Genomic DNA, 71,943 nt, shown 5'->3' with positions numbered 1-71,943 from the left:
CCACATGGGGAAGAAACGTGTGCGAACGTATGTTGTAAATAAAGAAAAGAGAACATGTTGATGTAAGAAGAGCCCAAACATGTAGGGAATGTTTATAAGATTTTATTGGGGCCAAACTGTTGACAATTATAGGGAGCAAGACCTCCAATACTCTGGAGAATAACTGTTTGCAGCTGCGTTTGTGCATTTGCAGTGAAGGAGGGAAGGTGAGGAGTGACATGGAGGTGGGAGAGAGCAGGGCGGGGACTGGGTGACAGGATAGTGAACAAGAGGTGCTCTCCTGAGGGTGGTCATGCTGATGTCACAGGTGTGTTAACCCCGATGCACAGGAACCATGGACGGGGTGCTTCAGGCAAAGAGGAGCCTTTTAGTAAAGAAGTTATAGGCCTGGGCAGTGCCCACCCACCAGGGCTGCCCAGGTAGGAATGTGTGATCAGAGCCCCCATGTGAGGGTCCTGTCAGTCACTGAGTTCTGTCAGATTTAGGACAGAGCCCCCTTTTTGTTCACCAACATAATCCCTAAAACTAGACCTAGGACAGGGCTTCCTGCGAGCTCTGTGGCTGAGCCTCAGATTAAAACTATTTTAAGACTGAGCAGGAAATGGTGTCTTTCTTAACTCCACCTGCTCCTGGTCAGGGCCCTGTGATGGTCCTCAGCGCCTCCTGCTGGTCATGGACGCTCCCTGCAGCCCAGCCTTGCTGTCTTCTCAGGGAGGTTAGTGTCTGGGCTCACACTGACTTCCCCTCACTGTGTGTCTCGCACAGTAATACACGGCCGTGTCCTCGGCTCTCAGGCTGCTGAGCTCCATGTAGGCTGTGCTCGTGGACGTTTCTGCAGTCATGGAGACTCTGCCCTGGAACTTCTGTGCGTAGTTTGTGTCTCCATCACCTGGGTAAACCCACCCCACCCACTCAAGCTCCTGTCCTGGGGCCTGTCACACCCAGTGCATCCAGTAGCTGGTGAAGGTGTATCCAGAAGCCTTGCAGGAGACCTTCACGGAGGTCCCAGGCTTACTCACCTAAGCCCCAGACTGCACCAGCTTCACCTGGGAGTGGACACCTGTGGGAGGAGACAGGAGTGAGTGGAATCCCGCTGACTGTCCCTGGACCCTCCTTAACCAGGATGGCAGCCCCTTATCTGTCACCATGGCCACCAGGAGGAGAGTTCTCCAGCTCCAGTGCATTGTGCGGGCAGTGCTGGGAGCACTTCTGTAGGGGAGGGTGTGGCTGTGGGCGATGCCCTCAGGGCACAGACTTACCCATATTTAACCTCCTCTGCCTCCTCTCTTTTGCATCTTCATGAGGCAGAGTATTTCATAGCTGAGGTCTTGACCCCACCTGAGAGACGATGGTGGCACAGGGACCATGTTCAGGAGTCTTAGGGTCCAAGTCCTAATTCTTTTTTCTTTAAATTATACCTTTATTGTTGAAGGTATTACACATGTCCCCTTGTATCCCCCATTGACACCTTCTAGCCTGCCCCTGGCTGCCCCAGGTCTTCACCATCCTATTGTCTGTGTCCCTGGATTAAGCCTCTATGCATACGAGTTTGTTGGTTGACCTCTTTCCACCCACCCACCCTACCATGACTTCCCTCTGAGATTCCCCAGTCTGTTCCATGCTTCCAGGTCTCTGGGTCCATTCTCTTCATCAGTTTATTTTGTTCATTAGGTTCCACATATGAGTGAGATCATGTGACACTTCTCTATCTCTGACTGACTTACGTCACTTACCATGATACTCTCCAGGTCCCTCCATGCTGTCCCAAAGGGCAAGAGATCCTTCTTTATTACTGCTGCATAGTATTCCATCACATAAATGTACCACAGCTTTTTATCCACTCAGCTACTGATGGACACTTTCGCTGTTTCCAGATCTTAGCTATTGCAAATTGTGCTGCTATGAACATAGGGGTGCATACATTTTTTCTGATCGGTGTTGAGTCCCTTAGCATATATTCCTAAAAGTGGGATCACTGGGTCAAATGGCAGTTCCATCTTTTATTTTTTGAGGAAAGTCTATACTGTGTTCCATGGTGGCTTCACCTGCCTGCATTCCCACAAACAGAGTAGGAGGGTTCCCTTTGCTCCACACCCTCGCCAGCACTTGTCTTTCGTTAATTTGTTGATGGTCGCCATTCTGACAGGTGTGAGCTTCCTGTGCACACTCTTCCTTTATGTAAGGTCGTGGCCTATTGCAGAGACACCACATAGTTCCATCTGAAATGGTCATGGCTCTACGTGGAGAGTAGACACGAAATAAAAGCAGGGATCATGTATGTGCACAACACAGAATCATTCATATGTTGAAATGATGATGGAAGGAGATTGACCTGTTTTCTCAGTCTAGTGTCATCAGTGATGTTGTGGTTCAGTGGGAGGTGAGTGAGTAAAATTCCATCAGAGAATTTCTCACAGGAAAGGGAACTTCAACCCGGATAGGAATCCCTCCCTACCACCCTCCCTCTGCCCTTCCCCTGGGAGGTCACTGTGGTCAGATGGTGCTGGGCTCACGCCCATAACATACAACATCCTTCATGAGTAATACACACCTTCCCCCATCAGGCACACGATTCCTAAATATAATCTCATGCTAAGCTGTCACTGAATATCCTTGATGACATTCTTGGTGGGATGAATATTTTACTTTTATTAAAGTTCAATACATCAGTATTTTCTTTATTGGCACCTGTTTGTGGTGAATTTACAAAGAATTTCCCAGAAATTGCTGAGCCTCCACTGTCATGTGGATTGGCCACAGCAGCCACAGGGACTGGAGCAGGTTCTGGACCAAGAGGGGGGCACTGCTGGGAAACTACCCATAAACTGGAAGTGACTGTGGAACTGGGTGAGGGGAGGAAGCTAGACTTGATTTGAGTCACATGACAGAAATGTGCCTGATGTTCATGGACAGAGAGCTACTGGACATGTGGGTTTAAAGCCTCCTCCAGCAAAGGCCAAGAAGGAAGTGCAGGGCATGATAGAGACAGCTTGAATCATCATAGGAAACATCTGAATAATGATGAGCAGGAGTTGATTGAAGTAGAAGCATTAAAGGTCATGCAGGCAGGGATCAAGAGAAATAAGGAACCTGTCACTGCACACTGGTGGGAAGGGGCCCCTGTTCCCTACATGCACATTCTCACAGTGTCTCTGTTCTAGAAGGTGACACCTTCCCAGGTCCAAGGTATTCCCACTTGGACACCTTTGGGTTGATTAACCACATGGTCTCACCATGAATCACCCAAGTTGTATAATTCATTGGGATCCCATTTATGCAATCTCTCAACACTCACTGGGAAGAGTGGACATTCCTCACTGGAGGAGCCAAGGGGACGGTGTGTCTGTATGAGGAGCCTTCATTCCATTAGACCAGGGCTCCTGTCTCAGTCCATCATCTTCATTGCAATCATCATGAACATCATCATCATCACCACAATGTGCTTACTTATAATCATTCTTCTCATTTTCTATGGACATGGTGGTTGTCCACACACAATGGCTTCTTATAAGTAAACAAAGGTGGTGTCTGCTCTTTAGACACCATTAGGGATTGAGACCCCAATGGCCCAACTGTAAGTTGACACAGGCCATTGAAAAAGCCGATGAGAGACTAGTGGGAAAGGGTAGATACCCACCAAAACATTGGACCAGGATTCCTTTCCAATTCTATCATCACCACCACCACCACCATCATCATCATAGTCAACATCATCATCACCATCATTTGCTTACTTATTCTTATTCCTCTCATTTTCTTTAGATGTGGTTTTAGTACAGATATAAGGACCTTTTTCCCCCCTCAATTTTTGCTCATTTTGTATCGTTGTATGTAAAATGGGGGGCCATAGTCTATTTTTCCTTTTCGTTTGACTTCTAACAACTGATGGCTCATTGCTGCCTGTTCTCCATCTGCCCCACTCCCGGGACATTACATAAAAAATCACAGTGGGGTTTTTTTTTATTAAAAAGTTATTTATTGAAAACATGTTCCTCCAATTCTGATGACATATCAAATTAAACAAGGAGAGAGGTGACAAAGCAATAATCCATCTGATCTGGTTCTATAGAGAGTAATACAGACCTCATTAGCTCTTTCATACATTCTACTAAATGGTGGAATACAAATTCAATTCTTTCACTTCACAAAAGGTAAACATAATTGATATATTTCAGACCAAAATCTTTTATCAACCTTGTCTTCAAATGTGTTAGAAAGTCAGCCAATATAAAATGATATTGACATAAAAGAGCATCCAAGCAATGCCTCTGGTTTTGTTGTTTTTGCAAAATTCAGTCAAGTTCCTGCACTGCTCACGGAGCACCAACTGAGGATCCTCTCAACTGACAGCCTCCTTCTGTCCGGTGAGTGAGGCGGAGAGAGCACGAGAAACAGCCTCCGATCCCAGAGCTCAAGGAAGGACGAGTTTCTGACAGGCTTCAAAGTTCTGGGAACTTCAAATTAACACACAGAATACAGACACTGACCAGTGGCTTTCAGAAATGTACACACCCTAGGGAGACCTGGAGAGCTGAACACTTTGGACAAGAATTGCTCTCTTTCAACGGGCCAAACAGTCAGTCTTTTCTCAAGTTTCTTGATGAGCGACAACCCTCCTCAAGTCCATCTGCACCAGCTATTGTGCCTCTGCTTCTGCATGGTGTCCACTACTCTAGGTGCTGTGAACATGAGGACAAAACAAGGACTGTCACCCCGTGGGTCCCTCTTCTGTAGCTTTGGGGTCACACACATGTGGTGCCCACGGTCCAGCAGGCAGGGGAACTGCACTGTTAAGTCATTAGAGCCTCTTGTTGGATTCAGGTGACGAGGGTCAGAAGATTTGATGTTAGAACTCATTATGGCACACGTGTGTATGAAAGAGACTCTCTACCTTCTGTTCCCATGAGAAAGTTGTCTCTCTTCACAACAGACTTTTCTCACTCAGAGACTCAGACGTCAGCGAAGAATCAGGACCCAGAGGTTCCCTGAGGGAAACTGTGACATGAGGAGGAAACCACACAGGAACCAGCCCAGACCTCCAACTGCACCTGCTGCTGGGAGGGTCCTTGTGTTCAGTGACCCTGAGCGCCCCCTGGTGTCCTGAGCGCCCCCTGCAGCCCAGCCCTGCTGTCTCAGGGAGGTTAGTGTCTGGGCTCACACTGACTTCCCCTCACTGTGTCTCTTGCACAGAAATACACGGCCGTGTCCTCGACTCTCAGGCTGTTCAGTGTTAAGTAAACTTGGCTCTTGGACGTATCCCTGGTGATGCTGAGGCGGGATTTTAGTGTTGGGTTATAGAGTGTACCTCCACTACTCCCTATAACCCCGACCCACTCCAGCCCCTTTCCTGGAGCCTGGCGGATCCAGTGTACACCATAGCTTGTCAGAGAGAATCCAGACACAGTGCAGGTGAGGGAGAGGGTCTGCGAGGGCTTCACCAGTCCTGGGCCCGACTACTGCAGCTGCACCTGGGACAGGACACCTGGGGACAAGGAGCATCAGTCCTGTCAGTCCCCTGCAGTCACAGCCATCCCATGACCCCTGCCTGACCCCTGAGACCCTCACCTTGTGGGGCTGTCAGCAGGCACAGGAGAAGACCCAGCAGTCTCATCTTCTAGACCACAGCTCTGCCTTCCAGAGACCTCAACCCTGAGTGAGGAGAGAGCTGTGAGCTTGCCCAGCCCAGGGGAGGATGTACCCTGGAGCTTGAATGGAAATTTGCATGTGGGGCAGCCTTTCCCTTATAAGTAGAGGATCTGTGGTCGGTATTCACTTTGATCTGAGTAACTATTACCAAAGCACAAGGAAAAGGGAGACCCTTGATTCTTGATTTTGAAACCTTTTTATTGTGTTATAACTCACTGCGAAACTCTTCCCTTATGCAAGTCCATTGCATATTGCACAGCAGAGATAATGACAGCAGAGATAATCATGATTTAACCTGGAGAAAAGATTAGAAATAAAAGCAGTGATTATGCCTGTGCACCACTGAGAATCTTTCATATGTTGAAGTGATATGGCAGCCTGTTAAGTGACCTGATTTCACAGTCTAGTGTTATCAGTGGTGTTGGGGTTCAGAGGGAGGAGAATTGTTGAATTCCTAGCGTACATTTTCTCACAGGAAAGGATACTTCAACCCTGTCAGGAACCCCTCATCCCAGCCTCCCTCTGCCCTGTCCCTGAGGATGCTCACTGTGGTCAGAGGGTGCTGGGCTCTCCCCACAACATACCACACCCTTAATGTGCAATGCACACATTCCCCATCAGGCACAGAATTTGAGAGATATTCTCTTGCTAAGCTTGTCATTAAATTTACTTGATGGAATATTTGGTGGGGAAAATGTGTTTATTTTATTAATGTTCAATTCATCACTATTTTCTTTGATGGGACCTGTTTTGGGTGATTTTACAAAGAACTCCCTAGAAAATGCTGGGCTTCCACTGTCCATGTGGATTGGCTACAGCAGCCACAGGAACTGGAGCAGGTTCTGGTAGCAGAGGGGAGCGCTGCTGGGAAACTACCCATAAATCTGGACGTGGCTATGGACCTGGATGAGGGGAGGAAGCCTGACTTGATTTGAGTCACATGACAAAACTGTGCCTGATGTTCATGGACAAAGAGCTACTGGACATGTGGGTTTAAAGTCTTCTCCAGTGAAGGCCCAGAAGGAAGTGCAAGGCATCATAGAGACAGCTCGTATCATCATAGGAAATACCTGAATAATGGTGAGCAGGAGTTGATTGAAGTAGAAGCCTTAAAGGTCATGCAGGCAGGGATGAAGGGAAATAAGGAACCTGTCACTGCACACTGGTGGGAAGGGGACCCCTGTTTCCTACATGCACATTCTCACAGTGTCTCTGTTCTCAAAGGTGACACCTTCCCAGGCCAATAGGATTAGCACTCAGACACCTGTGGGGTCATTATTCACATGGTCTCACCTGAATCACCCAAGCTGCCTCATTCTTTGGGGTCCCATTTATGAAATCTCACAACACCTACAGGGAAAGTTGGACACCCCTCTATGCCGGAGCCAAGGTGACGGTGTGTCTGTATGAGGAGCCTTCATTCCATTGGATCAGGACCCCTGTCTCAGTCCATGGTCATCGTCATCATCACCACCATGATCATCCTCATCAACAACATCGTCTTACGTATAATAGTTCTCCCACCCATTTTCTGTAGACATGGTTGTAGCACACAGTACTGACCCTTTACTTCATATTTGGTCATTTATTAACATTGTGAAGGGCAATAGGTAGCCAGACATTATATTATTTACATTTGACTGCTGACAACGTATGGCTCATTCCTGCCTCTCTCTATCTGCCCCCCACGGGAATCTGACCCGAAATATTGGTCTCCTCTTCATTTGTCACTAAGAGGTTGAAGCCACACAACCCCTGGAAGCAGAATCCCCCTCCCCCATCCCCTCAACAAATAAAATCCCTGAGGGAGTCTCTTTTCCTGGCTCCATCAAAGCAGCTCTGCCTTCCTGAAGGGTCTTTCCTGTGCTTCCAGAGAGTTCAGCTACGTGCATAATACACATCCCATGCCCCTTGGTGTGGGTATTGGTGGTCGTCCTGGACATCTGGACCGAGCTGCTGGGAGTCAGCTGCCTCTGGTGTCAGCTACTCTCAGTGCTGTGAGTATGATGACGTCAATGACCTTGAACACCTGGGGTCCTTCTTCTCTAATTTTGGGGGTCACATGATGGGTGCCCTGCTGGAGGCAAAGACCAATATGTAGTTAGCATAATTATACAAGAAGTCCACTGGAAAGGCAATGGACCTTGATATACAGTAAGGGCTGAAAATCAGCATAGTATTGCCCTGCTTTGGGCCAAATGGCTGAAGGCAATCCCCTAACCTGATAATCCTTTACTGTTTACCAAACTTTACCATGGATATGCCTGTGTGCACTCCTAAAGGGCAAATGTGTGTACAAGTAAATAAAAGGTGATGGGTCCGGGGTTTCAGGGAGCCTCTCCGCTATAGAGTAAGGTCTCCCCATGGCTCCCCCAGGCTTTCTAAATTTATATTTCTTGTCTAGTGTATTCATTTATGCGTCAGCCCCTTCTCTAGACCTTGAACCCAGCCGCTAATGGGTGCGGCATTCACAGTGCCCGCTGTCCACCACACTCCTGTCCTGCTGGCTGGCTTGGCCCTGAGCTGTGTGGGGCTGAGCTGCACTGTGGAGTCAGAAGAGCTTCTCGTTGGATCTAGAGACCTGGGTAAGAAGATTTGATCATTAACATTATATACTAATGATATGCTAAGGCAGCTCAACTGCTCGCTATGACGTGCACTGACCACTAGAGGGCAGATGCTTCGACCGGCAGGTTTCCTTGCTGCTGGGGTCCAGTCTATTGAGACTGAGCAAGATGAGCAGACATACCCTGGAGCACTCCTGAGGTCCCTCCCTGGATGGCCAACCTCCTGTGTCTTTTCCCAACCCTGATCCTGAACCGGTGGCGTCTCTTGGTAGGCCTGTGCCCTCTTGCAATCCGGGACCCCTCAGGGGATGTCAGAGAGACAATTTCAGCCCGATCACGCAAGCCAGGCCGAGACCCCACTGGTGCACAAATTCGTGCACCAGGCCTCTAGTTTAATTATAAAAAGTCTTGATGTAAAACACTGATATGAAAGAACAGATATAATAAATCATCCTATACAATAAAGAGCTAATATGTAAATGGTTGTCATGCCCTCACACCCTCACACCTGAACTGCTCAGACATTCAACAATGGGGAGAGAGGAATGAGGACCAGCCAGGCATAAATGAGCTTGTGAGAGAAGAATGGGGATGAGCCAGGCTGTGGCCCAGGAGAGGGACAAGCCACACACCCCACAGTCCCAGGTGTCAGCTCCTGAGGCTACGCCCCGGGAAAGGGATAAGCAACCTGCCAGCAGTCCCGGGCGCCTGGGGCTGTGGCCCAGGCAAAGCCACCCGCCCATGGTCTCCTGCGGCTGCAGCCGGCCCAGGCAAAGTGGGCCCAGGCCCTGGGTGCCTGTGGCAGCCAGAGGGAGGGAAGCCCAGGTCCAGGGTGCCTGAGACCGGCCAGAGAAGGGAATCCTGGGTCTTGGTATGGGGTGAGGCAGAGGTGGCTAGGGGTGATTAGGCCAGCAGGGGAGCAGTTAGGGCGATCAGGCCAGTAGGCCAGTAGTTAGGAGCAATCAGGCAGATAGGTAGAGGTGGTTTGGGTGATGAGGCAGGCAGGCAGGAGAGCCGTTTGGAGCCAGCGGTCCCAGATTGTGAGAGGCAGTCAGACATCCCCCAAGGGATCCTAGATTGGAGAGGGTGCAGGCTGGGCTGAGGGCCCCCCCCCCCCAGCCCCGTGCATGAATTTCACACACTGGGCATCTAGTTTATATATGAAGAGTATTCTTTTTCTCTGTCCATTATTACAGAATGAATAGATCATCCAGAAAACCGCCCATTACTGGAGCTGATGGATCTAATGTCATAGAAACCTGCTCAGCCTTGGTGGCTCTGCCTCATTCTCTCTGTCAGGGTCTGATTCCATGTGGACATGTGACGTGGTTCTAACCAGTGAGCGGGAGGGCAGTGGGGCTTTCTTGCTTCATCAGGAGCTCATTTCAGAGGCACCATGTCCTCCCTCTCGAGTGCCCCCTCGGGTCTGTGTGTGGCCCTGGGAAGTGCCGTCACCGTGTCCCTACATGATGGGCGACCTCAGGCCCTAAAGCCTATTCACTGGATGGACCCACGTGCAACATGGGAAAAGCCACCCTGAGCCTGGAGGGGAATTACCATTCACAGGAATTCACCATGTCTGAGCAGGCACATCTCTGGGACCGTTCCTCCATTGTGTTGTGATTTCCTCATTGTCCAACCAGTTCCATTGGCCTCTCTCTTCCCTGAAATAGCCACACATCACATCTGGAGTCCTTCAGGAAAGAAAGCATTGGCTTGAAGATTAACCCACGTTCCAGGTTCCACGTGAGGTCAAAACTACTGTGTCTGCATCCCAGACAGACGGGTGTCATGGCTCAATTCCAAACAGATTACCATGTGCACACACACACACACATGCGCACTCACACTCTTACACACACAACTCCCAGCTCCCAGGAAGGAAACCCGTCCCCAGGTTCCTGAGGGGCCCTGGAAGCCCTGACTCTCAGGGGATTGTGATGGCTGGACCCTGACCTCAGGAATATCCAGGTTCTCATCGCAGGGGCCTGTGGGTATCCTTATATAACAGGACTTTGCAGATGGTTAAGGTGGGGACAATGGAGCTAAGGGTGCTGACCTGGGGGTCACCCTGAGCCATCTGCTGGGAAATTCCTGTAACCACAGGGTCCCCTTCATTGGGAAACAAAGCAAATCAGACCCAAGGTTTTGTGATGATTGAAGCCAGAAGTTGGGGTGGGTTTGCACATCCCCCAGAGTGACTGAGGACCAGGAGGGAAGCGTGTGGTAGGGATGATAGAGAGCTGTGATGGGAGGTCCTGGGAGATGATCCTCGTCATCATGGCGCCACTTGTTCCCGTGAGAGGGAAAGGTGGGGGCAGGGAGGCCTGTGAGAGGGAAAGGTGGGGACAGGTGGGCCTGTGAGAGGGAAAGGTGGGGGCAGGTGAGCCTGAGAGAGGGAAAGGTGGGGACAGGGGCCTGAGGTCAGCACACAGGGACCTGGGCTACGCTGGGGCCTCTCATGGTGGGAACGTTTCCCAAACCCAGGACCCCGAGAGCACTGAGGATGATCTCCTTGTAGAGAAAGAGAAACAGAAAATAAAAGACTTGGTGAAGGAGAATCCACTCCCTGCCATCATGTCACCTGCAAACACAACACCCTTCTTCACTGTTGTCTGCAGTGAGAACATGAGAAGGAAGAGCCCTCCCTGGAGGCAGCTGAGAGCTTGAGAGGGAACCCCTGAGCCCAACAGGAAGGCCCTTCCCCCACCCCTCCCTTGCCCCTGCTCCTGGGGCTGCTCTCTGTGCTGTGGGTCCTGAGCGCCCCCTGGTGTCCTTGATGCTCCCTGCAGCCCAGCCCTGCTGCCTCCTCAGGGAGGTTTGTGTCTGGGCTCACACTGACTTCCCCTCACTGTGTCTCTTGCACAGTAATACACGGCCGTGTCCTCAGTTCTCAGGCTGCTCATTTGCAGGTACAGCGTGCTCTTGGCGTTGTCCCTGGAGATGGTGAAGCGGCCCTTCACAGAGTCGGCGTAGTATATGTAACTACCACTACTACTAATGCGTGAGACCCACTCCAGCCCCTTTCCTGGAGCCTGGCGGACCCAGTCCATGTAGAAGCTACTGAAGGTGAATCCAGAGGCTTCACAGGAGAGTCTCAGAGACCCCCCAGGCTGCACCAGGCCTCCCCCAGACTCCACCAGCTGCACCTCACACTGGACACCTGCAAACACAGAGACACAGGTGGACTTAGAATCACATGGAAGCACACACAGGCACAGGCACAGGTCTCAGCACTCCCCACTCCTGAGAATGACCTTGAGAAATGATCAGGAGGAAAACGCAGCTTGGCACCAAGTCCATGGTGGAGCCGCTGGGTCCTGTCTCAGGCACTTGGGTTCTGGGTGTCTCCCCAACATGCCGGACAAAGGCCCCCTTTTATGAGCAGGAAGAGAGCCCCATTTGCATGGAGTCTGCATATAAGGTGCAGCTGTGACCCTGGGCTGCATGCCTGACCTTGTCATCCTAGGGGCGACCCCTGATGGGAAAGGACTCAAGGATGCTGGCCACAGGGGGTCCCATCCTGACCCTCCTCCCTCCCTCATTTCCTGATACCTCTCACCCTGACCCCATTCCTTTGGGGGCAGCTTCCAGGATTGAGAGTCCTCCTTCCTCGGGGTTTTGATAAGGACCCAGGGGTGCTGCCCCAGAAGCTTGTGGATGGGGTTTCCTCTCGCTCCCCTTCACCCGCCGTGGACCATGTTGCTTTCTGGGGTTTGGGAATAAGAATTTGCATTGAATGATGCTTTTATTTTGAGACTGAAAGACTCTCCTTGTTATTTTCTACAACCAAATCGTCCACAAAACTCTAACATGTGCCTGTGAGGAGGCAGGAGAGGCTGGACTGGACGCTGTGGCCGCAGCCTCCGTCTCTAACCTGCTGCCACTCTCACAAACACACAGCTGCCTCCCCAAAGCACACATTTCCCTCAGTTCCCTGCTGTGCGTGTGCACAAGCCCTGTTTCCCAGCCTCTCACACGGGAGAGTTTCCATCATTTACACATGGAGCCCTAGCAGGTGGTGGAGGTGGGCTGGAGGGGATCAATGGGTAAAGGGGACATATGTGATCCTTTCAACAATAAAATATTAATAAATACGAATAAATGAATAAATAAATTTAATAAATGGATTCATGGCCCTGGCCAGTTTGTGTCAGTGATTAGAGTGTTGGCCTTTGAATCAAAGGGTGTCGGGATCAATTCTGGTCAAGTGCACTTACCTGGGTTGCAGGCCCCTCCCTGGCCCTGGCCCTGGTGAGGGCATGTGCAGGAGGCACCCAATTGATGTGTTTCTCTCACATCCATGTTTCTTTCTTCCCCATCCATCCCTTCCTCTCTCTCTCTAAAAAGCAATGGAACAATATCCTTGGGTGAGGATGAAAGAAGATAAGAAAGGAATATGTTGGCTCTTGGAAGTAAAACGCTGGGTAGAGAGTTGAGGCACCACGTTGTCCTTGGGGCAGGTGAGCACCTCCCTTCTCAGAGGAGAGCGGCCACCTGTGTCCATCCTCCCACAGCCCTGGGTGAGGACAAACGGACACAGGAATCTGGGACTGTGGTCCCTTGTTCCTCTGGGAAGGCGGCCACCACCACTTGGAAAGTGCGATCACGCTGGGGAGGGGGAGGCATGGGCAGGTCAGACACCACGAAGCCTTCCTTCTCTCTTCCTTTTCATTTTTTATTCCTATTTTAAAATATATTTTTATTGATTTCAGAGAGGAAAGGAGGGGAGGGAGATGGAAACATCAGTGATGAGAGAGAATCAATGATCAGTTGCCTCCTGCACGCCCCCCACTGGGGGTCCAGGCAGCAGCCCAGGCAAGTGCCCTGACCAGGACTCCAACCCTGACCTCTTGGTTCATAGGTTGAAGCTCAACCAATGAGCAACACCTGCTGGGCTCTGGGGTGACCTCTTACCACTTGTTTCCTTCTTTCTATTAAAAAAAAAGAAAAAGATTCCTTTATTCAGTTAGTTGTGTTCATCCTCACGCGAGGATATTTCCCTCTTATTTTTAGAGAAAGTGGAAGGGAGGGGAGAGGGGGAGCCCATAGAGACACAGTGAGAAGGTGCCTCTTGCAGGCAGGGATGGAGCTTGCAATGGACGTCCGTGCCCTTGACAGGAATCAAACCCGAGACCCCTCAGTCCGCAGGCTGACACTCTATCCACTGAGCCACACGAGTAGGGCCCCTCCCCCCATGTCTAGTAAACACTGTAGAGGCCCCGCACTGCTGGCAGGCATCCAGGGTCCTGCCAGGGAACAGCAGACCTGGGGGTTGTCTGTTTGCCAGAACCAGGGGAACCAGGATGGAGAGGCCTCCAGAAGGGCAGCCCCAGGGGCCAGGATACAGGGGAGCATGGGGAGCTGGGCCGGAACCTCTCTCCAGAGACTTAAAGATGAAGAACCACCCAGACCCCCTCTCCTGCAGGCGGATGCTGGGCCTCGCTGTGGGGGACCCGCCCGAGCCAGCTGGTCAGGGCTCCGTGAGGCTGAGGGAATACAAACCCAAATGAGGAAAAGTCCATTTTCCCAGGTGCCAGGAGGAGACAGGGACTTCCGCCCCCCTTCCCTTCAACATGCATGTGGGGTTCAATGTCAGTTTAAAAGCTCACTGAGCACCTCCCCAGCTTCACTCCCAGCGTGCTTTCTGGGGACCTGGGAACCCACTCTGAAATGAGACCTCTAGGGGGCACCCCTCTCCCCACTTCTGTGGGAGGAAGGGGGCAGCCAGGCTTCAGGGGGCTCCTGGCTCCCAGTGCAAACCTACTTCCTGTGCTAAAGAGGCGGGAGATGTCCTGTTTTGTGGGCTCAGCTCAATGAGCAAACACGCGTGGCCCCTCCAGTCAGCAGGGATTTAGGGTGAACTCTGGGGACCAGTGTGCTGCCCAGTTCCTCCTGGAGGCTGCACCTCTGGGAGAAGCTGTGTTTCTGGGGATGGTTTCCCACAAGAACTCAGTTCCGTCACCTTATCTGCTGCTTTACCAACCCCACACGGGCAGCGTCACTGTCATGAGTCTCAAATAGCCCCGTTTCTGTACACTCACCCGTGATGCTGAAGCAGATTCTTCTGGTTTCTCTTCACAGATGAACATGTCCCCTGCAAGGAAGGACACCTTGTATGTTGGTTCACATTGGAATGTCTCAATGCACTTTTCTCGTCTTCTTGCTCTTGTTAAAGCATTAAGTACCATGTGAATAGAATTGGTGAGAGTGGACCTTCCTGACTTTGTCCCCATCTGAGGGGATCATTTAACTCCCCACAATCGAGTATGATAGTAGCTACAGGAGTCCCAGGATCAGAGTGAGGAAGGGCCTCAGTCTGTGTGCGTCGTTGTTTTTTTTTTTGTTGTTTTTTTTTTGAGATGGGTTTCTTGTAGACAGCAGATATATGGGTCTTGTTTTCTTATCCAATCAGTTACCCTATGTCTTTTGATTGGGGCATTTAATCCGTTTACATTTAAAGTTATTATTGATAGGTACTTATTTGTCGCCATTTTTATTCTTTACTCCTGTGGTCCTTCTTCGCTTCCTATTTCTTTTTTTTTACAGCAGACCCTTTAGCATTTCTTGCATTGCTGGTTTGGTGGTAATAAATTCCCTTAGTCCTTTTTTGTCTGTGAAGCTCCTGATTTCACCTTCAATTTTGATTGATAGCCTTGCTGGATACAGTATTCTTGTATTCAGACCCTTCCTTTCATGACTTTGTATATTTCATTCCATTCCCTTCTGGCCTGATGAGTTTCTGTTGAGAAATCAGTTGCTAGTCTGATGTGGGTTCCTTTGTATATAACTTTCTGTCTCTCTCTTGTCGCTTTTAAGATTCTTACTTTGTTGTTGGTGTTTGCCAATTTAATTATGATGTGCCTTGGCATTGGTCTTTTGGGGTTCATTTTGCTTGGGACTCTGTGAGCTTCTTGGATTTGTGTGTATATTCTGTGGCTTTCTTCCCTATATCAGGGAAATTTTCTGTCATTATTTCTTCAAATAGGTTTTCTATTCCTTGCTCAGCTTCCTTTCCTTCTGGAACCCCTATTATGCAGATGTTGTTTTGTTTCGTGTTGTCCCAAAGTTCCCTTAGGCTCTCCTCCTGCCTTTTAATTTTTTTTTTCTAGAAGTTGCTCTACTTGGGTATTTTTTCCCATCTTGTCTTCTAGCTCACTGATGCGGTCCTCTGCTTCTTCTAGTCTACTCTTGATGCTTTCTATTGAGTTCTTTACAGCAGCAATGTCATTTTTCATTTCTTCTTGGTTCTTCTTCATTTCCTCTTGGTTCTTGCTCATATTGTCGAATTTGTCTTCCATTCTTTTCAGGCACCTTATGACCATTTCTCTGAATTCTTTTTCTGGAAGGGTGCTTGCCTCCATTTCGTTTACTTCCTTTTCTGGTGATGACTGCTTTTCTTTCATATGCGGGCTGTTTCTTTGTCTCCCCATGGTCTCTCTTCTCTGAATGTCTGGTTATGTAGTTCTCTCTCTCCTGCTTTGATTTAAAGGCACAAAATACAGCACTACCAGGTACAACACACAAGGCACTGAACAGAAATGTATTCACGATATTAATAATCTCCAATAAAGGTGACCACCAGAGAAAGGCAAATTAGGGGATAGGAGAGAAAGAAGAGGAAAAAGAAAGAAAGGGAAAAAAAAAGGAGTGTCAAAATGAAATTGGGAAAAGGAAAAAAAAAAAGTAAGAGAGACAAGAAAGAGACTAAGAGAGAAAGGGGAACAAACTATATATATTGGGGATAAAACTCCAATAGAACAATCACTAATTCCAGCAAATGCCAGCAACAAGTACCTGGGGATTAATACAAACTACAACACCAACTAATATTGATTGAGGCAAGGGAAAACAGAAGCACAAAACAAACAAAAAAATAAACAAACAAAAGAAGAATAAGCAAAACAATCTCACAAAAAAGCATAAAAATTTGATATAATCAACATTCAAGGGAACAACAACAAAAGGACAGAGAGAAAAAACAATTTTTTGGATAGTTAAGACAGAGAAGAGAGAGTTGTGTATGGACTTGGAGCAGGGGATTGGAGATTAGATATGTAAGTAGGGTGAAATTTTAACAAGGGGTAAACAGAAAGAATAGGGAAAATCTAAAGCAGGAAAGGGGTAAGATAAACAGGACACCGAAAAGGGGAAGGTTAGGAAGAGAGTGATGGCATAAAGGTAGAGTTGAGATAGAGTAAAATGATGCTAAAGGAAAGATGAAAATAGAATGTAGAACACTAATCCCAAAGTAAAATGAAGAGAAAATAAAATGACACTTAAAAAAAAAAAAGGTAAAATAGCAGTAGTAATAATACGGATTGAAAATAAAAATGTAATAATTAAAAAGGTAAAATCAAGTGAGGAAAAAAGAAAAAAAATAGTTTCTTGAGTAAAAGATGCAAAAAATGAAAATAAAAAAATAAAAAATAAAAATAAAATGTGGAGTAGTGAAGGTCATTCACTTCCTTTGTTGTTCTGTTTGGCATGCCTGTTTCTCAGTCCAGACAGTATTGCAGTTCCCTGCGTTCCACTGCTCTTCAGTGTTGTAAGCCAGTCCTGATTTTAAGCAGGCGGTGTGTCTTAATTTCTCGTATTCCTTTATTTTTGATTATACAAGAGTCAATTTGTGATTCAGCCCCTGGGTGGCAGTGTTTCTGGATTGACTTCCAGGTCTATATATGGCCTCTCTAGGCAGTGTTAGAGCCTTCTTTCCCTGTGGCACTCACTACCAGTTTGTGGGAGTGGGCTGCCTCAGAGCTGGCTCTCCGATGGTCACTCCCTGCTCCGATCCCCAGGTTCCAGAAAAACACTTTCCCCTGCAGTCTCCCAGGGTGTCCCCAAATGGGTGATCCTATGTATTGGGCTTAGTAATCAGAAGCAAGAATTTGAAGAGGAAAAAGCCCAAGTGTGCGAAATCCGGGGCTACGCGTAAGTCTAGGCAGCCAGCACACCTTTGGAATTCTTAGGGTGTCCCTGTACGTCAGATCAAAATGGGTTGCTTTTTAGAGAGCCCTTCTGTTAGCAGCTCTGAGGACCCCCTTCCACATTCACGGATCACGCCAGCCCCAACAGCCACGGATTTTTCTAGGCACAGACTTCCCTGGTCCTCCAGCTCCTGCAAAACGCACGTTCCTCTCTCCCGCCAGGACCAGAGACCTCACCTTATCCCAGGCGAAATCTGACCTTTCCATGGTGGAGTGTAGAGCTCCTCTGAATCCGTGTGTTTGCATCAATTGGGGAGAGGTGTTCTGGGGCTCGCAGCTGTTCCATGGGTGCCGCAGTTGTGGATTCTTAGGCTTCTGATAAGCTCCACTTTCCCGTTCAAGATGGCGCAAACTCCTCGTCGGAGCCCATAGCTCCGGGAGGGGACCCAGCTGCAGTGGGGGCTGCCAGGTCAGGGGAACCCCGTCTATCAGTCCCCCACCTTCTTCTGGAGTTTAGCTGTCCCTTAACTTGCCAACAAACACTCCTCGTGCGACCCTCAGCTGTTCTTTCTTTTTGCTCCGGGACAAGGCTCGGAACATGTCTGTCTATTCTGCCACCCTGAGCAATCTCTCCATCTTTAATTTTTTGAGGAAACTCCATACTGTGTTCCATAGTGGCTGCACCTGCCTGCATTCCCACCAGCAGAGTATGAGGGTTCCCTTTGCTCCACACCCTCACCAGCACTTGTCATTTGTTGATTTGTTGATGGTCGCCATTCTGGCAGGTGTGAGCTTCCTGTGCACACTCTTCCTTTATGTGAGCTCATGGCCTATTGCAGAGACTCCAAATAGTTACATCAGAAATAGTCATGGCTCTACATGGAGAAAAGATACGAAATAAAAGTAGTGATCATGTATGTGCACAACATAGAATCATCCATATGTCCAAATGATGATGGAAGCAGATTGACCTGTTTTCTCAGTCTAGTGTCATCAGTGATGTGGGGGTTCAGTGGGAGGTGAGTGAGGAGAATTCCACCAGAGAATTTCTCAAAGGAAAGGGAACTTCAACCCTGAGAGGAATCACTCCCTCCCAACCTCCCTCTGCTCTTCCCCTGGGAGGCCACTGTGGTCAGATGGTGGTGGGCTTTCCCACAAACATGTATCGTCCTTAATGTATTATGTGTACACTAGCGGCCCAGTGCACAAATTTGTGCACAGGTGGTGTCCGTCGGCCTGGCCAATGTTCGGGGCCAATTAGGGCCAATCAGGGCCATCTCTCGCCCAGTGTCGATCAGGCCCAGCTGGTCAGGCGGGAGGGACCGTGGGAGCTTGGTGGCTGGGAAGGTTGTCTGTTGGAGCACACTGATCACCAGGGGGCAGCTCAGTGCACGTCATAGCGAACGGTCATCGGTCGACTGTTTGAAACAGTCACTTAGGCTTTTATACGTATAGATTCTGCCATCAGACATAGGATTTGGAAATACATTCTTTATGCTTATGATTTAATTTGTGCTCTGTCCCATCATCATTTGATGGGACAAAAGTCTTTAATTTTAACAAGGTTAATTTAACAATATTGTTTATAATGGGTCTTATTTTGGGTGACTTTACAAAGAACTCCCCAGAAAATGCTGAGTCTCCATTGTCCATGTGGATTGGCTACAGCAGCCACAGGGACTGGAGCAGGTTCTGGTACCAGCGGAGAGAGCTGCTCGGAAACTACCCCTAAATGTAGACGTGAATGTGGAACTGGGTGAGAGGAGGAAGCTAGACTTGATTTGAGTCACACGACAGAAATGTGCCTGATGTTCATGGACAGAGAGTTACTGGACATGTGGGTTTAAAGCCTCCTCCAGTGAAGGCCCAGAAGGAAGTGCAGGGCATGATAGAGACAGCTCACATCATCGTAGGAAATACCTGAATAATGATGAGCAGGATTTGATTGAAGTAGAAGCGTTAAAGGTCATACAGGCAGGGATCAAGAGAAATAAGGAACCTGTCACTGCAAACTGGTGGGAAAGGGACCCCTGTTTCCTACATGCACATTCTCACAGTGTCTCTGATCTAGAAGGTGACACCTTCCCAGGTCCAAGTTGTTCCCACTTCGACACCTTTGGGTTGAGTAACCACATGGTCTCACCATGAATCACCCAATATGCATAATTCAATGGGGTCCCATATGACATCTCTCAACACTCACTGGGAAGAGTGGACATTGCTCACTGGAGGCATCAAGGTAACGATGCGTCTGTATGAGGAGCCTTCATTCCATTGGATCAGGACCCCTGTCTCAGTCCATGGTCATTGTCATTATCACCACCATCATCACCATCATCAACAACATTGTTATTTGTATAATAGTTCTCCCACCCATTTTCTGTAGACATGGATGTTGTACACAGTATTGACCTTTTACCTCATTTTTGGTCATTTATTCATTTTGTTAAGGGAAATAAGTAGGCAGACATTATATTACTTTACATTCGACTGCTGACAACATATGGCTCATTCCTGCCTCTTCTCCATCTGCCCCCCACGGGAATCTGACCCGAAATATTGGTCTCCTCTTCATTTGTCACTAAGAGGTTAAAGCCACACAACCCCTGGAAGCAGAATCCCCCCTCCTCCCATCTCCTCAACAAATAAAATCCCTAGGGAGTCTCCTTTTGTGGCTCCATCAAAGTAGCTCTGCCTTCCTGAAGGGTCTTTCCTGTGCTTCCAGACTTTTCTACTATGTGCATTATACACATCCCATGCCCCTTGGTGTGGGTATTGGTGGTTGTCCTGGACATCTGGACCAAGCTGCTGGGGTCAGATGCCTCCACCTGGTGTCAGCTACTCTCAGTGCTGTGAGTATGATGACAAGTCAATGACCTTGAACACCTGGTCCTTCTTCTCTAGTTTTGGGGTCACATGACTGCTGACCTGCTGGAGGCTAAGACCACCAAGTAGTTAACATAATTATGCAAGAAATACCACTGGAAGGCTAATGGACTTTGATATTCAGCAAGGACTGAAAATCAGAATAATATTGCCCTGCTTTGGGCCAAATGGCTGAAGGCAATCCTCTAGCCTGATAATTCTTTTACTGTTTACCAAACTTTACCATTGATATGCCTGTTTGCATTCTTAAAGGGCAAATGTGTATTCAAGTAAATAAAAGCTGATGGGTCCAGGGTTTCAGAGAGCCTCTCTGATAGACAGTAAGGTCTCCTCCTGGCTCCCCCCATGCCTTCTAAATTTACATTTCTTGTCTAGTATGTTCATTTGTGCACCTGCCCCTTCTCTAGACCTCGAAGCCTAGCCACCAATGAATGCAACGTTCACATCTGGAGCCTTGAAAAAGGGACGTGGAGAAGAAGATTCACCGGAGTGAAAAATGAAGAAAGTTCACTGTAAAGGTGGGAAGTACACCAAAAAAGGTGGGGAAAACCACTGTGTACAAGACCTGTGCCAAGCTTCGGATATCACAAGCTGTAAGTGGGCAGGAACGTCTTTTATTCCAAGCCAGGTTATAATGGGGAAGAATTTGAGTAAAAGGCAAAAACATCTTGTAAATTTTTCACTTGTATGCTCAAGGATAAAGAAATTAAAATGTCAAAAGGTACTCTCTTAAATCAGGCTCAAGCAAAACAAGTGCCCTTGTCATCTTTAAATAGGTGGGCTCTTGTTCAAACTGCATTATGCCTAATTCTTATTGGGGATCAACAGTCTATAATACCTAAGGCCCCGGATCCTCCGCCTCTAGTGTGGAAAGACTCAACAGCTAGAGAAAATGGGGCTAACAGTTATTTTACTAAAGGACTCTTTAATGCTTTGTCTGAAAATTACCATATTACGTCTTGGGACAGGCAGATTTTCACTAAAATAACTTTAGACATCAGTCAATGCGATGGATAGCAGAATAGGATAAGATCAATGAAAAGAACTCTGATTTATTAAGTCTTGTCTATATGTTATGGGTGCTTGTCTGTTGATTGTTGTTTTATCTGTCTTTGTTGTTTGGTTTCATTTGTTCATTGTTAGTTTATTAAGCATGCATTTAATTTAATTTAGTAGAAAAGAAACAGTAGATGGACAGGCCATTACTAAATATCTAAAAAAGGCTCTAGCCCATTAATTACTAGGTCTTTTGGTGAGCCTATAAAATGGACGCCCACTCTCGAGAGTGCTATTAAGAGTTTCATTTTTGCCATGTTTTTATTTCCCAGTGCCATTGGAAATTTGGATAGTTGAGACATTTCTCACAATTTAAGGGATGTGTCTGGGATTTCTGTACCCATGAAGAGAAAAACTCTAGCTTAAGAGAAGGCACACCCTGCCAGATTTTGGGTGGCCTCTTGAGCCCCATCTCTTTACAGATGCTATAGAATAAACCCAAGACTGTTTTTCTTTAAAAGATGGCAAAAATGACACAAGGAAAATATACAGGCTGGGTTTGGGCAACAAGATTAGTGTTTCATAATAAAGGGTTGTTCTTGGATAATATTGGACCGCATTTCAAGGTTGCCTCACAGGTCCAGGGCCACTCCCGTTTTAATAAAACAAAAAATGCTTTAACATTAAAGCCACTGAAAGTCAATAAGTTATCTCTGTTACAGAATTTGCCAAACTAAATGTCTTAGATGGTGATAATTGTCTTTGGAATCTCAAAACTGTTGAAACATGGATAGATTAATGTAGCTAAAATAAAGAATTTGTGGTGAAGCTTTTCAGTAATAATTATAAATTTATTACTGATGAGGATCCAGTCACTCAGGAGAGGGCTGACTGCGCTCTCTGTTGGAGGTCAGGGCCAGTCACTCTTCTCCTTGTAAAAGCAGAGAGATTCCCTGTAAAAGCAGAGAACCTGGCAGCAGCAACCTTAGATGTTATCTCTAAGGAAAAATGTGGCAGATTTAAAATTCAAAGTGCCTGGAGGCCTGCTCCCTCCTCCCCATGCCTTTTCATCAGCCTTAAGCAAGACTGGTGGGGATACTCACCAGCCTCATAAGCCTAAACATAGTTTTCCAAAGCCTTTGGTAACTGGGAACTTTGGATTTTGCTAAATTAAGTAATATAAAATGTATTAAATATCTAGATATTTTAGAATGAGAAAATACTGAAATATTAATCTGAGTTTGCCTCAAATAAAAAATCTAGAGGATAAATTTGAATCTATTAATTGAATATATCCTTAAAAATGTGAAGGTATTAGTAATCTGAGAAATGCTAAGTATTTAACATGCCACCTAAAGATTTGAGGATTCAAAGAGTTAAAAGTTCAAATTAAGTTGGGAGAAATTATATAGTTGTGATTATAAAATGAATAAAGTATAGAAATTCATTTTTTAAGAAAAATAATTTGTATTGTGGACAAAAGGAACCACATGCTAACCTGACAAGCTCAGGGGAGGCCTGCATGGCAGTCTTGTAAACTCAGAGACCTAAAATAACCACAAAAGATGGTTTGAAAATTAAATATTTAACTACAAACAGGTTATAGTGGGTAGTCATATCCTAGGCCAGGGGTGGGCAAACTTTTTGACTCGAGGGCCACAATGGGTTCTTAAACTGGACCGGAGGGCCAGAACAAAAGCATGGATGGAGTGTTTGTGTGAACTAATATAAATTCAAAGTAAACATCATTACATAAAAGGGTACGGTCTTTTTTTTTTATTTCAATAGTTTTATTCATTTCAAACATTTTAACAAGAAGAATGTAAACACTAATTATTATAATTTGAAACTTCAAAAAATGGAGGAATCATAGCACAATAACATACCTTATATTGAAGATGGCAAAGGCAAAATAAAATTGCCTAACAAAGGAGAGGTACAAAATTAAATTAAATTAAACTTAAATATAATAAAATAATTGAAAACTAAAACAAATAGAAAAGAACAAAATGTGTAAACATTAATTAAACATTTTCTTTAGTGCAACTTCCAAATTATGCCCGGGACTTAGATGTAGATGGCAATGTAGACTGGGTTGAAAGGTTTTTGGTCTTTAAAACATCAACCTCAGTGAGAACAGTGTTGTTGGTCTCCTTTTTAGCTAATGCTCTGATACTGTGCTCTCCAGGGGCTTGTCTCCCTACCTCACCATGATAATGTGTCTACGCATTCCCAGGGTGATGTCCAGGGACACGTCCGCGGGCATTACAAGGAGCCTCTGGAAGATTGAGAGGTTGTTCCTTCTACTGAATGAGCGGATATAAATCCGCCCACTCAGAAGAAGGAGCTGCAGCCCTGTTTCCCTACGTTGCCATGTTAACACTGCTGCTGGTGAAGGAGCGGAGGGGAGAGCAAGAGAACCCTCCGCTCTTTTGGCTCCTCGGGCCAGATAGAACAGCCGAACGGGCCAGATCCGGCCCGCAGGCCATAGTTTGCTTAAGGCTGTCCTAGGCCAATATTTTCCCTGACAAAGATCAACTTAGATCTTTACTGAGCCATTTGTCTTTTTGCCTTTAAGATAACATACCTGTGAGATGTCTGGGTAACTTGTAACTTCGATTCCCTAACACACTCCCCCCCCCACCACACTGAGCCCTCAGGGCACCACAAATTGCACCCCCGACATTCCTTCCTTGTGATTGTTATCAAGTAAATCATCAATTGTTAATTACATTAAAGTATCCTGTATCCATCTCTGTAAAAGAAGCCCATGCCCCTCATTTCCCTTTTTACCCTATCCCAGAGGTTTTTCTACTTTGCTTTATCCCACCTCCTTAACCTATCACCAGTGAATTTCATATAACTCACCTACTTCCCTTTCCTTTGATTGCAATGTATAAATACAGATGTAACCATCCATTTTCCGGAGCATTATCTCAATTCCTTGAGGTTCTGGTTCCCAGCATATGTCGACAGTTTGGCTCAAATAAAATCACAAAAATTTTTTACAGGTTTCAATGTTTTTTGTTTTTTTTTTTGTTAACAGTATTTTTTCTAGAAAAGAAATAGTAGTTCAAAATATATATTGTGGTCCTTATATGTACTACATGTAGTAAAATTTCAATGTAGGATATAATATTTTATTGGCCTAATTTAAAAAGGAGGATTAATTCTATGGTCTGAACCAAATTTTTTTAAAAAATATATTTTATTGGATTTTTACAGAGAGGAAGGGAGAGGGAGAGAGAGTTAGAAACATTGATGAGAGAGAAACATCAATCAGCTGCCTCCTGCTTACCCTGTACTGAGGCTGTGCCTGCAACCAAGGTACATGACCTTGACCGGAATCAAACCTGGGACCCTTGAGTCTGCAGGCCAACACTCTATCCACTGAGACAAACCGGTTAGTGCTAAACCAAATTTTTAATATAAAAACCAGTTTAAATTTAATTAATCTCTTTTAGAATAATTACAAAAAGTATATAATATAATTTTTGGGTTATATACACTGAGTGGCCAGTTTATTATGATCTCTGAACACATAATAATCTGGCCACTCAGTGTAGACTGATAACAGAGTTGGCATTTTAAAATAAGTGTTTCCATATATAAGAACTGCATTGTGGGTAGTTATAAAGAAGCAGAGGACTTACTAGCCAGAGGCTGGGGGCCACTATCTCCTGGTCTCTTGACATATCAAGATTTGCAAGCTTTCCCTTATACATAAGTACACTGAGTGGCCAGATTATTATGCGTTCAGAGATCATAGTAATCTAGCCACTCAGTGTATATTTGATAGTCTTTCCAAGTTAAATTTCAAGTCTTTAACCAAGAAATAGCTTTGGGACATTTCAAGGGCCCAGAAGTGATTCAAGGATTTACTCTCTTCTTCTTCTTTTTCTTCTTCTTCTTCTTCTTCTTCTTCTTTTTTTAATATATTTTATTGATTTTTTTACAGAGAGAAAGGGATGGGGATAGAGAGTTAGAAACATCGATGAGAGAGAAACATGGATCAGCTGCCTTCTACACACCCCCTACTGGGGATGTGCTCTGCAACCAAGGTACATGCCCTTGACTGGAATTGAACCTGGGGCCTTTCAGTCCACAGGCCGACGCTCTCTCCAGTGAGCCAAACCAGTTAGGGCTACTCTCTTTTCAAAAGAAATATTTTTGAACTAAAGTAGGCCGATCTAATATACTTGAAATCATGTGGGAAGCTTTATCAAATAAAAATTAATAACTGTGTTCTATTTGTATACATATATTTTAAATGCTATAAAAGTCTCAACTTCTATGGGAGGGCAAGGCAAAGATGCTGAATACTTCTTAAGCAAAACCAGATTATTCATCAATGGAATTTTAAAACAGAAAGCCCCAAACAGCCTGCTCTTTAGATAGGCTGAGGGATGGAGCAGCATCTGTACTTCATAGGTCAAATGTATAAGTTTGCTTACTTTACATTTTCAATAGAAATACTTATTTTAATTACTTAATAAATTAGCTTTTCACAATATAATCAAGGTCTCATATAAACTCAGTTATATGCAAAGCCAATATTTTATAAGCAATTGGGTCTAACAAAGTCCAAAGTAAAATTTGCATACATATGCAAGTGAGCTCTAGCCAAAAAGAATGCTGTTTAAAGGTAAATTTTAAGCTTAATAGAAAGGAGAAATTTTAAAATCTCATCTGCTGCTATTTACTAAGTAAACTAAACATTATTATTCAAACATTAAATCTCACCATTAATAAGACACCATAAGTAGAAAAAGAGTTACTTTTACTTGATATGTATGCATTGCAGTATTGGCTAGCATCTCTCTCTCCTATTGGTATTTCTGAAAAGCAACCAAGTTTGTTCCTCTGTTTTAAAGAAAGAAAAAGGATTTTAAAAGAAACTCCCTAAATGTGGCCTAGAAATTACTATGGGAGAAAAAACAGATTATCAAGGAATGTCCCCTTTGCATGTTACATCTGCCTCAAGGGCCTCTAAAATCCCAACTTAGAAAACAAAATAAGGGGAAATAGTGAAGAAATCTCCTGTAAGTAAACTACATCAAGCCTTAATTATTTTAAATTTTTCACTTGTAATGCTGATGACAAGATACCCATGGAATTACACTGGTGTCAGAATAAGCCAAAGGAAAATGGACTGGTTAAATGGAAAGATCCTGAGTCTGGTTTATGGACGGGTCCCTTTATTAACCTATGGTTGAGGATTTGCGTGTGTATTTCCAGAAAACTCCTCCAAATCCGTGTGGATTCTTGCAAGGAACATTCAACATGGTTCCTAGAGAGGAACCTACCAGACTATTCCAACCACAGATAGCAGTAGACCCAAGCAACACGCTGACAAGGCAGAGGAGAAACAGTCCAGAGATGGGGGATGATGGTAAAGACACCTTGCCATGCTAGCAGTCATCAGCTGTGTGTTGGTGCAGGTTGCTCTGGACAAAGCCAGTGAAGGATGGACCTGCAGTGCATGTTTCTCTTTCCTGCCGAGACCACAGACCTCATCTTATCCCAGGCGAAATCTGACCTTTCCTTGAGGAGGTGCAGAGCTCCTCTGAAACTGCATGCTCGTGCCACTTGGGGACCAGTGTTCCCCGGTTTGCAGCTGTTCGCTGGGTGCCGTTGTCGTATATTCCTGGGATTTTCAGGTTTTCGACAACATCCACTCTCCCCTTCAAGATGGCGTGATCTCCGTGTCAAAGCCGGTCACTCCGGGAGGGATCCCAGCAGCAGTGGAGGTAGCCCAGTCAGGGGGACCCTGTCTGGCAATCCCTCACAGTCCCCTGGAGTGTAGCTGTCCCTCACTCACAAACAAACACTCCCCATGGGACCACACACCCTCCCTTCGTTCTCTCACACGCTCACTATCTTGCAGTCTGCCTTCCCGTCGGCAGCCATCTTCCTTCCTCCTTTATCTCTTGTTATGGCCTTCACTTTGAGGTCTCTTTTGTCAGATATAAGTATTGCTACCCCAGCTTTCTTTTTTTTTTTTCATTTTGGTTTGCCTGAATAATTTTTCCATCCCTTCTCTTTCAGTCTGTGTGAGTCTTCTGCTCTAAGGTGGGTGTCTTATAGACAGCTTATATAGGGGTCATGTTTTCTTATCCATTCAGCTACCCTATGTTGTTTTATTGGAGTATTTGATTCATTTACAGTTAATGTTATTATCGACTAGAATAGCAACGTGTAAAATCATGCAGCCCCGTTCACCCACGCAGTCTCGCTGTGCTTGCAGCCCTGCCCACCCGCTCACCCCCCACGCCGCGCTTGCGGCCCCACCCACCCGCATGTGCAGCCTCACTCACAGCCCTGCCCACCCACACTGGTGTCAAGTCCCCACCGGTGCTTGCGCACTCAGCCTCCTGGTGATCAGTCTTTGGTCATTCTGCCATGATTTTTATGATAGAGATAGGTACTGACTGGTTTGTTGCCATTTTTATTTTTTATGCTATGTTCCTTTTTCCCTTTCTATTTCTTCTTTTTACAACAATCCCTTTAGCATTTCTTTCATTTTTGGCTTGGTGGTTATAAACTTTCTTAGCCTTCTTTTTTCCTGTGAAGCTCCTGATTTCACCTTCAATTTTGAATGATAGCCTGGCTGAATAGAGTACTCTTGGATTCAATCCCTTGCTTTGCATCACTTTGTATACTTCATTCTATTCCCTTCTGGTCTGATGTATTTCTGCTGAGAAATCCATTGATAGTCTAATGGGAGATCTTTGTAGGCATCTTTCTGTCTCTCTCTGTCAGCTTTTAAGATTCTTGTTTTGTCATTCACATTTGCCCATTTAATTATAAAGTGTCTTGGTTTGTTTTTTGGGGGGTTCATCTTGTTTGGGGCTCTGTGCTTCTTGGACTTATGTGACGTTTTTCTTCCAAAGTCAGGGAAGTTTTCTGTCATTATATCTTCAAACAGGTTTTCTATTTCTTGCTCTGCTCCCTCTCCTTCTGGAGTCCCTATTATGCATATGTTGTTCCAGTTCATGTTTTCCCAGAGTTCCCTTAGACCAGCCGTGGGCAAACTATGGCCCGCGGGCCGGATCCGGCCCGTTCGGCTGTTCTATCTGTCCCGTAAAGCCGAAAGAGCGGAGGGTTCTCTTGCTCTCCCCTCCGCTCCTTTACTTTGAATTTATATTATTTCACACAAACACTCCATCCATGCTTTTGTTCCGGCACTCCGTTCCAGTTTAAGAACCCATTGTGGCCCTCGAGTCAAAAAGTTTGCCCACCCCTGCCTTAGACTCTCCTCCTGCTTTTCAATTTTTTTCCAGTTGCTGCTCTTGTTGTTGGTTTTTTTTTCTACCTTGTCTTTTAACTCACTGATTCAGTCCTCTGCTTCTTCTACTGTTGAATCTTCCATTGTGTTCATTATTGCAGCTATGTCATGCTTCTTTTCCACTTGATTCTTACACATGTTGGTGAATTTCTCATCCAGACATCTGAGCATCCTTATAACCATTACTCTGAATTCTTTCTCTGACAAATTGCTTACCTACACTTCATTTAGTTCCTTTTCTGGTGATTCCTCTTTTTCTTTCATTTGGGGGTTGTTTCTTTGCCTCCCCATTTTGATGTTCCTTTGTAATTGTTTGATGTATTAGATCAAACTGCTAAGCCACCCAGATTTTTTGATTTTGTCTTACATAGTAGATGTTTTGTGGGACCCAGTGGTGCAGTCTCTCGGGTCTCCTGGGATGGGTGTTCTATAGAGGACCCCTGCTTGAAATATTGGTTTCTCCTGATGTATTTGGGTCTTGAATGTTATTGTCCAATTTGTAGGTGAAATCTCATCTCAGGGTGTCTGATTATGTGGCTTGCTCGCTACCACATTGTGCCAGCCATTGTGGAGGCACTGATCCAACAGCGCACAAAATACAACATGTTAGGACACAACTCAGAAGGAACAGAACATGAATGTACACAAGACACCTATATCCCTAACAAAAGTGACCACCAGAGAAAAGAGGATTATTAAAGAGAAAAGAGAGTCAGTTGATAGTGAGTGGGCAAAAAAGAAAGATTACGGGGAGAAAATATAACAAAACACACAAATAAACCAAAAAGCGTAAAGAAAAAATACCCTGAGAAAAAGTGGGGGGGAGTAGAATCTGTAGATGCAGAGTTTAAATAGAAAAATGAGGTTAAGGAATTGGATGAAGAGGGGAAGAACCACCGTTTAGAATAGAGGAGAGAAAAGGAAATTAGAGGACTAAAAAAAAAAATGTTTTAAAAAGATTTAAAAAAAATTAAAAAGGGAGACTAGAGGAGAGAGCAGATAGGCCTAAATTTAGGAAGTGAAACAAGTTTAAAAAATTAGGAGAAGAGAAAGAAAAAAAAAAAAACTAATAGTGAAGAAAAAGAAAAGAAGAGAAATGGAGTAGTATACAGTCTCATGGCCCCTTCCCAGCACATAGGCCTTTTTTCATAGAACACTGTCAGCTTTCTGAAGAACAGGATGACCTTGTAAATAACATGGTCATCAATGGCATGATCCTGACGTTGCTTAGGAAAAACTGTTTTGTCTTGGGTTGCTTGCTCTGCAAAAACAGGATGTGGTTAATGTGCTTCAAAGTGGTCCTGCACAAAGGGTCGGGGCTGCTATGTGGACTCCCTGCATGGAGAATGGCAGAGCAGTCGCCCAGCCGGCTAATAAAGGCTCCCTAAATTTTAATTTGGTCTGGACTCCAGTGGCGTTAACTTGCGTTCGCTCCACAACAGTCTGTGCCTCTCTCCGTGTGCCAAAGGCTTGGGCGAGTGTTTGCAATTGCAAAGTCAGTTTTCTGGGTTTAGAGAATAAAAGCAAAGACAAAACAAAACCAAAATAACAGCAACACTGTGTTTCTCTCCCCAGAGCATCATGCTGCTGAGGCCGCCTTTCGCCTTTCCCGGCTGTGGTCTTAAGTCCAGACTCCCCAGCAGCCAGCCGCCTGTGGCTTTTCCTTTTCACAGTAGGATGTTATGACTGCTGCTAGGGACCCAGTTTTGGTGCAACACAGTTTCCTCCTCTGCATCTCGTCCCGCTGTCCCACCACCCTTCTCAAATCCACATCCCCTTTCCCTACTGATCTCCGGGTGCCCTCTGCCATTCCTTGTTGCAAATGGTCTCCTCAGCTGTGTCTCATTCCTCAATTTCAGGTGCATGTTCTCAGAAGTAGTTGCATTTCCAGTTTGGCTCCAGGATGAGGTGTAGGACACTTTTGCTTATTTGGCCAACATTTTTTCCTTCCTCTTCCTTCTCTCTTATTTCCCTAGACCCGCCTCTCACCTCCCCCACCTCCACCCCAGCTGAATGCATGTCCAGCCCCACCCACTGCCACGCCCCGTCATTGTTACCTCAGCAGACCCAGCCAGGGTGGGTTTTCTGTCACTATGCCCTTGGCAGGAAGTGGCCACAGCAGATGGTGGGGACCAGGTTTCACTGAGGACCCTCCCTCTCTCCGTTCCCATTGACGGTTCTCCCCCACCAAGGGCATGAGGCTGGCAGGGGGTCCTGTCACCCTGAGGACGCCCCTCTTGCTGCTTGGGCTCTGGGTGCTGCTGGCTCCCGCCCAGTGTTCTCAAGGTCGTCCCTCCTGGCGCTACATCTCCTCCGAGGTGGTGATTCCCAGGAAGGAGCTACAGCATGGCAAAGCCGCGCTGGCAGCAGGCTGGCTCTCCTACAGCCTGAGGTTTGGGGGCCAGAGACACGTCCTCCACATGCGGCGCAAGAGACTGTTTTGGCCTGGACAGCTGGTGGTGATGACTCAGGATGACCAGGGGGCCTTGCAGGTGGACTACCCCTTTTTCCCTCTCGACTGTTACTACCTGGGCTACCTGGAGGACGTCCCTCTCTCCATGGTCACCGTGGACACGTGCTATGGGGGCCTGGAAGGCATCATGAAGGTGGACGACCTGGCCTATGAAATCAAACCCCTCAAGGATTCCCAGAGGTTTGAGCACATCGTTTCTCAGATCGTAGCCGACACCAATGCCACAGGACCCACGTCCATGCTGGGATACAAGGCAGAGAGGCACCCTCTGCTCTCCAAAGTGAACACCAGTGCAGCCTCCAGGGTCAGCAGTAAACTCTATTCATCCCACAAAGGAAACCTGAAAGCCTGCCTCATGAGTTCCAAATCCATTTATACTCTGTACAGAAATATGTCAGAAAACATCAAATTCCTAGTATATCTAGGGAGTTTAATGGACTCCATGTTCCGAGGCCTTGACATAAGGTACTACATCAGCATCATGGTCATTTATAATGTGGGGGATCCAACCGCTATGAACAACTTTTACGTGCCAAGTGGTCCATTTGCTCAGAATTATCAGAAAAACATTTTTACTCCTTTTCGGCCCTATTCAGGCTTGATGGTGCTTAAAGATGCACCCCACGAACTTAATTTCAATCCCGTTATGAACAGTTTGTGCTTTCACACCAGTCTGGTCTATGTGGGTCATCTGTACAGACATGTATTATTGTTGGCGGTTATAGCCACCCAGCAAGTTGGGAGGACAATGGGTTTGTATATCGATGGAGATTTTTGTGTTTGCCAGCGAAGGACCACCTGCATCATGAGCAGGTACCCTGTGTTGACAGATGCCTTTAGCAACTGCTCCGTGTCACACCTACAAAACTCCTATAGTGCTGACCATGCAGAATGCGTCTACTTAACTGACATTGTCCATGCCAACGAAAGCCTGACAGTCACTCGATGTGGAAACTCTGTGGTGGAAGACAAAGAGCAGTGTGACTGTGGATCCTTCAAGGAGTGCTATAGCAACAGCTGCTGTAAAACTGACTGCAGCTTCACGCCTGGAAGCATTTGTAACAGCGAAATATGCTGCACAAACTGCACCTACACGCCCGCGGGGGTTCTCTGCAGACCGATCCAGAACATCTGTGACCTTCCGGAGTACTGCGTCGGGAAGGAAACGAACTGCCCCGGGAATTTTTATCTGCAAGATGGAACCCCGTGCACAGAGGACAGCTACTGCTATCATGGCAATTGTACCGACCGCAATGTACACTGCAAGGAGATCTTTGGGGAAGAGGCAGTGAAAGCTCCAGAATCCTGCTACGACATAAATTTAATGGCAAACCGATTCGGACACTGTAAAATTTCTCATGTGTTCAATCCAACCGCTTGTTATGCCCCACACAAACGGTGTGCACGCCTGCAATGTACCAACGTCACTTATATGCCTCGGCTGCAGGAACACGTGGCTTTCCATCAGACTTTCTGGAGAAACCACTGGTGTTTTGGACTTGGAACACACCGTGGAACAGAAGCAATCGACGTTGGTTTTGTGAAAACTGGTACCCCCTGTGGTAAAAAATTATTCTGTTATAAGGGCTTCTGCAATACTTCCATGGTAGACTTAAACTACAACTGCCCCCCTTCGAAATGCAACTACAGGGGTGTGTGCAACAACCAAGGGAACTGCCATTGCCATATAGGCTTGGACCCTCCCCTGTGTATAAACACTGGTGCTGGAGGGAGTGTGGACAGTGGACCCCCGCCAAGAAGAACTCGGACAGTGAGGACAAGTCCTATGTCAATGGTGTATTTGAGAGTCGCTTTTGGTCGCTTGTTTGCTCTCCTAGCTGCATTCCTCTTTGGTGTAGCCACAAATGTGAGAACTCTCCAGACCACTACAGTCACTGAAGTGCAAGTTCAAGAGTAAACATCAAGTCAGCCTTTGGACCCCTGTACAACTCAGGCAACATGAAGAAACACCTGAAAAAAGTCACCATAACCGGCTGGCAGAGCTCAAGCCCACACTTCTGAGCGGCTGCAGGGGTCCTGCCCCACATCCAGGGTGCGCACCGTGGATGTTTTCACACCATTCTCTCTGACAGCTTGCTGGCCAGCGTCTGCAATAAAGCTTGAGCACCGCACGTTGGCATCCTGTGCAGTTCTTGTAGGTGTGTGAGAGCCCTGAGTGAGCCTGAGACTTGGGTCTGAACAGGAGACCTGGTCAGTAGCTGACCTTGCGCTGTGGTCACCTGTCTCAGGATTAGTGACAGTGGCCACAGGTTCCTTTAGGACCAATTCCTGACAGTTCCCCACAGTCATGCTCTTGAGCACAGAGTGTCCCCCAGTCCCTAGGTAAGGTCTCTTTCTCTAAACAGGTTGGGTTCAGGGCAATGGTGTGCTCCCCCCCACCCCCCACCTTCCCTGACTGTTTCACAGGGCATGGCTGGGTGGGTGGGCTGAGAATGAGGGTTCCTTGTTTGGTAGTGACAGCTGAGCCCAGTGGAGAGCACCCTTCCCTGTGTGGAGGTGGACCAGTCAGTGTCACTGGGTCAGAAAGGAGGAAGAAGTGGCCCACCTGACTCTGGCCTCAGGGGAGCCTGCACATGTGGGCCTCTCCTCCCCCCTGTGCACTGCAGAGAGCAGCAGTGAGTGTGAGCTGAGTCCTGGGGAGGCACCAACACCCTCTTCCCCACAGGCCTGTGGGGCTGGAAACCTCCCTCCTCTGTGTCTTCATAGTTTTCCCGGACATGACATTGTACAATGTCATGTAAAACAGATGAAAGTATAATTTTACCTAAACACTTTAAAATTAGAAATTTCCTCCATGCAACACAGGAACATCATGTGGGATTTAAAAGCCAAAATTCCCACAAATTGGTGGACCTGGGTGTTGGTGGTGGTGTGTACAAAAGAGGCTATATGCTAACCTGATTAGTTCAGGGAAGGCCTGCATGGCGGTTGTACAAAATCAAAGACTTAAAATATCCACAAAAGTTTGTCTGAAAATTAAATATTTAACTACAAACAGGTTATGGTGGGTAGTCGTGTCCTAGGCCGATATTTTCCCTGACAAAGATCAACTTAGATCTTTACTGAACCCATTTGTCTTTTTGCCTCTAAGATAAAGTATTGGTGAAATGACTGGATAACTTGTAACTTTCCTTTTTTTCCCACCCCCAGACCCCTCAGGGCACAACAAATATCACCAGGACATTCTCTCATTGTTGTTCTTATTAAGTTAATTGCCAACTGTTAATTATGAAAAACTATCCTGTATCAGGGGTGGGCAAACTTTTTGACTCAAGGGCCACAATGGGTTCTTAAACTGGACCGGAGGGCCGGAACAAAAGCATGGATGGAGTGTTTGTGTGAACTAATATAAATTCAAAGTAAACATCATTACATAAAAGGGTAAGGTCTTTTTTTTTAATTTCAATAGTTTTATTCATTTCAAACATTTTAACAAGAAGAATGTAAACACTAATTATTATAATTTGAAACTTCAAAAAATGGAGGAATCATAGCACAATAACATACCTTATATTGAAGATGGCACAGGCAAAATAAAATTGCCTAACAAAGGAAAGGTACAAAATTAAATTAAAATTAAACTTAAATATAATAAAATAATTTAAAACTAAACTTTCAAATTAAACTTAAATATAATAAAGTAATTTAAAACTAAAACAAATAGAAAAGAACAAAATGTGTAAACAGTAAATTAAACATTTTCTTTAGTGCAACTTCCAAATTATGCCTGGGACGTAGCTGTAGATGGCAATGTAGACTGGGTTGAAAGGTTTTTGGTCTTTAAAACATCAACTTCAGTGGGAACAGTGTTGTTGGTCTCCTTTTTAGCTAATGCTCTGATACTGTGCTCTCCAGGGGCGTGTCTCCCTACATCACCAAGATAATGTGTCTAGCATTCCCAGGGTGATGTTGGGGGTGAAAGGTAAAGAATTTTGTTTACTTTATCTAGTCTGGGCAAATCCTGAACTTCTTAACTCCAGAGATTAAAAAGCAACAAAAGAAAATGGAGCTTCAGGAAAAAAGCAAACCCTAACTGAAAGAGTAAAGTTTTTTTTTTACAGCTGTCCGTTTTATCTTAACTCTCCAGAATCTTCCCCCTCCGCCAGTGATGGGAACAAGACCCTTAAACCTGTCCCAGAAAACAGCCCCGAGCTAAGAGCAGACAGAGCAAATAGTGCTCTGACAGATAAGAAAAGCAGGACATGAGATTATCAGATGGGACTGTTGACTGAAAACTTAGGCCCTGTCATTAAAAATGTTATTAACGAGCCCTGTTGGAATTTCCTGGCGGCTTTGTCCTCTCTTCCCCCTTCACATGTGTAACCCGCCACCCCCCGATGTATGGTTTTTGCCTATATATACTTGTAAGACTTTCTGCTCGGGGTTCGCCTCCTCTGCTCCCATGTGAGTTATGAGTTGAGCCCCAGCGCGCTGGAATAAAGCCTCTTGCTGTTTGCATCAAGTGACGCCTCCTGTGGATGATTGGGGTTGCCGTCGATCCGTGGGATAGAGTAAGGGTCTCCCTCTGGGGGTCTTACAGGGGTCGCGTCCTCGGGCATTACAAGGAGCCTCTGGAAGATTTAGAGGTTGTTCCTTCTACTGAATGGGCGGATATAAATACGGCCCGCGGGCCGTAGTTTGCCCAGGGCTGTCCTAGGCCAATATTTTCCCTGACAAAGATCAACTTAGATCTTTACTGAGCCATTTGTCTTTTTGCCTTTAAGATAACATACCTGTGAGATGTCTGGGTAACTTGTAACTTCATTTCCCCCTGCCCCACGCCCACCTGGAGCCCTCAGGGCAGCACAAATGGCACCCCCGACATTCCCTCATTGTGATTGTTATCAAGTGAATCATCAATTGTTAATTACATTGAAGTATCCTGCATTAATCTCTGTAAAAGAAGCCCATGCCCATCATTTCCCTTTTTACCCTATCCCAGAGGTTTCCCTACTTTGCTTTATCCCACCTCCTTAATCTATCACCAGTGAATTTCATATAACTCACCCACGTCCCTTTCCTTTGATTGCAATGTATAAATACAGATGTAACCATCCATTTTCCGGAGCATTATCTCAATTCCTTGAGGTTCTGGTTCCCTGCATATGTCGACAGTTTGGCTCAAATAAAATCACAAAAATTTTTTACAGGTTTCAATGTTTTTTGTTTTTTGTTTTGTTAACAGTATTTTCTCTAGAAAAGAAATAGTAGTTCAAAATATATATTGTGGTCCTTATATGTACTACATGTAGTAAAATTTCAATGTAGGATATAATATTTTATTGGTCTAATTTAAAAAGGAGGATTAATTCTATGGTCTGAACCAAATTTTTTTAAAAAATATATTTTATTGGATTTTTACAGAGAGGAAGGGAGAGGGAGAGAGAGTTAGAAACATTGATGAGAGAGAAACATCAATCAGCTGTCTCCTGCTTACCCTGTACTGAGGCTGTGCCTGCAACCAAGGTACATGACCTTGACCACAATCAAACCTGGGACCCTTGAGTTTGCAGGCCAACACTCTATCCACTGAGACAAACCGGTTAGTGCTAAACCAAATTTTTAATATAAAAACCAGTTTAAATTTAATTAATCTCTTTTAGAATAATTACAAAAAGTATATAATATAATTTTTGGGTTATATACTCTGAGTGGCCAGTTTATTATGATCTCTGAACACATAATAATCTGGCCACTCAGTGTAGACTGACCACAGAGTTGGCATTTTAAAATAAGTGTTTCCATATATAAGAACTGCATTGTGGGTAGTTATAAAGAAGCAGAGGACTTACTAGCCAGAGGCTGGGGGCCACTATCTCCTGGTCCCTTGACATATCAAGATTTGCAAGCTTTCCCTTATACATAAGTACACTGAGCGGCCAGATTATTATGTGTTCAGAGATCATAGTAATCTAGCCACTCAGTGTATATTTGATAGTCTTTCCAAGTTAAATTTCAAGTCTTTAACCAAGAAATAGCTTTGGGACATTTCAAGGGCCCAGAAGTGATTCAAGGATTTACTCTCTTCTTCTTCTTTTTCTTCTTCTTCTTCTTCTTCTTCTTTTATTTAAATATATTTTATTGATTTTTTTACAGAGAGAAAGGGATGGGGATAGAGAGTTAGAAACATCAATGAGAGAGAAACATGGATCAGCTGCCTTCTACACACCCCCTACTGGGGATGTGCTCTGCAACCAAGGTACATGCCCTTGACTGAAATTGAACCTGGGGCCTTTCAGTCCACAGGCCGACGCTCTCTCCAGTGAGCCAAACCAGTTAGGGCTACTCTCTTTTCAAAAGAAATATTTTTGAACTAAAGTAGGCCGATCTAATATACTTGAAATCATGTGGGAAGTTTTATCAAATAAAAATTAATAACTGTGTTCTATTTGTATACATATATTTTAAATGCTATAAAAGTCTCAACTTCTATGGGAGGGCAAGGCAAAGATGCTGAATACTTCTTAAGCAAAACCAGATTATTCATCAATGGAATTTTAAAACAGAAAGCCCCAAACAGCCTGCTCTTTAGATAGGCTGAGGGATGGAGCAGCATCTGTACTTCATAGGTCAAATGTATAAGTTTGCTTACTTTACTTTTTCAATAGAAATACTTATTTTAATTACTTAATAAATTAGCTTTTCACAATATAATCAAGGTCTCATATAAACTCAGTTATATGCGAAGCCAATATTTTATAAGCAATTGGGTATAACAAAGTCCAAAGTAAAATTTGCATACATATGCAAGTGAGCTCTAGCCAAAAAGAATGCTGTTTAAAGGTAAATTTTAAGCTTAATAGAAAGGAGAAATTTTAAAATCTCATCTGCTGCTATTTACAAAGTAAACTAAACATTATTATTCAAACATTAAATCTCACCATTAATAAGACACCATAAGTAGAAAAAGAGTTACTTTTACTTGATATGTATGCATTGCAGTATTGGCTAGCATCTCTCTCTCCTATTGGTATTTCTGAAAAGCAACCAAGTTTGTTCCTCTGTTTTAAAGAAAGAAAAAGGATTTTAAAAGAAACTCCCTAAATGTGGCCTAGAAATTACTATGGGAGAAAAAACAGATTATCAAGGAATGTCCCCTTTGCATGTTACATCTGCCTCAAGGGCCTCTAAAATCCCAACTTAGAAAACAAAATAAGGGGAAATAGTGAAGAAATCTCCTGTAAGTAAACTACATCAAGCCTTAATTATTTTAAATTTTTCACTTGTAATGCTGATGGCAAGATACCCATGGAATTACACTGGTGTCAGAATAAGCCAAAGGAAAATGGACTGGTTAAATGGAAAGATCCTGAGTCTGGTTTATGGACGGGTCCCTTTATTAACCTATGGTTGAGGATTTGCGTGTGTATTTCCAGAAAACTCCTCCAAATCCGTGTGGATTCTTGCAAGGAACATTCAACATGGTTCCTAGAGAGGAACCTACCAGACTATTCCAACCACAGATAGCAGTAGACCCAAGCAACACGCTGACAAGGCAGAGGAGAAACAGTCCAGCGATGGGGGATGATGGTAAAGACACCTTGCCATGCTAGCAGTCATCAGCTGTGTGTTGGTGCAGGTTGCTCTGGACAAAGCCAGTGAAGGATGGACCTGCAGTGCATGTTTCTCTTTCCTGCCGAGACCACAGACCTCATCTTATCCCAGGCGAAATCTGACCTTTCCTTGAGGAGGTGCAGAGCTCCTCTGAAACTGCATGCTCGTGCCACTTGGGGACCAGTGTTCCCCGGTTTGCAGCTGTTCGCTGGGTGCCGTTGTCGTATATTCCTGGGATTTTCAGGTTTTCGACAACATCCACTCTCCCCTTCAAGATGGCGTGATCTCCGTGTCAAAGCCGGTCACTCCGGGAGGGATCCCAGCAGCAGTGGAGGTAGCCCAGTCAGGGGGACCCTGTCTGGCAATCCCTCACAGTCCCCTGGAGTGTAGCTGTCCCTCACTCACAAACAAACACTCCCCATGGGACCACACACCCTCCCTTCGTTCTCTCACTCGCTCATTATCTTGTAGTCTGCCTTCCCGTCGGCAGCCATCTTCCTTCCTCCTTTATCTCTTGTTATGGCCTTCACTTTGAGGTCTCTTTTGTCAGATATAAGTATTGCTACCCCAGCTTTCTTTTTTTTTTCATTTACGTTTGCCTGAAACATTTTTCCATCCCTTCTCTTTCAGGCTGTGTGAGTCTTTTGCTCTAAGGTGGATGTCTTATAGACAGCTTATAATAGGGGTCATGTTTTCTTATCCATTCAGCTACCCTATGTTGTTTTATTGGAGTATTTGATTCATTTACAGTTAATGTTATTATCGGCTAGAATACCAACGTGTAAAATCATGCAGCCCCGTTCACCCACGCAGTCTCGCTGTGCTTGCAGCCCCGCCCACCTGCTCCCCCCACATGCTGCGCTCGTGTCCCCACCCACCCGCATGTGCAGCCTCGCTCACAGCCCTGCCCACCCACACTGGTGTCAAGTCCCCACCGGTGCTTGCGCACTCAGCCTCCTGGTGATCAGTCTTTGGTCATTCTGCCATGATTTTTATGTTAGAGATAGGTACTGGTTTGTTTCCATTTTTATTCTTAATGCCATGTTCCCTATTCCCTTTCTATTTCTTCTTTTTACAACAATCCGTTTAGCATTTCTTTCATTTTTGGCTTGGTGCTTATAAACTCCCTTAGCCTTCTTTTTTCCTGTGAAGCTCCTGATTTCACCTTCAATTTTGAATGATAGCCTGGCTGAATAGAGTACTCTTGGATTCAGTCCTTGCTTTGCATCACTTTGTATACTTCATTCTATTCCTTTCTGGTCTGATGTATTTCTGCTGAGAAATCCATTGATAGTCTAATGGGAGATCCTTGTAGGCATCTTTCTGTCTCTCTCTGTCAGCTTTTAAGATTCTTGTTTTGTCATTGACATTTGCCAATTTAATTATAAAGTATCTTGGTTTGTTTTTTTGGGGGTTCATCTTGTTTGGGGCTCTGTGCTTCTTGGACTTATGTGACTTTTTTCTTCCAAAGTCAGGGAAGTTTTCTGTCATTATATCTTCAAACAGGTTTTCTATTTCTTGCTCTGCTCCCTCTCCTTCTTGAGTCCCTATTATGCATATGTTGTTCCAGTTCATGTTTTCCCAGAGTTCCCTTAGACCAGCCGTGGGCAAACTACGGCCCGCAGGCCGGATCTGGCCCGTTCGGCTGTTCTATCTGTCCCGTGGAGCCGAAAGAGCGGAGGGTTCTCTTGCTCTCCCCTCCACTCCTTTACTTTGGATTTATATTATTTCACACAAACACTCCATCCATGCTTTTGTTCCGGCACTCCATTCCAGTTTAAGAACCCATTGTGGCCCTCGAGTCAAAAAGTTTGCCCACCCCTGCCTTAGAATCTCCTCCTGCTTTTCAATTTTTTTCCAGTTGCTGCTCTGGTTGTTGGGTTTTTTTTTCTACCTTGTCTTTTAACTCACTGATTCAGTCCTCTGCTTCTTCTACTGTTGAATCTTCCATTGTGTTCATTATTGCAGCTATGTCATGCTTCTTTTCCTCTTGATTCTTACACATGTTGGTGAATTTCTCATCCAGTCATCTGAGCATCCTTATAACCATTTCTCTGAATTCTTTCTCTGACAAATTGCTTGCCTACACTTCATTTAGTTCCTTTTCTGGTGATTCCTCTTTTTCTTTCATTTGGGGGTTGTTTCTTTGCCTCCCCATTTTGATGTTCCTTTGTAATTGTTTGATGTATTAGATCAAACTGCTAAGCCACCCAGATTTTTTGAATTTGTCTTACATAGTAGATGTTTTGTGGGACCCAGTGGTGCAGTCTCTCGGGTCTCCTGGGATGGGTGTTCTATAGAGGACCCCTGCTTGAAATATTGGTTTCTCCTGATGTATTTGGGTCTTGAATGTTATTGTCCAATTTGTAGGTGAAATCTCATCTCAGGGTGTCTGATTATGTGGCTTGCTCGCTACCACATTGTGCCAGCCATTGTGGAGGCACTGATCCAACAGCGCACAAAATACAACATGTTAGGACACAACTCAGAAGGAACAGAACATGAATGTACACAAGACACCTATATCCCTAACAAAAGTGACCACCAGAGAAAAGAGGATTATTAAAGAGAAAAGAGAGTCAGTTGATAGTGAGTGGGCAAAAAAGAAAGATTACGGGGAGAAAATATAACAAAACACACAAATAAACCAAAAAGCGTAAAGAAAAAATACCCTGAGAAAAAGTGGGGGGGAGTAGAATCTGTAGATGCAGAGTTTAAATAGAAAAATGAGGTTAAGGAATTGGATGAAGAGGGGAAGAACCACCGTTTAGAATAGAGGAGAGAAAAGGAAATTAGAAGACTAGAAAAAAATGTTTTAAAAAGGTTTAAAAAAAATTAAAAAGGGAGACTAGAGGAGAGAGCAGATAGGCCTAAATTTAGGAAGTGAAACAAGTTGAAAAAATTAGGAGAAGAGAAAGAAAAAAAACACGAATACTGAAGAAAAAGAAAAAGGAGAAATGGAGTAGGATATGGTCTAATGGCCCCTTCCCAGCACGTAGGCCTTTTTTCATAGAACACTGTCAGCTTTCTGAAGAACAGGATGACCCTGTAAATAACATGGTCATCAATGGCATGATCCTGACATTGCTTAGGAAAAACTGTTTTGTCTTGGGTTGCTTGCTCTGCAAAAACAGGATGTGGTTAATGTGCTTCAAAGTGGTCCTGCACAAAGGGTCGGGGCTGCTATGTGGACTCCCTGCATGGAGAATGGCAGAGCAGTCGCCCAGCCGGCTAATAAAGGCTCCCTAAATTTTAATTTGGTCTGGACTCCAGTGGCCGTTAACTTGCGTTCGCTCCACAACAGTCTGTGCCTCTCTCCCTGTGCCAAAGCCTTGGGCGAGTGTTTGCAATTGCAAAGTCAGTTTTCTGGGTTTAGAGAATAAAAGCAAAGACAAAACAAAACCAAAATAAGAGCAAAACTGTGTTTCTCTCCCCACAGCATCATGCTGCTGAGGCCGCCTTTCGCCTTTCCCGGCTGTGGTCTTAAGTCCAGACTCCCCAGCAGCCAGCTGCCTGTGGCTTTTCCTTTTCACAGTAGGATGTTATGACTGCTGCTAGGGACCCAGTTTTGGTGCAACACAGTTTCCTCCTCTGCATCTCGTCCCGCTGTCCCACCACCCTTCTCAAATCCACATCCCCTTTCCCTACTGATCTCCGGGTGCCCTCTGCCATTCCTTGTTGCAAATGGTCTCCTCAGCTGTGTCTCATTCCTCAATTTCAGGTGCATGTTCTCAGAAGTAGTTGCATTTCCAGTTTGGCTCCAGGATGAGGTGTAGGACACTTTTGCTTATTTGGCCAACATTTTTTCCTTCCTCTTCCTTCTCTCTTATTTCCCTAGACCCGCCTCTCACCTCCCCCACCTCCACCCCAGCTGAATGCATGTCCAGCCCCACCCACTGCCACGCCCCGTCATTGTTACCTCAGCAGACCCAGCCAGGGTGGGTTTTCTGTCACTATGCCCTTGGCAGGAAGTGGCCACAGCAGATGGTGGGGACCAGGTTTCACTGAGGACCCTCCCTCTCTCCGTTCCCATTGACGGTTCTCCCCCACCAAGGGCATGAGGCTGGCAGGGGGTCCTGTCACCCTGAGGACGCCCCTCTTGCTGCTTGGGCTCTGGGTGCTGCTGGCTCCCGCCCAGTGTTCTCAAGGTCGTCCCTCCTGGCGCTACATCTCCTCCGAGGTGGTGATTCCCAGGAAGGAGCTACAGCATGGCAAAGCCGCGCTGGCAGCAGGCTGGCTCTCCTACAGCCTGAGGTTTGGGGGCCAGAGACACGTCCTCCACATGCGGCGCAAGAGACTGTTTTGGCCTGGACAGCTGGTGGTGATGACTCAGGATGACCAGGGGGCCTTGCAGGTGGACTACCCCTTTTTCCCTCTCGACTGTTACTACCTGGGCTACCTGGAGGACGTCCCTCTCTCCATGGTCACCGTGGACACGTGCTATGGGGGCCTGGAAGGCATCATGAAGGTGGACGACCTGGCCTATGAAATCAAACCCCTCAAGGATTCCCAGAGGTTTGAGCACATCGTTTCTCAGATCGTAGCCGACACCAATGCCACAGGACCCACGTCCATGCTGGGATACAAGGCAGAGAGGCACCCTCTGCTCTCCAAAGTGAACACCAGTGCAGCCTCCAGGGTCAGCAGTAAACTCTATTCATCCCACAAAGGAAACCTGAAAGCCTGCCTCATGAGTTCCAAATCCATTTATACTCTGTACAGAAATATGTCAGAAAACATCAAATTCCTAGTATATCTAGGGAGTTTAATGGACTCCATGTTCCGAGGCCTTGACATAAGGTACTACATCAGCATCATGGTCATTTATAATGTGGGGGATCCAACCGCTATGAACAACTTTTACGTGCCAAGTGGTCCATTTGCTCAGAATTATCAGAAAAACATTTTTACTCCTTTTCGGCCCTATTCAGGCTTGATGGTGCTTAAAGATGCACCCCACGAACTTAATTTCAATCCCGTTATGAACAGTTTGTGCTTTCACACCAGTCTGGTCTATGTGGGTCATCTGTACAGACATGTATTATTGTTGGCGGTTATAGCCACCCAGCAAGTTGGGAGGACAATGGGTTTGTATATCGATGGAGATTTTTGTGTTTGCCAGCGAAGGACCACCTGCATCATGAGCAGGTACCCTGTGTTGACAGATGCCTTTAGCAACTGCTCCGTGTCACACCTACAAAACTCCTATAGTGCTGACCATGCAGAATGCGTCTACTTAACTGACATTGTCCATGTCAACGAAAGCCTGACAGTCACTCGATGTGGAAACTCTGTGGTGGAAGACAAAGAGCAGTGTGACTGTGGATCCTTCAAGGAGTGCTATAGCAACAGCTGCTGTAAAACTGACTGCAGCTTCACGCCTGGAAGCATTTGTAACAGCGAAATATGCTGCACAAACTGCACCTACACGCCCGCGGGGGTTCTCTGCAGACCGATCCAGAACATCTGTGACCTTCCGGAGTACTGCGTCGGGAAGGAAACGAACTGCCCCGGGAATTTTTATCTGCAAGATGGAACCCCGTGCACAGAGGACAGCTACTGCTATCATGGCAATTGTACCGACCGCAATGTACACTGCAAGGAGATCTTTGGGGAAGAGGCAGTGAACGCTCCAGAATCCTGCTACAGCATGAATTTACTGGCAAACCGATTTGGACACTGTAAAATTTCTCATGTGTTCAATCCAACCGCTTGTTATCCCACTCACAAACTGTGTGCACGCCTGCAATGTACCAACGTCACTTACATGCCTCGGCTGCAGGAACACGTGGCTTTCCATCAGACTTTCTGGAGAAACCACTGGTGTTTTGGACTTGGAACACACCGTGGAACAGAAGCAATCGATGTTGGTTTTGTGAAAACTGGTACCCCCTGTGGTAAAAAAATCTTCTGTTATAAGGGCTCCTGCAATACTTCCATGGCAGACTTAAACTACAACTGCCCCCCTTCGAAATGCAACTACAGGGGTGTGTGCAACAACCAAGGGAACTGCCATTGCCATATAGGCTTGGACCCTCCCCTGTGTATAAACACTGGTGCTGGAGGGAGTGTGGACAGTGGACCCCCGCCAAGAAGAACTCGGACAGTGAGGACTAGTCCTATGTCAATGGTGTATTTGAGAGTCGCTTTTGGTCGCTTGCTTGCCCTCATAGCTGCATTCCTCTTCGGTGTAGCCACAAATGTGAGAACTCTCCAGACCACTACAGTCACTGAAGTGGAAGTTCAAAAGTAAACATCAAGTCAGCCTTCAGACCCCTGTACAACTCAGGCAACATGAAGAAACACCTGAAAAAAGTCACCATAACAGGCTGGCAGAGCTCAAGCCCACACTTCTGAGCGGCTGCAGGGGTCCTGCCCCACATCCAGGGTGCTCACCCTGGATGTTTTCACACCACTCTCTCTGACAGCTCGCTGGCCAGCCTCTGCAATAAAGCTTGAGCACCGCACGTTGGCATCCTGTGCAGTTCTTGTAGTTGTGTACGAGCCCTGAGTGAGCCTGAGACTTGGGTCTGAACAGGAGACCTGGTCAGCAGCTGACCTTGCGCTGTGGTCACCTGTCCCAGGATTAGTGACAGTGGCCACAGGTTCCTTTAGGACCAATTCCTGACAGTTCCTCACAGTCATGCTCTTGAGCACAGAGTGTCCCCCCAGTCTCTAGGTAAGGTCTCTTTCTCTAAACAGGTTGGGTTCAGGGCAATGGTGTGCTCCCCCCCTCACCCCCCACCTTCCCTGACTGTTTCACAGGGCATGGTTGGGTGGGTGGGCTGAGAATGAGGGTTCCTTGTTTGGTAGTGACAGCTGAGCCCAGTGGAGAGCACCCTTCCCTGTGTGGAGGCGGACCAGTCAGTGTCACTTGGTCAGAAAGGAGGAAGAAGTGGCCCACCTGACTCTGGCCTCAGGGGAGCCTGCACATGTGGGCCTCTCCTCCCCCCTGTGCACTGCAGAGAGCAGCAGTGAGTGTGAGCTGAGTCCTGGGGAGGCACCAACACCCTCTTCCCCACAGGCCTGTGGGGCTGGAAACCTCCCTCCTCTGTGTCTTCATAGTTTTCCCGGACATGACATTGTACAATGTCATGTAAAACAGGTGAAAGTATAATTTTACCTAAACACTTTAAAATTAGAAATTTTCTCCATGCAACACAGGAACATCATGTGGGATTTAAAAGCTAAAATTCCCACAAATTGGTGGACCTGGGTGTTGGTGGTGGTGTGTACAAAAGAGGCTATATGCTAACCTGATTAGTTCAGGGAAGGCCTGCATGGCGGTTGTACAAACTCAAAGACTTAAAATATCCACAAAAGTTTGTCTGAAAATTAAATATTTAACTACAAACAGGTTATGGTGGGTAGTCGTGTCCTAGGCCGATATTTTCCCTGACAAAGATCAACTTAGATCTTTACTGAACCCATTTGTGTTTTTGCCTCTAAGATAAAGTATTGGTGAAATGACTGGATAACTTGTAACTTTCCTTTTTTTCCCACCCCCAGACCCCTCAGGGAACAACAAATATCACCAGGACATTCTCTCATTGTTGTTCTTATTAAGTTAATTGCCAACTGTTAATTATGAAAAACTATCCTGTATCAGGGGTGGGCAAACTTTTTGACTTGAGTGCCACAATGGGTTCTTAAACTGGACCGGAGGGCCGGAACAAAAGCATGGATGGAGTGTTTGTGTGAACTAATATAAATTCAAAGTAAACATCATTACATAAAAGGGTAAGGTCTTTTTTTTTAATTTCAATAGTTTTATTCATCTCAAACATTTTAACAAGAAGAATGTAAACACTAATTATTATAATTTGAAACTTCAAAAAATGGAGGAATCATAGCACAATAACATACCTTATATTGAAGATGGCAAAGGCAAAATAAAATTGCCTAACAAAGGAAAGGTACAAAATTAAATTAAAATTAAACTTAAATATAATAAAATAATTTAAAACTAAACTTTTAAATTAAACTTAAATATAATAAAATAATTTAAAAGTAAAACAAATAGAAAAGAACAAAATGTGTAAACAGTAAATTAAACATTTTCTTTAGTGCAACTTCCAAATTATGCCGGGGACATAGATGTAGATGGCAATGTAGACTGAGTTGAAAGGTTTTTGGTCTTTAAAACATCAACTTCAGTGGGAACAGTGTTGTTGGTCTCCTTTTTAGCTAATGCTCTGATACTGTGCTTGCTCTCCAGGGGCGTGTCTCCCTACATCACTAAGATGACAACGTGTCTACGCATTCCCAGGGTGATGTCAGGGGACACGTCCGGGGGCATTACAAGGAGCCTCTGGAAGATTGAGAGGTTGTTCCTTCTACTGAATGGGGATATAAATCCGCCCACTCAGAAGAAGGAGCTGTGGCCGTGTTTCCTGACGATGCCATGTTAACACTGCTGCTGGTGAAGGAGTGGAGGGGAGAGCAACAGAACCCTCCGCTCTTTTGGCTCCATGGGCCGGATAGAACAGCCCCGAGGGCCATAGTTTGCCCATGGCTGTCCTAGGCCCATATTTTCCCTGACAAAGATCAACTTAGATCTTTACTGAGCCATTTCTTTTTGCCTTTAAGATAACATACCTGTGAGATGTCTGGGTAACTTGTAACTTCATTTCCCCCAGCCCCCCCCCCCCTGCCCCGCCCCAGCCCCCCCGCTCCCACCCGGAGCCCTCAGGGCACAACAAATGGCACCCCGGACATTCCTTCATTGTGATTGTTATCAAGTTAACCATCAATTGTTAATTACATTAAAGTATCCTGTATCCATCTCTGTAAAAGAATCCCATGCCCATCATTTCCCTTTTTACCCTATCCCAGAGGTTTCCCTACTTTGCTTTATCCCACCTCCTTAATCTATCACCAGTGAATGTCATATAACTCACCTACGACCCTTTCCTTTGATTGCAATGTATAAATACAGATGTAACCATCCATTTTCCGGAGCATGATCTAAATTCCTTGAGGTTCTGGTTCCCTGCATATGTCGACAGTTTGGCTCAAATAAAATCACAAAAATTTTTTACAGGTTTCAATGTTTTTTTTTTTGTTTTGTTTTATTTTTGTTAACAGTATTTTCTCTAGAAAAGAAATAGTAGTTCAAAATATATATTGTGGTCCTTATATGTACTACATGTAGTAAAATTTCAATGTAGGATATAATATTTTATTGGCCTAATTTAAAAAGGAGGATTAATTCTATGGTCTGAACCAAATTTTTTTTAAATATATTTTATTGAATTTTTACAGAGAGGAACGAAGAGGGAGAGAGAGTTAGAAACATTGATGAGAGAGAAACATCAATCAGCTGCCTCTTGCTTACCCTGTACTGAGGCTGTGCCTGCAACCAAGGTACATGACCTTGACCGGAATCAAACCTGGGACCCTTGAGTCTGCAGGCCAACACTCAATCCACTGAGCCAAACCGGTTAGTGCTAAACCAAATTTTTAATATAAAAACCAGTTTAAATTTAATTAATCTCTTAGAATAATTACAAAAAGTATATAATATAATTTTTGGGTTATATACACTGAGTGGCCAGTTTATTATGATCTCTGAACACATAATATAATCTGGCCACTCAGTGTAGACTGACCACAGAGTTGGCATTTTAAAATAAGTGTTTCCATATATAAGAACTGCATTGTGGGTAGTTAGCAAGAAGCAGAGGACTTACTAGCCAGAGGCTGGGGGCCACTATCTCCTGGTCCCTTGACATATCAAGATTTGCAAGCTTTCCCTTATACATAAGTACACTGAGTGGCCAGATTATTATGCGTTCAGAGATCATAGTAATCTAGCCACTCAGTGTATATTTGATAGTCTTTCCAAGTTAAATTTCAAGACTTTAACCAAGAAATAATTTTGGGACATTTCAAGGGCCCAGAAATGATTCAAGGATTTACTCTCTTCTTCCTTCTTCTTCTTCTTCCTTTTTTTTTTTTTTTAAATATATTTTATTGATTTTTTTACAGAGAGAAAGGGATAGGGATAGAGAGTTAGAAACATCGATGAGAGAGAAACATGGATCAGCTGCCTTCTACACACCCCCTACTGGGGATGTGCTCTGCAACCAAGGTACATGCCCTTGACTGGAATTGAACCTGGGGCCTTTCAGTCCACAGGCCGACGCTCTATCCAGTGAGCCAAACCAGTTAGGGCTACTCTCTTCTTAAAGAAATATTTTTGAACTAAATTAGGGCGATCTAATATACTTGAAATCATGTGGGAAGCTTTATCAAATAAAAATTAATAACTGTGTTCTATTTGTATACATATATTTTAAATGCTATAAAAGTCTCAACCTCTATGGGAGGGCAAGACAAAGAAGCTGAATACTTCTTAAGCAAAACCAAATTATTCAGCAATGGAATTTTAAAACAGAAAGCCTCAAACAGCCTGCTCTTTAGATAGGCCGAGGGATGGAGCAGCATTTGTACTTCATAGGTCAAATGTATAAGTTTGCTTACTTTACTTTTTCAATAGAAATACATATTTTAATTACTTAATAAATTAGCTTTTCACAATATAATCAAGGTCTCATATAAACTCAGTTATATGTGAAGCCAATATTTTATAAGCAATTGGGTCTAACAAAGTCCAAAGTAAAACTTGCATACATATGCAAGTGAGCAATAGCCAAAAAGAATGCTGTTTAAAAGTAAATTTTAAACTTAATAGAAAGGAGAAATTTTAAAATCTCAACTGCTGCTATTTACAAAGTAAACTAAACATTATTATTCAAACATTAAATCTCACCATTAATAAGACACCATAAGTAGAAAGAGAGTTACTTTTACTTGATATGTATGCATTGCAGTATTAGCTAGCATATCTCTCTCCTACTGGTATTTCTGAAAAGCAACCAAGTTTGTTCCTCTGTTTTAAAGAAAGAAAAAGGTTTTTAAAAGAAACTCCCTAAATGTGGCCTAGAAATTACTATGGGAGAAAAAACAGATTATCAAGGAATGTCCCCTTTGCATGTTACATCTGCCTCAAGGGCCTCTAAAATCCCAACTTAGAAAACAAAATAAGGGGAAATAGTGAAGAAATCTCCTGTAAGTAAACTACATCAAGCCTTAATTATTTTAAATTTTTCACTTGTAATGCTGATGGCAAGATACCCATGGAATTACACTGGTGTCAGAATAAGCCAAAGGAAAATGGACTGGTTAAATGGAAAGATCCTGAGTCTGGTTTATGGACGGGTCCCTTTATTAACCTATGGTTGAGGATTTGCGTGTGTATTTCCAGAAAACTCCTCCAAATCCGTGTGGATTCTTGCAAGGAACATTCAACATGGTTCCTAGAGAGGAACCTACCAGACTATTCCAACCACAGATAGCAGTAGACCCAAGCAACACGCTGACAAGGCAGAGGAGAAACAGTCCAGAGATGGGGGATGATGGTAAAGACTCCTTGCCATGCTAGCAGTCATCAGCTGTGTGTTGGTGCAGGTTGCTCTGGACAAAGCCAGTGAAGGATGGACCTGCAGTGCATGTTTCTCTTTCCTGCCCAGACCACAGACCTCACCTTATCCCAGGCGAAATCTGACCTTTCCTTGAGGAGGTAGAGCTCCTCTGAAACTGCTTGCTCTTGCCACTTGGGGACCAGTGTTCCCCGGTTTGCAGCTGTTCGCTGGGTGCCGTTGTCGTATATTCCTGGGATTTTCAGGTTTTCGACAACATCCACTCTCCCCTTCAATATGGCGTGATCTCCGCGTCAAAGCCGGTCACTCCGGGAGGGATCCCAGCAGCAGTGGAGGTAGCCCAGTCAGGGGAACCCTGTCTGGCAATCCCTCACAGTCCCCTGGAGTGTAGCTGTCCCTCACTCACAAACAAACACTCCCCATGGGACCATACACACTCCCTTCGTTCTCTCACTCGCTCATTATCTTGCAGTCTGCCTTCCCGTCGGCAGCCATCTTCCTTCCTCCTTTATCTCTTGTTATGGCCTTCACTTTGAGGTCTCTTTTGTCAGATATAAGTATTGCTACCCCAGCTTTCTTTTTTTTTTCATTTACGTTTGCCTGAAAAATTTTTCCATCCCTTCTCTTTCAGGCTGTGTGAGTCTTTTGCTCTAAGGTGGATGTCTTATAGACAGCTTATAATAGGGGTCATGTTTTCTTATCCATTCAGCTACCCTATGTTGTTTTATTGGAGTATTTGATTCATTTACAGTTAATGTTATTATTGGTTAGAATACCAACGTGTAAAATCATGCAGCCCCGTTCACCCACGCAGTCTCGCTGTGCTTGCAGCCCCGCCCACCAGCTCCCCCCACACGCCGCGCTCGTGTCCCCACCCACCCGCATGTGCAGCCTCGCTCACAGCCCTACCCACCCACAACTGGTGTCAAGTCCCCACCGGTGCTTGCGCACTCAGCCTCCTGGTGATCAGTCTTTGGTCATTCTGCCATGATTTTTATGATAGAGATAGGTACTGGTTTGTTTCCATTTTTATTCTTAATGCCATGTTCCCTATTCCCTTTCTATTCTTTTTACAACAATCCGTTTAGCATTTCTTTCATTTTTGGCTTGGTGCTTATAAACTCCCTTAGCCTTCTGTTTTCCTGTGAAGCTCCTGATTTCACCTTCAATTTTGAATGATAGCCTGGCTGAATAGAGTACTCTTGGATTCAGTCCTTGCTTTGCATCACTTTGTATACTTCATTCTATTCCCTTCTGGTCTGATGTATTTCTGCTGAGAAATCCGTTGATAGTCTAATGGGAGATCTTTGTAGGCATCTTTCTGTCTCTCTCTGTCAGCTTTTAAGATTCTTGTTTTGTCATTGACATTTGCCAATTTAATTATAAAGTGTCTTGGTTTGTTTTTTGGGGGGTTCATCTTGTTTGGGGCTCTGTGCTTCTTGGACTTATGTGACTTTTTTCTTCCAAAGTCAGGGAAGTTTTCTGTCATTATATCTTCAAACAGGTTTTCTATTTCTTGCTCTGCTCCCTCTCCTTCTGGAGTCCCTATTATGCATATGTTGTTCCAGTTCATGTTTTCCCAGAGTTCCCTTAGACCAGCCGTGGGCAAACTACGGCCCGCGGGCCGGATCCTGTCCGTTCGGCTGTTCTATCCGGCCCTCGGAGCCGAAAGAGCGGAGGGTTCTCTTGCTCTCCCCTCCGCTCCTTTACTTTGAATTTATATTATTTCACACAAACACTCCATCCATGCTTTTGTTCCGGCACTCCGTTCCAGTTTAAGAACCCATTGTGGCCCTCGAGTCAAAAAGTTTGCCCACCCCTGCCTTAGACTCTCCTCCTGCTTTTCAATTTTTTTCCGGTTGCTGCTCTGGTTGTTGGGTTTTTTTTTCTACCTTGTCTTTTAACTCACTGATTCAGTCCTCTGCTTCTTTTACTGTTGAATCTTCCATTGTGTTCATTATTGCAGCTATGTCATGCTTCTTTTTCTCTTGATTCTTACACATGTTGGTGAATTTCTCATCCAGTCATCTGAGCATCCTTATAACCATTACTCTGAATTCTTTCTCTGACAAATTGCTTGCCTACACTTCATTTAGTTCCTTTTCTGGTGATTCCTCTTTTTCTTTCATTTGGGGGTTGTTTCTTTGCCTCCCCATTTTGATGTTCCTTTGTAATTGTTTGATGTATTAGATCAAACTGCTAAGCCACCAAGATTTTTTGAATTTGTCTTATATAGTAGATGTTTTGTGGGACCCAGTGGTGCAGTCTCACGGGTCTCCTGGGATGGGTGTTCTATAGAGGACCCCTTTTTGAAATATTGGTTTCTCCTGATGTATTTGGGTCTTGAATGTTATTGTCCAATTTGTAGATGGACTCTCATCACAGGGTGTCTGATTATGTGGCTTGCTCCCTACCACATTGTGCCAGCCATTGTGGAGGCACTGATCGAACAGCACACAAAATACAACATGTCAGGACACAACTCAGAAGGAACAGAACATGAATGTACACAAGACACCTATATCCCTAACAAAAGTGACCACCAGAGAAAAGAGGATTATTAAAGAGGAAAGAGAGTCAGTTGATAGTGAGGGGGCCAAAAAGAAAGATTACGGGGAGAAAATATAACAAAACACACAAATAAACCAAAAAGGGTAAACAAAAAATACCCTGAAAAAAAGTGTGGGGGGATTAGAATCTGTAGATGCAGAGTTTAAATAGAGAAAATGAGGTTATGGAATTGGATGAATAGGGGAAGAACCACAGTTTAGAATAGAGGAGAGAAAAGGAAATTAGAGGACTAGAAAAAAAATGTTTTAAAAAGAATTAAAAAAAATTAAAAAGGGAGACTAGAGGAGAGAGCAGATAGGCCTGAATTTAGGAAGTGAAACAAGTTGAAAAAATTAGGAGAAGAGAAAGAAAAAAAAAAACGAATAGTGAAGAAAAAGAAAAGAGGAGAAATGGAGTAGGATGCGGTCTCATGGCCCCTTCCCAGCACGTAGGCCTTTTTTCATAGAACACCGTCAGCTTTCTGAAGAACAGGATGACCCTGTGAATAACATGGTCATCAATGGCATGATCCTGACGTTGCTTAGGAAAAACTGTTTTGTCTTGGGTTGCTTGCTCTGCAAAAACAGGATGTGGTTAATGTGCTTCAAAGTGGTCCTGCACAAAGGGTCGGGGCTGCTATGTGGACTCCCTGCATGGAGAATGGCAGAGCAGTCGCCCAGCCGGCTAATAAAGGCTCCCTAAATTTTAATTTGGTCTGGACTCCAGTGGCGTTAACTTGCGTTCGCTCCACAACAGTCTGTGCCTCTCTCCGTGTGCCAAAGGCTTGGGCGAGTGTTTGCAATTGCAAAGTCAGTGTTCTGTGTTTAGAGAATAAAAGCAAAGACAAAACAAAACCAAAATAACAGCAACACTGTGTTTCTCTCCCCAGAGCATCATGCTGCTGAGGCCGCCTTTCGCCTTTCCCGGCTGTGGTCTTAAGTCCAGACTCCCCAGCAGCCAGCCGCCTGTGGCTTTTCCTTTTCCCAGTAGGCTGTTATGACTGCTGCTAGGGACCCAGTTTTGGTGCAACACAGTTTCCTCCTCTGCATCTCGTCCCGCTGTCCCACCACCCTTCTCAAAACCACATCCCCTTTCCCTACTGATCTCCAGGTGCCCTCTGCCATGGCTTGTTGCAAATGGTCTCCTCAGCTGTGTCTCATTCCTCATTTCCAGGTGCATGTTCTCAGAAGTAGTTGTATTTCCAGTTTGGCTCCAGGATGAGGTATAGGACACTTTTGCTTATTTGGCCAACATTTTTTCCTTCTCTCTTATTTCCCTAGACCCGCCTCTCACCTCCCCTCCTTCCACCCCAGCTGAATGCATGTCCAGCCCCACCCACTGCCACGCCCTGTCATTGTTACCTCAGCAGACCCAGCCAGGGTGGGTTTTCTGTCACTATGCCCTTGGCAGGAAGTGGCCACAGCAGATGGTGGGGACCAGGTTTCACTGAGGACCCTCCCTCTCTCCGTTCCCATTAACGGTTCTCCCCACCAAGGGCATGAGGCTGGCAGGGGGTCCTGTCACCCTGAGGACACCCCTCTTGTTGCTTGGGCTCTGGGTGTTGCTGGCTCCCGCCCAGTGTTCTCAAGGTCGTCCCTCCTGGCGCTACATCTCCTCCGAGGTGGTGATTCCCAGGAAGGAGCTACACCATGGCAAAGCCGCGCTGGCAGCCGGCTGGCTCTCCTACAGCCTGAGGTTTGGGGGCCAGAGACACGTCCTCCACATGCGGCGCAAGAGACTGTTTTGGCCTGGACAGCTGGTGGTGATGACTCAGGATGACCAGGGGGCCTTGCAGGTGGACTACCCCTTTTTCCCTCTCGACTGTTACTACCTGGGCTACCTGGAGGACGTCCCTCTCTCCATGGTCACCGTGGACACGTGCTATGGGGGCCTGGAAGGCATCATGAAGGTGGACGACCTGGCCTATGAAATCAAACCCCTCAAGGATTCCCAGAGGTTTGAGCACATCGTTTCTCAGATCGTAGCCGACACCAATGCCACAGGACCCACGTCCATGCTGGGATACAAGGCAGAGAGGCACCCTCTGCTCTCCAAAGTGAACACCAGTGCAGCCTCCAGGGTCAGCAGTAAACTCTATTCATCCCACAAAGGAAACCTGAAAGCCTGCCTCATGAGTTCCAAATCCATTTATACTCTGTACAGAAATATGTCAGAAAACATCAAATTCCTAGTATATCTAGGGAGTTTAATGGACTCCATGTTCCGAGGCCTTGACATAAGGTACTACATCGGCATCATGGTCATTTATAATGTGGGGGATCCAACTGCTATGAACAACTTTTACGTGCCGAGTGGTCCATTTGCTCAGAATTATCAGAAAAACATTTTTACTCCTTTTCGGCCCTATTCAGGCTTGATGGTGCTTAAAGATGCACCCCATGAACTTAATTTCAATCCCGTTATGAACAGTTTGTGCTTTCACACCAGTCTGGTCTATGTGGGTCATCTGTACAGACATGTATTATTGTTGGCGGTTATAGCCACCCAGCAAGTTGGGAGAACAATGGGTTTGTATATCGATGGAGATTTTTGTGTTTGCCAGCGAAGGACCACCTGCATCATGAGCAGGTACCCTGTGTTGACAGATGCCTTTAGCAACTGCTCCGTGTCACACCTACAAAACTCCTATAGTGCTGACCATGCAGAATGCGTCTACTTAACTGACATTGTCCATGTCAACGAAAGCCTGACAGTCACTCGATGTGGAAACTCTGTGGTGGAAGACAAAGAGCAGTGTGACTGTGGATCCTTCAAGGAGTGCTATAGCAACAGCTGCTGTAAAACTGACTGCAGCTTCACGCCTGGAAGCATTTGTAACAGCGAAATATGCTGCACAAACTGCACCTACACGCCCGCGGGGGTTCTCTGCAGACCGATCCAGAACATCTGTGACCTTCCGGAGTACTGCGTCGGGAAGAAAACGAGCTGCCCCGGGAATTTTTATCTGCAAGATGGAACCCCGTGCACTGAGGACAGCTACTGCTATCACGGCAATTGTACGGACCGCAATGTACACTGCAAGGAGATCTTTGGGGAAGAGGCAGTGCACGCTCCAGAGAACTGCTACTTCATGAATATAAGGGGAAACCGATTCGGACACTGTAAAATTTCTCATGTGTTCAATCCAAGCGCTTGTGATTTAGCTCACGCATTGTGTGCACGCCTGCAATGTACCAACGTCACTTATATGCCTCGGCTTCAGGAACACGTGGCTTTCCATCAGTCTTTCATAGGAAACCACTGGTGTTTTGGACTTGGAACACACCGTGGAACAGAAGCAATCGACGTTGGTGTTGTGAAAACTGGTACCCCCTGTGCTGAAAAAATCTTCTGTTATAAGGGCTTCTGCAATACTTCCATGGCAGACTTAAACTACAACTGCCCCCCTTCGAAATGCAACTACAGGGGTGTGTGCAACAACCAAGGAAACTGCCATTGCCATATAGGCTCGGACCCTCCCCTGTGTATAAACACTGGTGCTGGAGGGAGTGTGGACAGTGGACCCCCGCCAAGAAGAACTCGAACAGTGAGGACAAGTCCTATGTCACTGGTGTATTTGAGAGTCGCTTTTGGTCGCTTGCTTGCCATCATAGCTGCATTCCTCTTCGGTGTAGCCACAAATGTGAGAACTGTCCAGACCACTACAGTCACTGAAGTGGAAGTTCAAGAGTAAACATCAAGTCAGCCTTCGGACCCCTGTACAACTCAGGCAACATGAAGAAACACCTGAAAAAAGTCACCATAACCGGCTGGCAGAGCTCAAGCCCACACTTCTGAGCGGCTGCAGGGGTCCTGCCCCACATCCAGGGTGCGCACCGTGGATGTTTTCACACCATTCTCTCTGACAGCTCACTGGCCAGCCTCTGCAATAAAGCTTGAGCACCGCACGTTGGGATCCTGTGCAGTTCTTGTAGGTGTGTGAGAGCCCTGAGTGAGCCTGAGACTTGGGTCTGAACAGGAGACCTGGTCAGCAGCTGACCTTGCGCTAATTTTAAAGTGTTTAGGTAAAATTATACTTTCCTAAAATTATAATTACCTAAAGTGTTTATAATGTGGGGGATCCAACTGCTATGAACAGGATTAGTGACAGTGGCCACAGGTTTCTTTAGGACCAATTCCTGACAGTTCCTCACAGTCATGCTCTTGAGCACAGAGTGTCCCCCCAGTCTCTAGGTAAGGTCTCTTTCTCTAAACAGGTTGGGTTCAGGGCAATGGTGTGCTCCCCCCCCAGCCCCCACCTTCCCTGACTGTTTCACAGGGCATGGCTGGGTGGGTGGGCTGAGAATGAGGGTTCCTTGTTTGGTAGTGACAGCTGAGCCCAGTGGAGAGCACCCTTCCCTGTGTGGAGGCGGACCAGTCAGTGTCATTCGGTCAGAAAGGAGGAAGAAGTGGCCCACCTGACTCTGGCCTCAGGGGAGCCTGCACATGTGGGCCTCTCCTCCCCCCTGTGCACTGCAGAGAGCAGCAGTGAGTGTGAGCTGAGTCCTGGGGAGGCACCAACACCCTCTTCCCCACAGGCCTGTGGGGCTAGAAACCTTCCTCCTCTGTGTCTTCATAGTTTTCCCGGACATGAACAGATGAAAGTATAATTTTACCTAAACACTTTAAAATTAGAAATTTCCTCCATGCAACACAGGAACATCATGTGGGATTTAAAAGCCAAAATTCCCACAAATTGGTGGACCTGGGTGTTGGTGGTGGTGTGTACAAAAGAGGCTATATGCTAACCTGATTAGTTCAGGGAAGGCCTGCATTGCGGTTGTACAAACTCAAAGACTTAAAATAGCCACAAAAGTTTGTCTGAAAATTAAATATTTAACTACAAACAGGTTATGGTGGGTAGTCATGTCCTAGGCTGATATTTTCCCTGACAAAGATCAACTTAGATCTTTACTGAACCCATTTGTCTTTTTGCCTCTAAGATAAAGTATTGGTGAAATGACTGGATAACTTGTAACTTTCCTTTTTTTCCCACCCCCAGACCCCTCAGGGAACAACAAATATCACCAGCACATTCTCTCATTGTTGTTCTTATTAAGTTAATTGCCAACTGTTAATTATGAAAAACTATCCTGTATCAGGGGTGGGCAAACTTTTTGACTCGAGGGCCACAATGGGTTCTTAAACTGGACCGGAGGGCCGGAACAAAAGCATGGATGGAGTGTTTGTGTGAACTAATATAAATTCAAAGTAAACATCATTACATAAAAGGGTACTTTTTTTTTTTTATTATTTCAATAGTTTTATTCATCTCAAACATTTTAACAAGAAGAATGTAAACACTAATTATTATAATTTGAAACTTCAAAAAATGGAGGAATCATAGCACAATAACATACCTTATATTGAAGATGGCAAAGGCAAAATAAAATTGCCTAACAAAGGAAAGGTACAAAATTAAATTAAATTAAACTTAAATATAATAAAATAATTTAAAACTAAACTTTCAAATTAAACTTAAATATAATAAAATAATTTAAAACTAAAACAAATAGAAAAGAACAAAATGTGTAAACAGTAAATTAAACATTTTCTTTAGTGCAACTTCCAAATTATGCCGGGGACGTAGCTGTAGATGGCAATGTAGACTGGGTTGAAAGGTTTTTGGTCTTTAAAACATCAACTTCAGTGGGAACAGTGTTGTCGGTCTCCTTTTTAGCTAATGCTCTGATACTGTGCTCTTCAGGGGCGTGTCTCTCTATATCACCACGATAACGTGTCTATGCATTCCCAGGGGTATGTCGGGGGACGCGTCCGCGGGCATTACAAGGAGCCTCTGGAAGATTGAGAGGTTGTTCCTTCTACTGAATGGGCGGATATAAATCCGGCCCGCGGGCCGTAGTTTGCCCAGGGCTGTCCTAGGCCAATATTTTCCCTGACAAAGATCAACTTAGATCTTTACTGAGCCATTTGTCTTTTTGCCTTTAAGATAACATACCTGTGAGATGTCTGGGTAACTTGTAACTTCGTTTCCCCCCCGCTTCGCCCCCACCTGGAGCCCTCAGGGCACCACAAATGGCACCCCGGACATTCCCTCATTGTGATTGTTTTCAAGTGAATCATCAATTGTTAATTACATTAAAGTATCCTGTATCCATCTCTATAAAAGAAGCCCATGCCCATCATTTCCCTTTTTACCCTATCCCAGAGGTTTCCCTACTTTGCTTTATCCCACCTCCTTAATCTATCACCAGTGAATTTCATATAACTCACCTACGTCCCTTTCCTTTGATTGCAATGTATAAATACAGATGTAACCATCCATTTTCCGGAGCATTATCTCAATTCCTTGAGGTTCTGGTTCCCAGCATATGTCGACAGTTTGGCTCAAATAAAATCACAAAAATTTTTAACAGGTTTCAATGTTTTCTGTTTTTTTTTGTTGTTAACAGTATTTTCCTAGAAAAGAAATAGTAGTTCAAAATATATATTGTGGTCCTTATATGTACTACATGTAGTAAAATTTCAATGTAGGATATAATATTTTATTGGCCTAATTTAAAAAGGAGGATTAATTCTATGGTCTGAACCAAATTTTTTTTAAATATATTTTATTGAATTTTTACAGAGAGGAACGAAGAGGGAGAGAGAGTTAGAAACATTGATGAGAGAGAAACATCAATCAGCTGCCTCCTGCTTACCCTGTACTGAGGCTGTGCCTGCAACCAAGGTACATGACCTTGACCGCAATCAAACCTGGGACCCTTGAGTCTGCAGGCCAACACTCTATCCACTGAGACAAACCGGTTAGTGCTAAACCAAATTTTTAATATAAAAACCAGTTTAAATTTAATTAATCTCTTTTAGAATAATTACAGAAAGTATATAATATAATTTTTGGGTTATATACACTGAGTGGCCAGTTTATTATGATCTCTGAACACATAATAATCTGGCCACTCAGTGTAGACTGACCACAGAGTTGGCATTTTAAAATAAGTGTTTCCATATATAAGAACTGCATTGTGGGTAGTTAGCAAGAAGCAGAGGACTTACTAGCCAGAGGCTGGGGGCCACTATCTCCTGGTCCCTTGACATATCAAGATTTGCAAGCTTTCCCTTATACATAAGTACACTGAGTGGCCAGATTATTATATGTTCAGAGATCATAGTAATCTAGCCACTCAGTGTATATTTGATAGTCTTTCCAAGTTAAATTTCAAGACTTTAACCAAGAAATAGCTTTGGGACATTTTAAGGGCCCAGAAGTGATTCAAGGATTTACTCTCTTCTTCTTCTTCATTTTTTAAAAAATATATATTTTATTGATTTTTTTACAGAGAGAAAGGGATGGGGATAGAGAGTTAGAAACATCGATGAGAGAGAAATATGGATCAGCTGCCTTCTACACACCCCCTACTGGGGATGTGCCCTGCAACCAAGGTACATGCCCTTGACTGGAATTGAACCTGGGGCCTTTCAGTCTGCAGGGCGACGCTCTATCCAGTGAGCCAAACCAGTTAGGGCTACTCTCTTTTCAAAAGAAATATTTTTGAACTAAATTAGGCTGATCTAATATACTTGAAATCATGTGGGAAGCTTTATCAAATAAAAATTAATAACTGTGTTCTATTTGTATACATATATTTTAAATGCTATAAAAGTCTCAACCTCTATGGGAGGGCAAGACAAAGATGCTGAATACTTCTTAAGCAAAACCAGATTATTCAGCAATGGAATTTTAAAACAGAAAGCCTCAAACAGCCTGCTCTTTAGATAGGCTGAGGGATGGAGTAGCATTTGTACTTCATAGGTCAAATGTATAAGTTTGCTTACTTTACTTTTTCAATAGAAATACATATTTTAATTACTTAATAAATTAGCTTTTCACAATTAATCAAGGTCTCATATAAACTCAGTTACATGCGAAGCCAATATTTTATAAGCAATTGGGTCTAACAAAGTCCAAAGTAAAACTTGCATACATATGCAAGTGAGCTCTAGCCAAAAAGAATGCTGTTTAAAGGTAAATTTTAAGCTTAATAGAAAGGAGAAATTTTAAAATCTCATCTGCTGCTATTTACAAAGTAAACTAAACATTATTATTCAAACATTAAATCTCACCATTAATAAGACACCATAAGTAGAAAGAGAGTTACTTTTACTTGATATGTATGCATTGCAGTATTGGCTAGCATATCTCTCTCCTACTGGTATTTCTGAAAAGCAACCAAGTTTGTTCCTCTGTTTTAAAGAAAGAAAAAGGTTTTTAAAAGAAACTCCCTAAATGTGGCCTAGAAATTACTATGGGAGAAAAAACAGATTATCAAGGAATGTCCCCTTTGCATGTTACATCTGCCTCAAGGGCCTCTAAAATCCCAACTTAGAAAACAAAATAAGGGGAAATAGTGAAGAAATCTCCTGTAAGTAAACTACATCAAGCCTTAATTATTTTAAATTTTTCACTTGTAATGCTGATGGCAAGATACCCATGGAATTACACTGGTGTCAGAATAAGCCAAAGGAAAATGGACTGGTTAAGTGGAAAGATCCTGAGTCTGGTTTATGGACGGGTCCCTTTATTAACCTATGGTTGAGGATTTGCGTGTGTATTTCCAGAAAACTCCTCCAAATCCGTGTGGATTCTTGCAAGGAACATTCAACATGGTTCCTAGAGAGGAACCTACCAGACTATTACAACCACAGATAGCAGTAGACCCAAGCAACACGCTGACAAGGCAGAGGAGAAACAGTCCAGAGATGGGGGATGATGGTAAAGACACCTTGCCATGCTAGCAGTCATCAGCTGTGTGTTGGTGCAGGTTGCTCTGGACAAAGCCAGTGAAGGATGGACCTGCAGTGCATGTTTCTCTTTCCTGCCGAGACCACAGACCTCACCTTATCCCAGGCGAAATCTGACCTTTCCTTGAGGAGGTGCAGAGCTCCTCTGAAACTGCATGCTCGTGCCACTTGGGGACCAGTGTTCCCCGGTTTGCAGTTGTTCGCTGGGTGCCATTGTCGTATATTCCTGGGATTTTCAGGTTTTCGACAACATCCACTCTCCCCTTCAAGATGGCGTGATCTCCGCGTCAAAGCCGGTCACTCCGGGAGGGATTCCAGCAGCAGTAGAGGTTGCCCAGTCAGGGGAACCCTGTCTGGCAATCCCTCACAGTCCCCTGGAGTGTAGCTGTCCCTCACTCACAAACAAACAGTCCCCATGGGGCACACACCCTCCCTTCGTTTTCTCACTTGCTCATTATCTTGCAGTCTGCCTTCCCGTTGGCAGCCATCATCCTTCCTCCTGTATCTCTTGTTATGGCCTTCACTTTGAGGTCTATTTAGTCAGATATAAGTATTGCTACCCCAGCTTTCTTATTTTTTTTTTTTTCATTTACGTTTTCCTGAAATAATTTTCCATCCCTTCTCTTTCAGTCTGTGTGAGTCTTTTGCTCTAAGGTGGGTGTCTTATAGACAGCTTATATAGGGGTCATTTATTCTTATCCATTCAGCTACCCTATGTTGTTTTATTAGAGTATTTGATTCATTTACAGTTAATGTTATTATCGACTAGAATACCAACGTGTAAAATCATGCAGCCCCGTTCACCCACGCTGTCTCACTGTGCTTGCAGCCCCGCCTACCCGCTCACCCCCCACGCCGCGCTCGTGGCCCCACCCACCCGCATGTGCAGCCTCGCTCACAGCCCTGCCCACCCACACTGGTGTCAAGTCCCCACCGGTGCTTGCGCACTCAGCCTCCTGGTGATCAGTCTTTGGTCATTCTGCCATGATTTTTATGATAGAGACAGGTACTGGTTTGTTGCCATTTTTATTCTTTATGCTATGTTCCTTTTTCCCTTTCTATTTCTTCTTTTTACAACAATCCCTTTAGCATTTCTTTCATTTTTGGCTTGGTGGTTATAAACTCCCTTAGCCTTCTGTTTTCCTGTGAAGCTCCTGATTTCACCTTCAATTTTGAATGATAGCCTGGCTGAATAGAGTACTCTTGGATGCAGTCCCTTGCTTTGCATCACTTTGTATACTTCATTCAATTCCCTTCTGGCCTGATGTATTTCTGCTGTTAAATCCATTGATAGTCTAATGGGAGATCCTTTTAGGCATCTTTTTGTCTCTCTCTGTCAGCTTTTAAGATTCTTGTTTTGTCATTGACATTTGCCAGTTTAATTATAAAGTGTCTTGGTTTGTTTTTTTGGGGGTTCATCTTGTTTGGGGCTCTGTGCTTCTTGGACTTATGTGACTTTTTTCTTCCAAAGTCAGGGAAGTTTTCTGTCATTATATCTTCAAACAGGTTTTCTATTTCTTGCTCTGCTCCCTCTCCTTCTGGAGTCCCTATTATGCATATGTTGTTCCAGTTCATCTTGTCCCAGAGTTCCCTTAGACCAGCCGTGGGCAAACTACGGCCCGTGGGCCGGATCCGGCCCGTTCGGCTGTTCTATCTGTCCCGTGGAGCCGAAAGAGCGGAGGGTTCTCTTGCTCTCCCCTCCGCTCCTTTACTTTGAATTTATATTATTTCACACAAAAACTCCATCCATGCTTTTGTTCCGGCACTCCGGTCCAGTTTAAGAACCCATTGTGGCCCTCAAGTCAAAAAGTTTGCCCACCCCTGCCTTAGACTCTCCTCCTGCTTTTCAATTTTTTTCCAGTTGCTGCTCTTGTTGTTGGTTTTTTTTTCTACCTTGTCTTTTAACTCACTGATTCAGTCCTCTGCTTCTTCTACTGTTGAATCTTCCATTGTGTTCATTATTGCAGCTATGTCATGCTTCTTTTCCTCTTGATTCTTACACATGTTGGTGAATTTCTCATCCAGTCATCTGAGCATCCTTATAACCATTACTCTGAATTCTTTCTCTGACAAATTGCTTTCCTACACTTCATTTAGTTCCTTTTCTGGTGATTCCTCTTTTTCTTTCATTTGGGGGTTGTTTCTTTACCTCCCCATTTTGATGTTCCTTTGTAAATGTGTGATGTATTAAATCAAACTGCTAAGCCACCCAGATTTTTTGAATTTGTCTTACATAGTAGATGTTTTGTGGGACCCAGTGGTGCAGTCTCTCGGGTCTCCTGGGATGGGTGTTCTATAGAGGACACTGCTTGAAATATTGGTTTCTCCTGATGTATTTGGGTCTTGAATGTTATTGTCCAATTTGTAGGTGGACTCTCATCTCAGGGTGTCTGATTATGTGGCTTGCTCCCTACCACATTGTGCCAGCCATTGTGGAGGCACTGATCGAACAGCACACAAAATACAACATGTCAGGACACAACTCAGAAGGAACAGAACATGAATGTACACAAGACACCTATATCCCTAACAAAAGTGACCACCAGAGAAAAGAGGATTATTAAAGAGGAAAGAGAGTCAGTTGATAGTGAGGGGGCCAAAAAGAAAGATTACGGGGAGAAAATATAACAAAACACACAAATAAACCAAAAAGGGTAAACAAAAAAAACCTGAAAGAAAGTGGGGGGGAGTAGAATCTGTAGATGCAGAGTTTAAATAGAGAAAATGAGGTTAAGGAATTGGATGAATAGGGGAAGAACCACAGTTTAGAATAGAGGAGAGAAAACGAAATTAGAGGACTAAAAAAAAAAATGTTTTAAAAGGATTTAAAAAAAATTAAAAAGGGAGACTAGAGGAGAGAGCAGATAGGCCTAAATTTAGGAAGTGAAACAAGTTTAAAAATTAGGAGAAGAGAAAGAAAAAAAAAAACTAATAGTGAAGAAAAAGAAAAGAAGAGAAATGGAGTAGTATACAGTCTCATGGCCCCTTCCCAGCACATAGGCCTTTTTTCATAGAACACTGTCAGCTTTCTGAAGAACAGGATGACCCTGTAAATAACATGGTCATCAATGGCATGATCCTGACGTTGCTTAGGAAAAACTGTTTTGTTTTGGGTTGCTTGCTCTGCAAAAACAGGATGTGGTTAATGTGCTTCAAAGTGGTCCTGCACAAAGGGTCGGGGCTGCTATGTGGACTCCCTGCATGGAGAATGGCAGAGCAGTCGCCCAGCCGGCTAATAAAGGCTCCCTAAATTTTAATTTGGTCTGGACTCCAGTGGCGTTAACTTGCGTTCGCTCCACAACAGTCTGTGCCTCTCTCCGTGTGCCAAAGGCTTGGGTGAGTGTTCGCAATTGCAAAGTCAGTTTTCTGGGTTTAGAGAATAAAAGCAAAGACAAAACAAAACCAAAATAAGAGCAAAACTGTGTTTCTCTCCCCACAGCATCATGCTGCTGAGGCCGCCTTTCGCCTTTCCCGGCTGTGGTCTTAAGTCCAGACTCCCCAGCAGCCAGCCGCCTGTGGCTTTTCCTTTTCACAGTAGGATGTTATGAATGCTGCTAGGGACCCAGTTTTGGTGCAACACAGTTTCCTCCTCTGCATCTCGTCCCGCTGTCCGACCACCCTTCTCAAATCCACATCCCCTTTCCCTACTGATCTCCGGGTGCCATCTGCCATTCCTTGTTGCAAATGGTCTCCTCAGCTGTGTCTCATTCCTCATATCCAGGTGCATGTTCTCAGAAGTAGTTGCATTTCCAGTTTGGCTCCAGGATGCGGTGTAAGACACTTTTGCTTATTTGGCCAACATTTTTTTCTTCCTCTTCCTTCTCTCTTATTTCCCTAGACCCGCCTCTCACCTCCCCCACCTCCACCCCAGCTGAATGCATGTCCAGCCCCACCCACTGCCACGCCCTGTCATTGTTACCTCAGCAGACCCAGCCAGGTTGGGTTTTCTGTCACTATGCCTTTGGCAGGAAGTGGCCACAGCAGATGGTGGGGACCAGGTTTCACTGAGGACCCTCCCTCTCTCCGTACCCATTGATGGTTCTCCCCCACCAAGGGCATGAGGCTGGCAGGGGGTCCTGTCACCCTGAGGACGCCCCTCTTGCTGCTTGGGCTCTGGGTGCTGCTGGCTCCCGCCCAGTGTTCTCAAGGTCGTCCCTCCTGGCGCTACATCTCCTCCGAGGTGGTGATTCCCAGGAAGGAGCTACACCATGGCAAAGCCGTGCTGGCAGCAGGCCGGCTCTCCTACAGCCTGAGGTTTGGGGGCCAGAGACACGTCCACCACATGCGGCGCAAGAGACTGTTTTGGCCTGGACAGCTGGTGGTGATGACTCAGGATGACCAGGGGGCCTTGCAGGTGGACTACCCCTTTTTCCCTCTCGACTGTTACTACCTGGGCTACATGGAGGACGTCCCTCTCTCCATGGTCACCGTGGACACGTGCTATGGGGGCCTGGAAGGCATCATGAAGGTGGACGACCTGGCCTATGAAATCAAACCCCTCAAGGATTCCCAGAGGTTTGAGCACATCGTTTCTCAGATCGTAGCCGACACCAATGCCACAGGACCCACGTCCATGCTGGGATACAAGGCAGAGAGGCACCCTCTGCTCCCCAAAGTGAACACCAGTGCAGCCTCCAGGGTCAGCAGTAAACTCTATTCATCCCACAAAGGAAACCTGAAAGCCTGCCTCATGAGTTCCAAATCCATTTATAATCTGTACAGAAATATGTCAGAAAACATCAAATTCCTAGTATATCTAGGGAGTTTAATGGACTCCATGTTCCGAGGCCTTGACATAAGGTACTACATCAGCATCATGGTCATTTATAATGTGGGGGATCCAACCGCTATGAACAACTTTTACGTGCCAAGTGGTCCATTTGCTCAGAATTATCAGAAAAACATTTTTACTCCTTTTCGGCCCTATTCAGGCTTGATGGTGCTTAAAGATGCACCCCATGAACTTAATTTTAATCCCGTTATGAACAATTTGTGCTTTCACACCAGTCTGGTCTATGTGGGTCATCTGTACAGACATGTATTATTGTTGGCAGTTATAGCCACCCAGCAAGTTGGGAGGACAATGGGTTTGTATATCGATGGAGATTTTTGTGTTTGCCAGCGAAGGACCACCTGCATCATGAGCAGGTACCCTGTGTTGACAGATGCCTTTAGCAACTGCTCCGTGTCACACCTACAAAACTCCTATAGTGCTGACCATGCAGAATGCGTCTACTTAACTGACATTGTCCATGCCAACGAAAGCCTGACAGTCACTCGATGTGGAAACTCTGTGGTGGAAGACAAAGAGCAGTGTGACTGTGGATCCTTCAAGGAGTGCTATAGCAACAGCTGCTGTAAAACTGACTGCAGCTTCACGCCTGGAAGCATTTGTAACAGAGAAATATGTTGCACAAACTGCACCTACACGCCCGCAGGGGTTCTCTGCAGACCGATCCAGAACATCTGTGACCTTCCGGAGTACTGCGTCGGGAAGAAAACGAACTGCCCTGGGAATTTTTATCTGCAAGATGGAACCCCGTGCACTGAGGACAGCTACTGCTATCATGGCAATTGTACCGACCGCAATGTACACTGCAAGGAGATCTTTGGGGAAGAGGCAGTGAACGCTCCAGAATCCTGCTACGACATGAATTTAATGGCAAACCGATTCGGACACTGTAAAATTTCTCATGTGTTCAATCCAACCGCTTGTTATTCCCCTCACAAACGGTGTGCACGCCTGCAATGTACCAACGTCACTTACATGCCTCGGCTGCAGGAACACGTGGCTTTCCATCAGACTTTCTGGGGAAACCACTGGTGTTTTGGACTTGGAACACACCGTGGAACAGAAGCAATCGACGTTGGTTTTGTGAAAACTGGTACCCCCTGTGGTGAAAAAATCTTCTGTTATGAGGGCTTCTGCAATACTTCCATGGCAGACTTAAACTACAACTGCCCCCCTTCGAAATGCAACTACAGGGGTGTGTGCAACAACCAAGGAAACTGCCATTGCCATATAGGCTTGGACCCTCCCCTGTGTATAAACACTGGTGCTGGAGGGAGTGTGGACAGTGGACCCCCGCCAAGAAGAACTCGGACAGTGAGGACTAGTCCTATGTCAATGGTGTATTTGAGAGTCGCTTTTGGTCGCTTGCTTGCCCTCATAGCTGCATTCCTCTTCGGTGTAGCCACAAATGTGAGAACTCTCCAGACCAGTACAGTCACTGAAGTGGAAGTTCAAGAGTAAACATCAAGTCAGCCTTCGGACCCCTGTACAACTCAGGCAACATGAAGAAACACCTGAAAAAAGTCACCATAACCGGCTGGCAGAGCTCAAGCCCACACTTCTGAGCGGCTGCAGGGGTCCTGCCCCACATCCAGGGTGCTCACCCTGGATGTTTTCACACCACTCTCTCTGACAGCTCGCTGGCCAGCCTCTGCAATAAAGCTTGAGCACCGCACGTTGGCATCCTGTGCAGTTCTTGTAGGTGTGTACGAGCCCTGAGTGAGCCTGAGACTCGGGTCTGAACAGGAGACCTGGTCAGCAGCTGACCTTGCGCTGTGGTCACCTGTCCCAGGATTAGTGACAGTGGCCACAGGTTTCTTTAGGACCAATTCCTGACAGTTCCCCACAGTCATGCTCTTGAGAACAGAGTGTCCCCCAGTCCCTAGGTAAGGTCTCTTTCTCTAAACAGGTTGGGTTCAGGGCAATGGTGTGCTCCCCCCCCAGCCCCCACCTTCCCTGACTGTTTCACAGGGCATGGTTGGGTGGGTGGGCTGAGAATGAGGGTTCCTTGTTTGGTAGTGACAGCTGAGCCCAGTGGAGAGCACCCTTCCCTGTGTGGAGGCGGACCAGTCAGTGTCACTCGGTCAGAAAGGAGGAAGAAGTGGCCCACCTGACTCTGGCCTCAGGGGAGCCTGCACATGTGGGCCTCTCCTCCCCCCTGTGCACTGCAGAGAGCAGCAGTGAGTGTGAGCTGAGTCCTGGGGAGGCACCAACACCCTCTTCCCCACAGGCCTGTGGGGCTGGAAACCTCCCTCCTCTGTGTCTTCATAGTTTTCCCGGACATGACATTGTCATGTAAAACAGATGAAAGTATAATTTTACCTAAACACTTTAAAATTAGAAATTTCCTCCATGCAACACAGGAACATCATGTGGGATTTAAAAGCCAAAATTCCCACAAATTGGTGGACCTGGGTGTTGGTGGTGGTGTGTACAAAAGAGGCTATATGCTAACCTGATTAGTTCAGGGAAGGCCTACATGGCGGTTGTACAAACTCAAAGACTTAAAATATCCACAAAAGTTTGTCTGAAAATTAAATATTTAACTACAAACAGGTTATGGTGGGTAGTCGTGTCCTAGGCCGATATTTTCCCTGACAAAGATCAACTTAGATCTTTACTGAACCCATTTGTCTTTTTGCCTCTAAGATAAAGTATTGGTGAAATGACTGGATAACTTGTAACTTTCCTTTTTTTCCCACCCCCAGACCCCTCAGGGCACAACAAATATCACCAGGACATTCTCTCATTGTTGTTCTTATTAAGTTAATTGCCAACTGTTAATTATGAAAAACTATCCTGTATCAGGGGTGGGCAAACTTTTTGACTCGAGGGCCACAATGGGTTCTTAAACTGGACCGGAGGGCCAGAACAAAAGCATGGATGGAGTGTTTGTGTGAACTAATATAAATTCAAAGTAAACATCATTACATAAAAGGGTACGGTCTTTTTTTTTTATTTCAATAGCTTTATTCATTTCAAACATTTTAACAAGAAGAATGTAAACACTAATTATTATAATTTGAAACTTCAAAAAATGTAGGAATCATAGCACAATAACATACCTTATATTGAAGATGGCAAAGGCAAAATAAAATTGCCTAACAAAGGAAAGGTACAAAATTAAATTAAAATTAAACTTAAATATAATAAAATAATTTAAAACTAAAACAAATTGAAAAGAACAAAATGTGTAAACAGTAAATTAAACATTTTCTTTAGTGCAACTTCCAAATTATGCCCGGGACATAGATGTAGATGGCAATGTAGACTGGGTTGAAAGGTTTTTGGTCTTTAAAACATCAACTTCAGTGGGAACAGTGTTGTTGGTCTTCTTTTTAGCTAATGCTCTGATACTGTGCTTGCTCTCCAGGGGCGTGTCTCCCTACATCACCAGGATAATGTGTCTATGCATTCCCAGGGTGATGTGGGGGACGCGTCCGCGGGCATTACAAGGAGCCTCTGGAAGATTGAGAGGTTGTTCCTTTTACTGAATTTATAGCCGCCCACTCAGAAGAAGGAGCTGCGGCCGTGTTTCCCGACGTTGCCATGTTAACACTGCTGCTGGTGAAGGAGCGGAGGGGAGAGCAAGAGAACCCTCTGCTCTTTTGGCTGCGCGGGCCGGATAGAACAGCCGAACGGGCCAGATTCAGCCCACGGGCCGTAGTTTGCCCAAGGCTGATCCTGTATCCATCTATGTAAAAGAAGCATATGTCCATTATTTCACTCTTTACCCTATCCCATAGGTTTCCCAGCTTTGCTTTATTGCACCTTTAATCTATCACCAATGAATTTCATATAACCCACCTACATTCCTTTCCTTTGATTGCAACGTATAAATACAGATGTAACCCACTATTCTCTGGAGCAATTGAAAGATCATTTGGGAGCCGAAAACCAGGTATTATGGGCTTTATTAGGAGAAAGACCTGCCAGGCTGTCTTGCAGCTGGAGAGCAGCGGCCCCAGCAGAGGTTAGCGCTCCTTTTGAAGGAAGGAGTGAGGTAAGAATGGGGGCTTAGGGTACTCAGTGGGCGCTGATAGGTGATTCAATGAATAATCCATATAAGGTACATAATTGGGCCTCCTGTATTTCTGGGCTGCAGTTCGCCAGCTGCGTCATGATTACCACCACTTCTGGTATTTCTGGGCTGCAGGTCACATTACGATTACCCTTACTCCACCCGCCACTTCAGGGAAGGGGTGATCTATCATTCCATGCTTTTGGTAATAGCAAAAAAATTGAGAGTCCAGGCAGGGTCAGGGGGTGAAGGTCCATCTTCCGTAGCTGTTTCCTGCTGAGAGGGGGTGTTGTCAGAGGCATTTATCTGGGGTCTCAAAGATTCTGATGATATAGATGTCCCTGTTCAGAGTTCAAGGCCATATAGATCTCTCCCACCTTCTGGTTGGTGAAAGCATTCTGTTCTGTAAGAAACTAGTGAAACAGCATATGAGACAGGGGCCAAAGAGCAAAACTAAAAGAATAGATACCAGTCAGCCTTACCTTTCTGAGCATAAGAAGAAAGATGGAAAAAATGAGTAGGTTACACTTTTACCTTCTCAACCATATTTCAAACAGATGTAAAAGGGATTAGCATTTGTTCAGACCATTTCTGAATCTGAACACTCTAGTGTGTCTATGACTTCCAAATTTTTATTTCATAATTTCATACAAATAATTTCTACCTTTGTGTAAAAAAGAAAAGATAAAGGACAGCCAGTCTCAATACACTTTATCTTAATTTATGATGTTTCTTTGATCCCAGAAACTACTTCCCAAGAATGGGCAGATAGGGCATAATTGATTCTTGATGTTGGAAATTTTTTTATTGTGTCTACAGCTTGTGTGCAAACTCTTCCTTTATGCAAGCTCATGGCCTATTGCAGAGATGCCAAATAGTTACCTCAGAAATAGTCATGGTTTTAAATTTTTTAATGTTTTTATTGATTTCAGACAGAGGAAGAGAGAGGGAGAGACAGATAGAAACAACATGGATGACTAAAAATCATTGATTGGCTGTCTCCTGCATGTCCCCTACCAGGGATCCAGCCCGAAGACAGGGCCTGTGCCCTGATTGGGAATCGAACTGTGACCTCCTGTTTCATGGGTCAATGCTGAATCACTGAGCAATACTGGTCAGGCTAGTCATGGTTTTAAGTGGAGAAAAGACAAGATGTGAAAATGGTGATCATGTATGTGTACAACTTGGAATCATTCGTATGTTGAAATGATGATGGAACGAGATTGACCTGTTTTCTCAGTCTAGTGTTATCAGTGATGTCAGAGTTCAGAGGGAGGTGAGTAAAGAGAATTCCTTCCATGGAATTTCTCACATGAAAGAAACTTCAACCCTGACAGGAATCCCTCACTCCCGGCCTCCCTCTGTCCTTTCCTGGGAATGGTCACTGTGGTTAAAGGGTGATGGGCTCCCCCATAACATATAACGTTCGTATTGTATAAATGTATACATTCTCTAATCACAAGTGATTTGGAAATATATTCTTTACGTATGTTTGTATTTTATTTGCTTAATGAAATTTTTGGTGGGAAAATGTGTTTAATTATAACAAAGGCTGATTTAACTAAATTTTCCTTAATGGGGGTGATTTTACAAAGAATTCCCAGAAAATGCTGAGCCTCCACTGATAGTGATAGCTTGTATCATTGTAGGAAATACCTGAATAATAATGAGGAGTTGATTGAAGTAGAAATGTTAAAGGTCATGCAGGCAGGGATCAAGAGAAATAAGGAACCTGTCACTGCAAACTGGTGGGAAGGGGACCCTTGTTTCTTACATGCACATTCTCACAGTGTCTCTATTCTAGAAGGTGACACCTTCCCAGGTGCAAGGTATTCCCACTTGGACACCTTTGGGGTCATTACTGATCTCATCTCACCATGGATTCCTGAAGCTGCATAATTCATTGGGGTCCCATTTATGAAATCTCTCAACACTTACAGGGAAGAGTGGATACACCTCACTTCAGGAGCCATGGTGATGGTGTGTCTGTATGAGGAGCCTTCATTTCATTGGAC

The 71,943-nt window shown here is 45.0% G+C and overlaps 4 protein-coding genes across 4 annotated transcripts; all 4 read left to right on the top strand.

Annotated features, from left to right (window-relative positions):
- Window positions 1-30,505: 30,505 nt before the first annotated feature.
- LOC308240662 (disintegrin and metalloproteinase domain-containing protein 21-like) lies at window positions 30,506-32,701 on the top strand (the record flags this gene model as incomplete). The annotated part of the gene is made up of 1 exon (XM_080688746.1): window positions 30,506-32,701. One exon carries the CDS (start codon window positions 30,506-30,508, stop codon window positions 32,699-32,701), a length of 2,196 nt encoding a protein of 731 aa, XP_080544872.1.
- A 9,714-nt stretch (window positions 32,702-42,415) lies between these two features.
- LOC308240661 (disintegrin and metalloproteinase domain-containing protein 21-like) lies at window positions 42,416-44,611 on the top strand (the record flags this gene model as incomplete). The annotated part of the gene is made up of 1 exon (XM_080688745.1): window positions 42,416-44,611. The coding sequence occupies one exon, from the start codon at window positions 42,416-42,418 to the stop codon at window positions 44,609-44,611; it is 2,196 nt and encodes a 731-aa protein (XP_080544871.1).
- A 9,239-nt stretch (window positions 44,612-53,850) lies between these two features.
- LOC308240660 (disintegrin and metalloproteinase domain-containing protein 21-like) lies at window positions 53,851-56,046 on the top strand (the record flags this gene model as incomplete). Its single annotated transcript, XM_080688744.1, has 1 exon — window positions 53,851-56,046. One exon carries the CDS (start codon window positions 53,851-53,853, stop codon window positions 56,044-56,046), a length of 2,196 nt encoding a protein of 731 aa, XP_080544870.1.
- A 9,126-nt stretch (window positions 56,047-65,172) lies between these two features.
- On the top strand, window positions 65,173-67,368 carry LOC308240659 (disintegrin and metalloproteinase domain-containing protein 21-like; the record flags this gene model as incomplete). The annotated part of the gene is made up of 1 exon (XM_080688743.1): window positions 65,173-67,368. The coding sequence occupies one exon, from the start codon at window positions 65,173-65,175 to the stop codon at window positions 67,366-67,368; it is 2,196 nt and encodes a 731-aa protein (XP_080544869.1).
- Between the last annotated feature and the right edge of the window lie 4,575 nt (window positions 67,369-71,943).

This window comes from Plecotus auritus (genome assembly GCF_963455305.1).
Source record: "Plecotus auritus genome assembly, contig: SCAFFOLD_44, whole genome shotgun sequence".
NCBI lineage: Eukaryota > Metazoa > Chordata > Mammalia > Chiroptera > Vespertilionidae > Plecotus > Plecotus auritus.
Note: the sequence above shows the minus strand (reverse complement) of the source record. Positions and strands in the feature narration are given on the sequence as shown.